Genomic DNA, 70,704 nt, shown 5'->3' with positions numbered 1-70,704 from the left:
TAGGAATTGCAATTCTTGTCTCTGGTGCTGACTCCCTGGCAGCCCTACTGCAAGAAAAGCCTGGGCCCACTGTGCAGTGTGACTGTCCGTTCCTGGCAAACTTTTTTTTTTATGTCATGCTGTTTAAAGTATATATTTTGCTGTCTTGACATCAAAACTAACATCTGATTAGAAAAAGAAAAATGGGTCAGAGGAGGGTGACTGTGCAGAAGTGATGGTATGAGAAACAAAGTCTCTCAGCACATCTTGTTTAGCTGATGCCAGCTGATATTGTCACTCATCTCCTCTAGCCCAGTCCTTTGAACTGCTGGTCATTTTCACACAAGGATGACAAAGATGTCCTAATGGACTGGGGTACTCAGGAGCCAGCAGAAACAGCAACCATGATGCAGCAGCCCATTCCTTCCAGTCCAAGTACCCCGCTGTCCCCTTCAGTGACCCTTCTCAGACAAGGCATCATCCAAGAAGGGTAGCAATGGCATCCCATGAACACTGACAAATCAGGACACACGTGGAGGGTAGCTATCAACATCCCCTCCTGTTTCTTAACAAATTGCCATGCCAGTGCAGGTACTTTGCCAGAGTATAGCATATACCCCCCACCCCATTTACCACACTTCTCATACTTTAAAACTATTCTGTTTGTCCCTGTCTTTCTTTTCCCTAACTTTTGCTGAACTGTACTAATGCCATGACTTTGAGTGGGCTTGTGCTGCCTTAGACTCCTTAAAGAGCAGTCTTCTTCATGCAGGCCCAGGATGATGGTCTTCAGAGAGAAAAGAAGCAGTTATTCTGTCCAAATCCTGCTGGAGGGTTACAACCAAAATCACCAGACCCCTACTCTACATAGCTGCCTTCCCTCTCCTCCACTTCGGTACTGTCTATTCCCTTCTATTCTGTCCCCTCCTTGGGGCTGCTCCCAGCTAAGTTGACTCAGAGAGACAGTTATCCCCTGCCCCGCGCTGGAGCTGGCCTAGCCTGGGTCACTTTGACGAGCCTCCAGTACTATCAAAGTCATCAGCTCCTGAGTGTGACCCAGAGCTCCATCCAGAGGGATTTTCTTGACACACACTGAACCCAGGAACTGATGTGACATCTCCAAGCCAATTGATTCACATCCTGGATATTCAGGGTTGAAGGGAGAGTGGAGAGGATTGTTACCAAAAAGTAAACAGAAAGTGAAGTGCATCTAGATTACCTGTTCCCTCATGCTACGTGTATATGCAAATGCTATGCAATGCTAAATTATTTGCTCCCCTGTGCTACGAGTCTCATCAGATATATCTGCTTGTGAGTCCTCCCTCTAAGCCCCACTCCCAGGACAGCACATCTAGTAAGGGGAACAGCCAGACCTCTGCCCCAGTAATTTATTTCTTCCTAAACACATTCCCACACCTTCTTCCCATAAGGATCAAAGGAGACAGGGACTGGAATGGAGATTCAAGGTTGCCAACTGCAAGTGTTCAAAACTCATGAGTCAGCCCCTTCAAAGCTGCTTCAAGGAACATGACATTCTTAAAGTCCTCTGAGCCCCTCTTTCTCAAATAGAATCAGCAATGATTTCCTCATGCAAACTGAATGTAAACATTCCCTTGTAGTACCTGTTATAAATCTGGTATGTGATCTCCTTTATCAGCAGCCCAGTGCTGCCATGCGCCCCCCATGGGCATCTTGTCTTCATGGGGGTGGGGGAAAGGGTAGAGAAGCTAAGAATTCTGAGGTTTTCAGGGGTTCAGAAGAGAACTGGTAGAAAGAGATGTGGTGTAGGAAGAGTAGGCATGCAAAGTCAACTCTTGCCACCTTGGCCTGGGTGTGTAACCTGTCCTTGGGGTCTGGCAGGGTTGTTTCCATTAAAAAGAAAATGGAGGCTTATCTGGACTTTTTCTTTAGTGGGGTCTTGTTTCTCTCCAAAGAGCACACACAAGAACCTTTTTCCCTGAAGGCAAAAGACACAATTAAACAGCAGATAATTTCCTGGCTTAAATATCCCCTGAGTCTGTTTCTCCAGCAACTCTGTGTCCTCAAAGCTCCATCTCCCAGCTTCCTCTAAGGGTCATTCATGTTCACAGCGACCAGCTCTCTAGCACTGGAGCCCACAACTGCGGACCTAGATTCTAGGTCTCTGTGTTTGCAATCAGGGAATTGCCTGTTAACACTTGTGGGGCAGCTCTACTCAGGCCTTGCCATAAGGCCTACTGTCAAGGCAACTGATGGCCTCCATTGCTCCAGCTGTTTAAAAACAAGGAAGTGTCTAATTGCTTTGTTAATTAGGCCTGAAAGACACTGAGAATATGCTGAGATGCTAAGAATAGACCTTGCCTTCAACCAAGTTGCTGATTGTCTTTAGCTCTCAAATTCACTTGATGATAGCTATCACTCAGCACCTTTCAGCATAACATTAATGTTCATGTAATTTCATAGTATAAACATTTTTTTTGGTAACCGGACCGTGAGAGGAACTGCAGTGTACATCTCCCCATAGACATGACAGCAACAGCAGACAACGTCTGGACAGACATTACACATAAACCAGTTTAAGTGATCAGAAACTGGTTTAAACCTGTAACAAAAGATACATTCAGTGCACATAAACCAGTTTGAAAATGACTGAAACTGGTTTGAGATAAACCTGGTTGAATGTAGTATCAGACTTAACTGATTTGGGTCAAACTGGTTTATGCAATGTCTGTCGTAGACACCTTCCTGGTCCAACTTAAACCAGAGACCCCCAGCATCCCAGATGCATTGCAGGACTGTCTGCTGCATCAGAGCAGGGTTGCTTCTGCCCTTCTCCTTCCTAACCAGAGCACTGTCACTGCTCTAGCAGGCTGAGGGCCTGCAGCAGCTGCCAGGCTTCCCCCTGCTCCCCCCCCTCCCCCTCTGGTTGCTCAAGCAGGAATCCCCCCTCCCACCCCTCTCCCACAACAGGGACCCCAGCACAGGGACACGGCATCTGGCCATGCCCAACCACTCCCCTCCTCCCCGCCACGCTAGCTAATGCTGAGAGGTGTCTGTGTGGGTCTCCAGTTTCACTGGAATAAAGGGCAGACAGCTAGAGGCTTGCAGATGCAAATGCACCCTGAAGGTAAGAAGAGCTTGAAACTAATGAGAGAGATGTTTTCTTTTGTAGGGCTTGATGGGCCAATGAACTTTGTTCTGACAAGCAACCTGCTATTGTTCTTCAAGAAAGGACAGAGAAAGGTGTTAAAAATTACCTGGTTTGCAGACAGTCTGAAGAAGCAGGGAGACAGATATTGAAAAGCTCAGTATCAATAGATGCAGGGTCAACACTCCCACCCCTTGAGCAGCCAGCAGGGAAAAGCCTGGAACTGCAGGCAGGGTGGGGGGTTTACACTCCTCCCTAATCAGAGCATCCTGCCCGGGGCCTAGCCATGCCCCGCCTACCCCCACTCCCTCAACTCAGCATTGTGGAAGGGAAGGGAGGGCTGCTCTAGCACACCACAGCTTCTAGCCTGATCCACTGCAGGCATGTGCCTGCATTTCTGGAATGAAAAGGGAATGTCTGTCCACCTCCAAATCAGTTCAAGCTTTGCAGATCAGACTAACCTGCAAAGACTGAATCAATTCAGGCTCAGGTTTTTTTAATGTCTGTCCCTAGCCCTCTTGCCCAAACTCACCAGAAGTTCTGGTATCTTCAAAGAAGAGACTATACAGCATCATGTTTTATACCAAATTCATGCATCATAGGGAAGAACTAAGTAGGTGCCTATTTTTTTTGTTTTGCTGCTGTTTTGCTCCTGTTTGTTCAACTCATAAGTCCAAGGAATTGTATGTCTACCTTGTTCAGCTCAAAGCTTGAAAGGCAACCTTCCCCGCCCCCCCCCAGGAAATCAAAAGTGAAATTACACAAAAGCCCCTTAATTGCATACCCACAAGACTGTATATTTCACAGTCGAATTAGATAAAAAAAGGTGAGATACATTTAGTGGAAGGTGAAGCCAATGAAAGTATATCCTGTACCAAAAGGAAATTGAAGAAGGATTGGAATCAGGTGTTGACAAAGAAAGGCTGGGGGATGTGGTTGCTGGGGACGAGTAGGATTAAAGAATTTGTGAATGCCCTTCTAGTGACTGCCTCAAAAGCCCAAACCCCACTTTGAAATAAAATTTCATAAAGTGAAGGGAAACCAGACAAATGGGCAGCAGGGATACTGCCAATATAGCAGTGCAGAAACTGAATGTGTCATATTTTACGTCATCTCAATTGGAAGGAGAGAGGAATGCTGTGATACTCAACTCAGAAAGACACTTTCATGCCCCAGCATTGCAAATTCATGTAGCAGTGTCTGTTTCTTTGCCTCAAGAGGGAAGACCATTAAGGAAGCTCTGTGCAAGGTTAGATGATTTCCATCCATCTTGGAGAAGAGGCAGTGAAAACTGATGGAAAATAATGATGAGCTTACATTTAATTAATATTCTATTGATGGAATAGCCAGTCAGATTTTTGAGGTGGAGATTTAACATGGCTCATGGGCCATCAAAGTGTGAGAAGTTTGCCACAGCCTCTCACAGACAGCAGGACCAAAGCAAGCTATCCTTTTAAACAAGCTGCTATGACTCAGCATCCTAAGCTAAAGGAGCAAAGTCAACTGATCAGACAGTTTTGAGAAAGAAATGGCAGAGCTCACAAAGGCCAAACAAACAAACAAACAAACCTTAAAACTGTGCTGGAATTACATATTTAGTAATGATTTTTTTTTTTAAACTCCACCCCAGTCCAAGTACATACGTTTCTGGCTGAACACAGTGAATCAGTGGAGTACCAAAAGAGGACATATAATAGGGTAAGTGGTGTTGGCACTTGTTTTATGTGCCGGGTACATCCTCACCTGCTGTCATCTATTCATATAGGCTAGGGACAGAGATTCAAAAAGCCAGAGCCTGAATTGATTCCATCTTTGCAGGTTAGCCTAACCTGCCTAGATTGAACCAATTTGCAAGTGAATAGACATTCAGGAAATTCAGGAGTATGCCTGCAGTGACTCAAGCCAGAAGCTGGGGGGCGCTAGAGAAGCCCTTAGTTGCAAGGAAGCTGTGTAGGAGGTTGGGGCATTGAAAGCCCCTGCAGTAGCCTCAAGTGAATTGGTTAGGGAGTGGGTCTAATTTCCCCCTCCCTGCCCCACAGCATGGACCCGGGCCGGGGTCCACCTGGCACTCCTCACTCGCCACTCCAGCAGCAGGGGTGGGGGCACAGTCAGACACCAGCTGGCATGGCCCCTGAGGCAGAGGGGGCAGGGAGGGGGTTTATAGCAGTCCCACTCATGGTTTCTCAGAGAGTGCAAATGTCTTTCTGGCAGGGGCCTGCACTATGGGCAGGAGTGGGGTGGAGCGGGGCAGGCAGAGTTGCCACAGACTGCATGGGGCAAGAGGCAGCACGGGGGCTTGAAGGGGTGGCCATAGCCCTCCAAACCTCCCCTAGCACCACCACCACTTGCCCTGCACCATCTGCAACAGCTGTGCCTGCCCCGCTCCCACCTGCAGTGCATCCCCCTGCCAGGAAGAGGATTGCACTCCCTGGGAAACCATGAGAAGGGCTGCTGTCCCTGTCACAGTCCCTGCCTCCTTGTCGCTCCAGTGGCAGGGGCAGGGGCAGGGCCACAGCCAGAGGCTGGCTGGCATGGCCCCCTGAGGTGAGCGGGAAAGGAGGAAAATTATTTCCCCCTTCCTTCTGGCATCTGGCAGAGCAGACAGGGAAAAAGCCTATTACACCACTTCCCCACGCAGTGAGTGATTGGCGTCTGTGGCAGTTGGGGCAGGCAGACCCCAGCTGTAGTTCCCCAGAGGGCAGAGAGGGAATAGGGGGGAATAAACCCCCTCCCTGCCCCTCTACTGCAGGGAGACATGCTGGCCGGTGTTTGGCCATGCCCCCGCCCCTGCCACTGGAGTGGCAGGGGAGAGTGCCTGGTGGACCTGAGCTGGGTCTCTGCCAATGGGACAGGGAAGGAGGGAATTAAGCCCCCTCCCTGGCCACTTCACTAGAGGCTACTGCTGGGGCTGGCCATGCCCCCACTGCTGAAGCAGCAAGCAGGGAAATACCTGGCAGGGATTGCTGCACTCCTACTTGTCAGACCCTGCTGCAGTCTGTGCAGGTGGAACAGGGGAGGGAGTAGAGAATAAACCACTTCCCTGACCCCTTCACCTTAAGGGGCCCAGTATCTGGCCATGCCCCCTTCCCTGCCTGCTTCTGCTCCAGCTGGGGAGCAGAGAGGCAGGGCCCTGCTCCACTGGAGCAGACAGCACAGCACAGCCCAGGACTACAGAGCATGACGGGATGCTGGGGGACTCTGGTTTAACTTAAACCAGGAAGGGGTCTGGGACAGAAGTTGCATAAACCAGTTTGAGCTCAATCAGTTAAGTCTGATACTACATTCAACCAGGTTTATCTCAAACTGGTTTCAACCATTTTGAAACTGGTTGATGTGCACTGAACTTACATTCTGTTACAGGTTGTCAGGATAGCACCATGTATGGGCATGGGCCTTTGCGTCCCATTGACATTCAATGGCCTTCTTCTTTCCCAAGGCTGGCGACAGTCAATACAATTGGGTCAGTCTTCCTCGCTGTTATTTTTCCTGCCACGACTTTGATGATTTAATTAATTGGGGAGGAGTGATGACTCCCCGACCCCGAGTTGATTGTCACTTGCCCCAGTGTCAGACTAGGTACACACAAAACAAAAAAAGAAAAACCTTTTTGCAAGGGGAAAAAAAACACAAATGAAACTTGCTGTCTGTTCCATAGTTCTCCCCCTGCTGCAGGGAACTCGGATGCTGCCTCTCTCTCCCCCTTGTTTTCAATCAACATGCGTCCAATCGCCAGAGCTGCAATCAAGCAATTTTTTCCCCTCTTCCTGTAATTGATGCCCAGCCAGCTCAATTGACCACCCACGGCAGCCAATTAATGCAGAAGCATTTCTTTTTTTTTTTTTCTCTGAGCTCCTCCGAGCTCTGAAGACCCTGCAGGTCTATTGTCCCATTCCTGAGAACTTCAATCCTGGGCAGCAGATGGGCATTTACCCTCTCTGCCTGCCCCGTCTTTCTCCTCTACTGTTCCTGTCCCGGCATCCGGAGCCGGAAATAATCTGTCAGCTTAATCAACCCAATCTGCCTCACCCAGCGAATTGATAAAACTGCAGCGGGGTAGATTGGGAGATCCCTTCAGAAAGTGGCCATGCCACTGCGGCTGGGCGGACTCCCCTGGCCAGCGGTCTTCTCCAGGTATGTACTCCTGATCTTTTCACACAGGTTAAAACCAGTTTCTGATCACTTAAACTGGTTTATGTGTAACTTCTGTCCCTAGCCTCAGAGGATGGGACCAGGATTTGAGCAGCACTGGGAAGAAATTAGCCAGTGTGTCAGGATTGTGTTTTCTTATGAAAATAGTCATCCAAAAAGTGGTGAATAGTTTTTCATTGAGCTGCGCTTGGAAATCTCAGAGGAGGCTCTAGTTTATGCTATCTTGAAACTAAAGAACGTAATGCTAAATTCCCAGGGGGGTTGTCATGACATTTTTTTTCCCTGGCCTGATCTATATCATAGGCTACACAGAAGGAAAGAAGTTCACAGCCGGCTGCTCTATAATCACCCCATGAGACTGTGGATGGAGGTTCATTGAATGCTGCCAAGAAAGGTAGTCAGAGGGTCACAACTACACCTTGTGGTTCCACCTCTGAGAACACGTGTGCTCTGTGTATCCATATGTTCACCTCTAGGAGTCTCCAAGAAGTGACTGTTTAATCCTGATATAGTCACTTATAACACCATCTTTTCTAGGGATCCTCTGATTCACCTGTGTTCAGTGCATCTGGCCAATTGATTGCTATGCATTGTGCTGGTTACTATACAATGGGCATGAGCAGGAGCACAGCATTATCACATGGGGCTATTTCATGGAGGCCATTTTTTTTTCCAGGCATGAAAAAGAAGGCTCCAATATTGTATGAGTTTTATGTAGAGAGCCTGGGAGATGTTTAGAATGTCCCATTCTTTGCTGCAAGGGCAATGCAGAGGTTTCTCACAGCAAATGTGAGGGAGTTACAAGTGCTAAAACAGATGATGTGCTAATGGAAAGTGACAGTGGCTCAGAGTGCAAACCACCAGTATCTCCGAGAATTGCCCTCTGAATCCTTGTGATGCTTTTGCTACCGCCCATTCTCACTGGTGTCACCAATGGTCTGTTTTCCAGAACTCTCTTCTCTCTGCTTTTTGTAACCTTTATTGTCCAGCAAAATTGAACTCTGGTGTTGTCCATCAATGAAAATCTGTTCAGCTCCTTTGTGTTCATTGGATCCATACGAGTGATGAGCACCCCTGGGAGTGGTGCTGGGAAGAGAAAGGCATTGCTGTCCTAGAGCTCCTTACAATTGTTTGGCTGTGTAATATGCATCTGCACTGCCCTAACTGCAAAGCTAATTGGTGGACTCAAAATAATTGTAATTAAGCAATCCTCTTAAATACCATATTCCATCTCAGACGGGCCTGACTCTCTAAGGCTTTTGTTTCTGTTGATGAAGCAACAGAAGCAAAGTGTCAAGAAAGAGAAGGTTAAACCATAAACTGAATCCAGAACTGTGCAGCTTTGATGCTCTGGCTACCTTTTTTAAATAAGGCAATGAAAATAAATTTTTAAAACTTCAGTGCACCTGCTCAGGCTTCATACAACTCTATTATGAATACGGGAACAACTCTATCGTTGTACTGTCTTGGGATAAGCATCAGTGATAGCATTCCCTGCCTCCTCCTGTGTCTGAGAAAAGGGCTTATGTTCAGGTAACAGGTAGTAGGGCTGTGCAAAGCTTCGGTTCCTGATTCAATCTGATGGAGATTTGGCCTGATTCGGTGGCCGAATCTCTGAATCTGAATCGAATCAGAGGACCCTTTAATCTCTCTGAATTGAATCAGAGCCCTCCGAATGGATTCAGAGAGATTCGGGAAGGATTCAGTAATTTGGAGATAGACACAGCTTTAAATGTTTTTTCTACATATCTCTAGTAGTAGGCAGCTTGTGGGTGCATGGAGAGTCCCACAGGAGCGTGGTGGGCTACTGAGCATGCTCAGCAGCAGATCTGGAAGTGGAGCAGAAGCACTTCCGGTCCACTTCCAGGTCCGCTGGGGAGCACTCTGGGCTCCCCCTCCCCCCCACAACCCCCTGGTGCTCCCCAGCTCAGCGACTGGTGCCTCCTGGGACTGGAGGGGCACCCTGGGTCCCCCTGTGGCTGATCGCCAAGCCACGGGGGCATGGGGGAGGGGGCCCTGCATGCTCCCTGGTGGACTTGGAAGTGGACTGGAAGCACTTCCAGTCCACTTCCAGGTTTGCCACTGAGCATACAGGGGAGGGCCCTCGCGCTCCTGTGGGATGCTCCATCTGCCCCACCATCACAGTGTTCATGAGCCATGCTGGTACCTCGAGGTATGTAGAAAAAACATTTAAAGCTGTGTCTATGGATGAATCGCTGATTCTCTAAATCAGCATCGAATCTTCAGATTTGGACTCGGCCGAATTGAACCAGGGACAGGGATCCAAATCAACAAATCAAATTCACTGTCCCCAATTCAGGCCAAATCCAAATCTGAATCACATACGGCCCATTTCGCACACCCCTAACAGGTAGGGATATGAACAGTTAAACAATTAACCATTTAACCGATAAGCCCAGTGATAACCAGTTATCACAGGGTGCAGTCCAGTAAGGAAGGGAAAAGTGAAGCCATGCAGTTCCCCATCAGGAATTGGAAGGTGGCAGGGCAGGAGAGAAGAAGAGTGAGGTGGAGGGGAGAGGGAAGGGGACTAGTACCTATAGCTAGACTCCATAAACTCCCACCCCACGCCCCACTCATGCAACCTCTTGCAGCCTCCTCGCCATCTGCCATGAGCATCCTGCACTCTGGGCAAGCCCCTGCTAGGCACCATGAAGCCCAGGCTGCTTGCAGCAGGCAGTGGCAAGTCTGCAAGCAGCTGCACCAGGGTCTGCAGAGCCTAGCTATTAGGTAATAGTCCTCCTTCCTCCTTCTCTCTCCCCCCTACTGATTAATCATTTAACCATTGTAATTACAGTTAAATGGATTTTTAAAAACAGTATTTACAGCTCTAGTAACAGGCACATCCTGGTTTTGGGGCTATGGTTCCGTGCAATCAAGCCCTGTAGCTCAGAGTCTTTCTCTGCCCTGGGGTAGTTGGGTCAACCTGAGCTCTGCAGTGGGACACATCCAGGAGTGCAGAGAATTAACATGATCAGAGGAGCAGATCCATTCCTGATGGTTTATCTAGCCCGGACTTTCCTCCAAGTAGAGTGACCACCAATGTTCCCCCTAAGAAGTAGCGGTCCATGAGCGTGCCGCTTCGGTCCTTGAGTGCACCACTTTGGTCCATGAGCGCGCTGCTTTGGTCCTGCCTCTCCCTTTCAGTGCAGTCTGCCAGTAAGTGTCCCAAAGTAAGTGTCCAGGTGGGAGCGGGCAGGGTTCAGTCACCACCCTTCTGCATGCTAACTGCTGCCCAGAGTAGCACAGTGGAGTGCTGAGAGGCAACCATGGGCCGGACACAATCAATTGTAGCTTAACACCTAAGAACTTAAAATATAAGAATCTATCATGATCATAACTGAGAAACCTATTTCTGATTTACTAGATGCTGAATATCTTGCTATAGTTTTGTCAAGGTGATTTTGAATGAAAATTTGAAGCTATTTAAATGTGCAAAAATATTTGATATTTTTCATTAAAGAAAATTTCTTATAAATTCTGGATACCAAAGAAAAAGTTATGTTTTGCATCCAAAACTATTAAAACACTTTATTAAAACGTATTATCCATAATTAATAAATTGTTTGTTATTGCTGTACTCTTCACGATTTTAGAACTAATGTATCTCATCCTCATGTATCTAGTTTTTATTTCTAGATTGAAAGAGGAAAAAACAGGTTTTCCAATCCCATTCTGTTTAAACTTTAAATGGAATAATAATTGATCAGAACTATCTGAATCAAGTAAAGTAAAGAAAATCTGTCTCTGCACCTGCAAAAGAGGTTAATATTGCCAAAAGTTGCTTGAGAACGTCATACAACTCTGGCTCCATATTTTTATCAACAAAGTTTTACCAGTTCAATGGTTTGGTTCTTTTTAAAGTTTTGGCAAAAGCACTCTATCCAAATTCGCTCCCCGAGGTGAGGCAAGGTGAGGCAGAGCTGGGGGCTGGGGCAGGGGGCTGGCACAGGCTCCACCAGCTCTAGGGAACTGCTCCACTCCCCAGCCCTGACACCATGTGCCTCCTCGCTCCCCGAGGCAATGCGGGAGAGCGGAGCAGTTCCCCAGAGCCCGCAGAGCCTGCGCCAGCCCCCAGCCCCAGCCCCGTCCCTGCCTCACCTTGGGGAAGAGCCGCTGCCTGCCCTGCATGAGGCGTGAGGAGCTTACCTTCAGTAAGTGTCCCACGCTGGTCCCGGTGCCTCCGCCGCACTCCGTGCCCAGCTCCTCTCCAGGCAGGTGTGCAGCCTTAAAAAGTTTGTGCATGGCAGGATTTTTACTTTTGCACGGCTGTGCATGCGCACAGCTTAGAGGAAACACTGGTGACCACTCATCCCTAATTGAGTGGGACAGTCCCAGAATGGGAACATCAGGTCCCAGTTCCAAGGTGCATGGCTCCAAGACTGCATTTGTCCTGGATTTGAAACATCATGCAGGGATCCAGGTTTCCTTTTGCAGGCGGGCAACCATCCAGCATACAAGGGGCTGCTTGGGGCTGCCAAGAGTGAGAAGCAAGGGGCTCCACATGCACATGTGCGTCTGCACACATGCACGTGGCTGGGAAAGAGCTGGGCAGCCTGGAGAGCAGTTCCCTTCAGGTAGACTATGGGGGGTGGAGGGAGTATGAGGGGGGCAGGCAGATCAAGGATCCCACAAGTGAGGGAGGGAGTGGGGCAAGGACTGGGGCTGGGAGCATTGCCCAGGCAGGGTGGTGCATGGAGCTCCATGGCCAGGGTGGGGAGCAGGAAAGAGCCATGGGTGGCTCATCCAGGGGATGTGGGAGAGGGTGGCTGCCTGCCGCTGCACACATTTCCCCAGGGAAGGGGGCATGGGGGGCACGTGCCACCCCAGATTTGTGCTTGGGTAGGGGCAGATGCCTGTTGCCCACTGTGGGCTTGAGGCTCCCCACCCTGCCCGCCTGGTAGCAGCAGGGGTGGTGACATGGAGTTGTGCCACCCACTGCTGGTGGGCAGGCAGGGGGCATGCAGTTGGCATGGGGCTCTGTGGGGAAAGGCAGCAGGGAAGGGAGCCCTGAGTCCACAGTGGGCAGCTCACATCTGCCCCCACCCTGCCCAGCTTGGCTCCAGCTTACATTTTAAAAAGGTGGTCACCCTGCCTGCAAGTAGTGATGTGTGTAGCCTGGTCACTGGGCAGGGCCCATGAAAGGCTCTGGCACTCTGTGGCAACCGTGGCCTTAACTCTGGCATCCTGGCCAAATTCTAACTGTAGTGAAGGGCCATGTCTAGGCCACAAATTGACTGTACCCCTGAATGATGCAATAAAATGCTAAACATTGCTCCATGCTGCTGACTTCCTGAAGAAGAACCAGTGTAGCTATATTCATGGAGCCCTGAAGATGGGCTAATTAGCAAGAGGCAAGCTAATTGGCCCCATTACTCAGCACTGCTAACTGACCTGCCTGTAGCAACACCCAGAAGCCTGCAATAATCCCAGTACATGAAAGATCCTGCCCAGACCTCCTCTTGAAGACCCCCAAGGTAGGGGAGAGCACCACCTCCCCTGGAAGCCCATTCCAGATTCTGCCAACCCTTACTGTGAAGAAGTTATTTCAAATGTCCAACCGAAATCCGCTGTCCATCAGTTTGTGGCCATTGTTCTCAGTTACTCCAGGGGGTGCCCTAGTAAATAGAGCATCTCCTATTCCCTGCTGCCCTCCCCTAATGAATTTATAGGCAACCACAAGATCACCTCTCAACCCCCTCTTGTAAATGTAACAGGCTTGCCTTTTGGAGCTTGGGTTGAGTCCCAGGCTTGAAATCTTGCTGTTTTGATTGGTGGAGTTCATCTCCCAATCAGGAGACAGCAGGAGGAGTTCAGCCACGCCCCTTTCCTGAGTGGGGAGGGAGAGGAGTTTCTTCTCCCCCCCCTCCTCCCAGACCTGATTGAAGACTGCAACACTCAGGTCTGGAAGACTTCAGGGGCAGAGCCCTGGAGCATATAAAAGGAGCTGGGTGCCCGGCAGAGGGAAACACATCTGGGAGAGAAAAGAGGGAAGAGGGGGCTTAGAAGAGCTGAGGAGAGCTGCTCAGCAGGGAAGTAGTAGCCCAGAAGCGTCCCTGAAGACTTCCATCAGCTGGGAATGGCACACGGCTCCAGCAGCTAGGCTCTCAGTGTGTAGCATGGCACATGGCGTCCAGAGCCCGTGAGCTGTGTGAGGCAGCTAAGGTTTGCAACCTCTGGCATGTGGCCAGAGACATGGTGCATGGAGTAGGACCTTTGGAGCACTTGGATGGCTCAGGTCCTCAATTCCCAGAACGAGGCTGGGAGCTCAGTGCAAGAGGTGTTGCACAGAGGGTCCAGGAGCGGACCAAGCCTGGTGCTGTATGAGGCAGCCCAGGCCTCCAACCATAGCAAAAGGTTGAGTGCAGAGAGCCAAACGGTGATCGGGCTACTGAGCTGGCCGGCAGGGCCAAACCAGAGGCCCCAGAAGCCCTGCATAGTGGAGCCCTGTTCCAGGGGACAGTACCCCCCCACCCCCACTGTAGGCGAGAGAACAGCCTGGCACAAAGGACAAGGGCCACCCTCCAGGGGGTATTGTTTATGTTACTGGTTTAGATATCTTATATATACATTCTACATATGTTTATATCCATGTTCCTTTCCCTCGTGATAATGTAAATAAATTTGTATATAGTTAAGTCCCCTGACTGTCCTGGCCTGGTTGTATAGGGATGGAGGGAAACTGAGCAGTCTGCAGTTCCCACACCACAGCATACCTGCCAGCTAACAATCCCCTTCAATTGGAGAAGGGGAGTATATACCCAAGTTACCTGGGCTACACAAAGGCTGAAGAGATCCAGGCCCCTCAGTCTCTTCTCGTAGGACCTTGCCTGAAGGCCTCTGACCATACAAGTGGCCCTCCTCTGAACCCTCCCCAAGATTCTCCACATCTCTCTTGAAGTGCAGTGCCCAAAACTGGACGCAGTACTACAACTGTGGTCTGACCAGTACTGCACAGAGGAGAAGCATCACCTCCCTGGACCTGTTCGTTATGCATCTGCTAATGCATGATAAAATGTGGTTAGCCTTGTTGATCACTTCGTCACACTGACGACTCATGTTCATCTTGGAATCAACTATGACTCCAAGATCCCTTTCCACTGCTGTGTTGCTGAGAAGGTCATCCCCTAGCCTGTAAGTGTGTTGGTGATTCTTTTTGCCCAGGTACAGCACTTTGCACTTGTCTTTGTTGAACTGCATCCTATTTTGTTCTGCCCATTTTTCCAAACTGTCCAGATCCGCCTGGATCTGGTCCCTACCCTCTGGTGTATTAATTTTGCCCCATAATTTGGTATCATCTGCGAACTTGGACAGAGTGCTCTCCACAGCCTTGTCCGAGTCACTGATGAAGACACTGAATAGCACTGGCCCAAGGACTGAGCCTTACAGGACTCCACTGCCCACATCTTTCCAGGTTGATATCAACCCATCCACCACCACTCTCTGGGTGTGACCCCTAAGCCAATTTACCACCCGCTTGACCATGTAATCATCTACATCACAGACTGTCAGTTTATTTACAAGAACAGAATGAGATATATTGAAAGCCTTCTTAAAGTCTAGTTAGATGACATCTACTTCGACTCCTGCATCTAAGCATTTTGTGACCTGGTCATAAACAGAAACAAGGTTAGTCAGGAAAGATATACCTGCAATGAATCCGTGCTGATTTCCTTTCAGCATTATTTCCCCTGCTGGGCTCCTACAAATGTGACCCTTAATGATTTTTTCCAGAGTTTTCCCAAGGATAGAGGTGAGACTATCCTGGTTCTTCCCTCCTCCCCTTCTTGAAAGTAGGGACCACATTGGCCCTTTTCCAATCCTCTGGGACCTGTCTGGAGCACCATGAGTGCTCAAACCGCCGTGCCAGTGACTCTGCTGTGACACTGTCCAATTCCTTCAGCACCCTTGGATGAAGTTCATCTGGGCTCACTGATTTAAACACATCCAGCCCCTCTAAGCGCCCTTCACTAAGCCTTTGCTAATAGTTGGTGGGCTGGTGTCCCTCCTCTGTCTATCTATGATCCAGTTGGGAGATTTGTCTTGGTCTGTTTCTAGGAATACAGATGCAAAGAACTCATTGAAGAGCTCAGCTTTGCCTCCCCCTGTCACCAATTGCCCTAGTTTGTCCTGTAGGGGTCCTATGCTACCCTGCGCCTTCCTTTTGCTCCTTATATACCTGAAGAAGGACTTTTTGTTGTCCTTAATTTTTGTTGCCAGCCTAAATTCTAATCCTGCTTTGGCCTTCCTAACTGATTCCCTGCAAGTGCGAGCCAGGGAGGTATACTCCTCCTTGGTATAACTACCCCCTGTTTCCACAGCCTGTATACCTCTTTCTTTGCCCTTAGACTTTCCTGGACTTCCCTGTTCAACCAAGAAGGCTTCTTGGCCTCTTTGACCCCTTTTATGTGCAATGGGATTGTCTCCTTCTGCGCCGTTTGAGGATGTCACTGTTGGCATTGTAAGCTGGTGATCTGAACATGGCCAGTATGTTCTTTAGCCTCACCCCATTCAGTTTTGGTTTATCATGGGTTTCTTTTTTGTCTCCCTATGCTAAATACTGAATATTTGTTATGCTTTTCCCAGAAGTAGCTGCATGTCCATGCCAAATGGAGTGGCCCCTCCCTGTAGGTTACATATCACTTTGGGGTTGTTCAGGAAATGTAAAACCTTTGTCTCAACTTGACTAAACTGGGGATTAGCCCTTGAATGTGAAGCATGGTGGCCCCCAGGCAGTGCCAAAAATCACTGTTACTCTTCACCAAGCTAAGTCAGCTCTGTTGTCCCTTACCCACCCCTGCCTCTGCCCTCCCCTTGTCTTGGCACTGCCACTTTCTCACTCTGCTGGCAGGCACTCAGTGGCTTCTCTGCACACAGCTGAAGTGAGTCTATCAGTCCAACCTGATGGGCCAAGCAGCCAGGAGCTGCTTAGGGTCCCCTGAGCTGCTGGATACATCTGTGAGTCTGCCACTTCAGCTCACACTACTGTCCCAGCTATGCCTGTAACTTGGCACCCGCCAAGCGTGGCAGCCTTTATACGCTCTCTGCCAACCACAGCTCCATTGCTGCACCCATCCTCCTGCCAGGAGTGCAAAATCAGGAATAGAAGGGGAGTGGTTTATCAGTTATGATGATGATAGGCTGCTGCTTAATTACTTTTTGACTTGGCCAGGAAAACCCTGGCAGCAGTCAGGCTGACACTCCCTGACCCTTTGCTTGTTAGAATAGCACAGAGCTGCTCTTGTTATCTCTGCCAAAGACTGGCTCCCCTCCCTGTCAAAGCAGATCACAGTTCCACTGCAGCCAGTGTCAGCTCATGCCTGTCACTACAGGAAGGTTACTTGGGATCTCAATTTGCTACCAACCATTTTGCTTCTCCTTCCCCACTCCCCTGACTCCCACCCCTCTGATAGGGATTCCTGACCTAGAGAAGCAAGTCTATAGCTTTCTTTATGTTGTAACTTGTAATGGGTTTTTTAGCTATCTCTAGCTGGTTGGCTCTGGATGCTGTTTGTGCCCACCCCACTCACTGGAGTTAATACAGTAGTAGTCAGTACTACTGCACAGCCAGTATGTCACCACATATGAATGCTGCTGCGCTGCTGTATAGAGGGGACTTGCTCAGTGTGCCTTGCCAGCTTGGCTCAGTTCTTTGTGAAAGACAGTATCCCAGAATGCAATGCCCCACCTGTTGCTGATGCCAGTCTGTCCATACACTGGGACAAATCTACCCCTTCGTGAGGCAGGATGGAAAAACTGCCTAGGTTTTCCCACAGTGCACTAGTTCAAACACAGCCTGAGCTGTGCTAGCACATAAACAGAGTTAATTTCTGGGTGAAGGGGAAAAAAGTCACCTGTGTGAATTCACTGCAGTTATGGTTAATCAGTATAGAGGAGGAAATCCCAAACTGTGTACAAAGCACAGGAGCTTTTATGCCAAAGAAAGCTTGAAGGTTTCAGTGAGATCCCAAGTGCCTTTTGAGAATCTTGGCCTAAGTGACTTGCCCAGGGTCATGCAGGAAATCTGTAGTGAAGCAGGGACTTGAACCCTGGTGCATAGACTACTGCCCTAGCCGCCAGGCTATCTTTGTCATGTGAAACATAAATGCAGGCAGGCAGGAAAAGCTAGGCCAGGATACCTACCATGTTGTGATGCCAGAGCCCTCCCCATCACTCAGTGCACTCTGGGCATAGGTTGGGCTCTGCTCTTTTAGTCTCTCCTAGCTCATACCATGTCAGCATGTTTCTGCAGCTCCTGCCTGATCACTGACAACCTTGTGCAGTGACCATGGTTTCTTCACTACAGACAAATGCTGCATCATTTTTTCACAAGTGGTAGCAGGCTCCAAGCCATGAAATCATGTTAAAGTCCCCTATATCTTAGACCCCGCTAGTATCCCTGAATGTCCTTAGGTGCTGACTCTTGATTAGAAGGGTGACATGCCATTTGAGGCCCCTATGCTGGCTCGGGTGATGTGACAAGTTATTCCTCTCCAGCACCCTCTGCTGACAATTGATCCCTCTCTGCTGGAATCCAATTATGACAACTTAATGGTCACATCAGGTCACATGTCCCACCCTAGTGATCTCCCAGCAGGCCTTTGGTCATTAAAGTAGGGCTTAGTGGCCCTCAATTTCCACACCTCACATCTATGCTTGTAGCAGAGTTTCTAGACATCTCCCTCAGTGGCTGGTGGGTGAAGTCAAGCCTCCCTCTGTCCCAGACACCTAAGGTCTGCTCCCTCAGATTCATTCCAGGATCCTTCCCACCTCTCACTATGCCCCACATCCTTGTCCAGCATGCCAGCTCACAACACTACCTTCCTGGGCCTATGACCTCTTTTACAGGCCCCACTACAGAAGTTAGCTCCACTCTTGTTACCTTACTAGCATCTTTACCTTTCCTACCCAGAAATTGCCAAGGCTCCCTAGGACTTCCTGCCTTCCTTTGATCACTGCCTACCCCTCAGAGCTGGGACCCATCTTTAGCTGCATGTGGCTTGCCTTTCTGATCTGACAGTACAGGCATTCTGGGTCAGTGTGAGGTTTATGCATATTTTCCCACCATGCTTCATCAGTGCTGTTCTGTAACTTAATGATGCTTTTTAGAAGGTGCTTTGCTACTGACGTGGGCCCAGCTCTCTGCAGAGATAAACCTGATTCTTATCTAGTACAGATTGCTAATTAAGCACCTCATTCACCCCCTGGAAGGCAAGGAATGAGAACAGGTCCAGTGAGTCTGTGCTACCTGTTTCTTCATAAAGACTATGAGGAGATCAGACACTCCAGGGATGGAGCCAGGAACACCCAAGTGGTAGGCCAGCCAGAGGCAGAGAGCCAGCTGAGACAGAAAGCTAGAGCATGCATTCTCATGACTTTATATAGATTCATATGAAAGAAAGTCACAAGTGCTGCTTCAAAGAGTGAGGTCTGCTTGGGTGCTTCTAGCACCCTAGGCCAGAATCTCAACCGAGGCTATTCTGGCTCTGCTCTGACATGATGAATGCACAGCTGCCATCCAAAAGCAACCAAAGTATTGGGAAGCAGAAAAGCTGGGATGGAGAAATATGGCAAGAGTGTTACAGTGTCTTTCTGTTAGCCACTAGCACATCCACCAGAGAGACCCCGCGTGCACAGCGCCCAACTAATCAGTGGCAGCAGGCACCTGTCAAGACCAGGGCAGTCCGAACAACTGCTGTGCCTGCTCCCCAGACACCCTCAGGAACAGGTACGCAGCCCTGGCCCCCCTGGAGGAGGAGGCAGAAGAACTGGTCCCCAGAGGAACTGAAGCCGCTCGACCTACGTCACCGGCTCAGAAGAGGCATACCCCGAGAAGAAGGAGACGCAAAGTTCTGGTCATCGGGGACTCCATCCTGAGGGGAACCGATGATCCGATCTATCGCCCAGAGCCCTGGACACGGCAAGTATGCTGCATGCCTGGAGCGAGGATTCGCAATGTCACAGAGACCATTCCTAAAATCATCGAGCCCTCTGACTACTACCCACTGGTTGTGGTCCATGTGGGTACAAATGATGCATCCAAGGGCAAGCTGGATAACATCATGGAGGACTACAAGGCCTTGGGACACCAACTGAAGAGGATGGGAGCTCAGGTGGTATTTTCCTCCATTCTCCCGGTAAGTGGACAGGGTAGGCGTCATGAGGCCTGCATTGACATGGTTAACCGGCGGCTTCGGAGCTGGTGCCACAAGGCAGGCTTTGGGTTTTTTGGCAACGACCTAGGTTTTTGTAAGGAGGGCATGCTGGGGTAGGATGGGCTTCACCTCTCCCTTAACGGCAGACGTATCTTTTCCTCTAGGTTGGCTAATCTTGTACAGCGGGCTTTAAACTAGCTTCGCCAGGGGAAGGGGCCGCTTTGAGTGGAGAGGATGCTTCACCAGCACGCAGGGTGACAAGAGGAAGGGAAGCACAGGTAAGTATAAACGTCCGAGGAGCAGGAAGCCACAACTGTCCTGGGAGTGGGAGGAAGGCACGAGCACCCTCAGGAGGCCTCACATGCCTCACGTGCCTCTACACTAATGCTCGGAGTATGGGGAATAAACAGGAGGAACTCGCCTTCACAGAAACATGGTGGGATTCATCCCACGACTGGGCAGTGAGCAGTTTTTGTTTTTTCTCTAGGGATACATGGTTTGTGGGAGTTCCATTTAGAGGTAGGAAGAGCTTTTCTGAGGGGATTGCGCGTGGTGTGTAATCTGTCACATGCAGTCTTTCAGGGGGAGCTCTCTCAATCCTAGAATGAAGCTTGCTGGATTGTGTGTGCATTGTAATAACTGAAAAGCTGTGAGAGAAAGATCAAGATTTGCTGGATGTCTTGGTTTGCAAAGTGCAAGGCAAGAAAGGCCCCTGCTGTAAATGGATTGTGAAGCCTGTGGACCAGAAAGGATATGGTTAAGATCTGGTAAAGGAAAGGAAAGCTGGAAGTTAGGTAAGACAAGGTTCTTTGGGTGAATCTGATCTCTTTTATTAGACCAACTTAAATAGCTGGGGGAAAAATTTTAGCAAGTTTTCAGGTTTAAAAAACCTTTGTCAGGCTGAGGAAGTCTCTGCAGTTGGTGTGTGCTCTTCCTAGATGTAATGAATAGTAAAGAAGCCAGAGGCTGGGCTGGTATGTATGCAAGACAGGCAGTCAGTGAGGATGTAAACTGAGGAGTCAGTGGGTGAGAGACAGGCTGGGTGGGAGGGGAGAGAAAAGGGAGATGACTGTAGCAGTTAAATAGTGGAGAGGTACTTGGGGTGTCAGATGTCAGGCAGGTTATAATGTGTCATAAATTTATGACATTAAATTATGGAAGTTAGGTAAGACCTAGAAGGAAGTGTTGGGATTCTAAAGAGAGATCTGCTGGAGAAAGTATTGCCATCAGAACGGGGAGAGAATTTCTAGACAGAGACGTGTTGAGGAATGAGAGATTCTTTAAAGGGGGTTTGAGGACAGACTCACAGAAAACAGAGAAGAATTGAGAGTGGGTACTAAAGAGCAGAGCCCAGCCAGTGTTTGCAAGAGCATGGAAAGCCAGGGACTCAGTCTGAAAGGTGTATGAGGCAAAGTTAGTGACTTGGAGTCCAGGAAGGGTTATATCGGGAGAGAACAGAGCTGGATGGAATCCAGAGGCTCTGAGGGTAGCCAAGAGAGACAGAAAGATCTGATGAAGGATCTGCAGGACCCTAGAAGACCAAGTGATCTGGCAGTCCAGAGAAGGGGCACAGAGAAAAGACCACTGTTAGAGCTTCCAGAGCCAGAAGACTGCAATCTCAACTAGCCTGAGGAGAGGTCAGGAAGCCCAGAAGTGAGAAACTGTGCCCATGAGGAATGAAGAAGACCAAAGCAGGAGATTGGAGAGTTTGTTCCTGGGGAATGACCTGAAACTACCACCCTCCTGGGTGTGGTTAGTGTGGTGGAGCTACCCGTAGCACACTAGTCTCTGCAAAATGCCGCATACCTGGGGAATGGGCAGCGGTGAATATAGGGCATCTTAAAACCCTAGCTCCCACTGCCTTGTGGGTTACCCTTCATTGGGAAAAGGCTACGGGGAGCATACCCCGACAGAAAAATCCTTGGTGAAGACCAAGGAAAAGAGATGTGTGGTAGAAATATACCTTGGTGCCACATTAAGAGGAGAGAGGAGGAGAGAATAAGAATGGAAATTTAGAAACAATTGTTTTATAGCAGAAATAAATATAGCAACCTTGAAAGAGAGTTGTAACTTGATCTCAGAGCATATCTCAGTTGGTTAAGTAAAATACCTTCTATTGCTGGTCCCATAAAAAGTCAGTAGCAAAGAAAATTAACCCCTGTGCTAGAAACTGTGAATGTTTGTAACAGAAGTAGAGCTTAAAGAGCCTAGTGAGTAAGCGGTTTTGCAAAGACTTTTAAGGTGTTGGTACAAAACAGAGAGTTTGAGCAGTGTGGTATGTTTGCTCTGTGTGGGCGCATGCACACATGCAAGCTCATGCGCTTGCAGCAGCTCATATAGAAGCGGTGCAAATTTGAGCCAGGGTTTTTTGCCTCAGCACACATGCCCTGACATGCACTTTGTTGTGGAGCAAATTGTGTCACTTGGGCCAAAATAACCCTGCCTGGCTCCTCCTGGATCTGCAACCAGGGGGAGCTAGAGCCCGGGGCTAGTACCTGTGCTGTCCCCAGCAGTATAAAAAGCTGCCCTGTCCGGGTCCCATCCATACAAAAAGCTACCCTGTCAAGCAGCTCAGGTCTACTCACTCTCAGGAGTTTCTGGGGCCCAGCCAATTGGTACCTGGGGACACTACCCCTTGTGCCAGCTGGACGGCTACAGCAGCATCACAAATCCGTTTTTAAAAATACCCCAAAATCCATGTTCTTCCACAATTAAAACAAAAGACCACTCTACATACACACACACACACACACACACACACACACACACACACACACCCCTCCCTAGAGAGAGACAGAAAGATAGCGATCAGTTGGGTAATGCTTTATTGGTATATTTACAATGTTAAAGCAATTTGGAAGCTTACCAGTGTCTCTATCATCATGAAAAAATAAATTCTAAATACCTATACGTGTTGATGTGTGCTTTTGGTTTTCTTCATACATGATGGGTGTGTTATGGGGGGGGGATGTGGTGTTTGCAGGAAGTGGTGGGAAGAAGTGTGGGGGAAGGCGGGTGGGTGTGTGTGGAGGGATGTGGGTTGGTGTGTGGGGCAATTGCTGGGGGGGACTGTGGGTGTGGGGGACCTTGTGCGGGGGCTGCTCATGAGGGGTAGGTCCCCTGGCCCCCACAGGGTGCAGTCCCCCCCCAGCACATGGAATGCCCCCCCCACACACACAGGGCCCCAGCTCCTCCCTGGAAGGCCACAGCCCCTATCCCCCCACAGAGCCCCCGCCCCCCTGCACAGGGTCCCAAGCACCATGGAGAGCCACAGCCCCCCGCCCAGGGCCTGTAACTGACCTTTCACAGCAGCAGCGGGGGGACCACGCACCAAGCCCAGCCAGGTCTTGCCGGCCCTGGGGCTGCTCTGCTGCCCAGCCGGGCTGGTCTCAAGGTATCAGGACCCAGTGCAGCACACGGGGACCATGTGCTGGGCCCAGCTGGGTCCTGCCACCCTTGGGGCTGCTCTGCCGCCCAGCCGGGCTGGGCCAGGCCGGGCCAGGCCAGGCACATGGTGACCACGCAGAACCCAGCTGGGTTCTGCCAACCCTGGGCTGCTTGTGCTGCCTGGTCCAGCCCAGCCCAGGCCCGCCCAGAGACCACACGGAGCCCAGCCGGGTCCTGCCGGCCCTGGGCTGCTAAGCAGCCCTCGGCTGCAAACTTGTAGCGCAGGGAACATTTTTTCATTCCCACACTTGCCTCTTGCCCTGCCTCAAAGGGGTTTGAGGTGGGGCAAGAGGCACATACATGCACATTCGCCTGGATGCGCCCCATGTGTCCTACAAGGCAGAGAAATTGCTGGAAATAAGTATCTGCAACTAGACTGGTAAAGGGGGTGAAAAATGTTTTGTTTTGTTTTTACCTCCCCTCACTCTCCAGAAATAGCATGAATCTTTTAGGGAGGAAAGTGTTAACAGCTTATTAAGGCAAAAAAAAGATGGTTCTGAAAACTCAGTGTCAGCTGTTAAAACTCTTACTGTAGTTGATAGAGTTAATCAAGACAAGTAAATGAAAGTATTTCTTAAGGCGCAGGCAGAAAGAATTAAATGTGGCAGGGTGCAGGCATGTGTTTTAAAAGAGAAATCAAACTCCTCCCCCCCCCCCCCAAAGGCTGTGTAAATATTCACTAGAGGTTGAAATCAACTCTCTCCTATAAGTTATAATAGCTGGTTTAAGTTAGGAAATGATAGTATAAATGTTTAATAAGAATAGTTTCCATTTCGGTCTGTTTTGAGGGCAAACAAGAAAACCTGAACATTGAAAATAAACTTTAAAGCTTTAAATGCAGTAACAACTGTGGTAGCTCCTGGTATAGCAAAATACTCTGAAGTTCCAGCAGCTAATAGCGGGAGGGGTGAAATGATTTTTAATGTTGAATTTGGTTAATATAATATTTTGGTTATTTCCTTAGCACAAAAGTGCTGGTATATAATTTGGAATTGATATTCATGGGAACATTAATATTGTTTTATCCAAATACCGTAAAGATTTTATAATGTCCCAGCAATAAAGATATGGAAAAAGCTTTTTAATAAAAATTGAGGGGAAAATTATTCCTTGAAAAGGAAAAAATTATTTTGAAAATGGCAATTAGATTCGTATTTAGATACGATTTATAACATCAACAATACCAGAATGCGTGTGAAAACTGCATTAACCCATAGTTTTACAGGCAAAGCAAGAGTTGATAAACCTAGCACATCGGTATTTGTATAAAGAAGTAAAGGACTCTTTATTGATTATAGCAAAATACAGAATGGACGGGTATGTAAAATATTGTGAAACCCTAGATAGCAAATTATTTCCAATATGCAAAAGAAGAGGCCTGACCTTCTGAGTCCCAATCACTATTTCATCACAGGAAGGGAGGCCCATGAAGTAGGTTACAAATAGTCTAGAATTAAAGGCAATTTATTAATGAAATCTAACTGTTTGTGAACAATATATATAACCTTATCAAATTTGAACAGCCCATAAAGTTGGTGATGGACATGGATCAGTTTAATGATGGGGGGAGATACCACTAACTATGACATGTATAAATGGTTGGCACAATTGAAAAGAGAACAAGGTAACCCTTCAACTACAAATGAAGGAAGCCATTCAACAAATGCAGGAGAAAATACAGAAAGAAAAGATTTGCAACCCATTTTTATGGGAAATTGATCATCAAGTTATGTATTTATAACTGGGTAAGAAAAAACATACTTTGGATTCCAAGTGAATTGGACTGGTGCCTATCATTAACCGTCTTAGTCCAGTGGTATATAAAATACAATTGGGGAGAAGAATCAAAACGGGTACATGTATTTCAGTTAAAGTTATTCAATGGTGTATGAAATGTTATATATTACATTTATTTGAAAGTCACAGGATGCCCAATGACACCGATGGACTAAAAGACCAATGGCTGTTAAACACTGATGAAGGAGAACCAGTGTTAATTTTTATTTGTTATTGTGTTCTTCTATTTTTTTTATATATGTGTGTGTCAGGAATCAAATGTGACCGATTATTTAACGTACATATATAGAAGCAGCACACAATGCTGGAAACTGCATGGCATGAACCCTAGATATTTCGACTTAGCTTTGCTTATTGCTTAATGCTTTGTTAACATTTATCAGCATACTGTTATGTTTTTGTTACTTTCCTTTGGAGCATTTTGAATTGTGCAAGCATCTTAAAGGAAATAATTCCTGGAGATAGCATGATTTAATTGATTTCCATTTCTCTTTAGGAATCAATTGGGCTACCTTAAAGTATTAGTTACAAAAGAATTCACAAATTAGCTGTCTTACTACTACAACATGAGAACAAAATCAATTATGTATCATAACTATTTTACACCAAGGTTCAGAAATTCTGAGAGTATCTGAACAAGCTAGACAAATGATGATATACCACTGGTATATTTTCAAGGGATGGTCAGCATCATGGATGGCAGTCCTAAATGTCATGTTACATTCTATTATCATATTTTCTATACTAACTGGAATAATGCTGATTGTAATATGTTGTATGTGTTGTTGGATGAAACATATTTTAAATTGAAATTATGTGCCTTAATTGCTGTACAATATATAGCTTTGAAAAAATTATAGAGTGATCCATTCAAAACAAGATGTTTTGAAGGATCAAGGAAGGGAATGTTATACAAATAGACTATTTGCCTATTGCTTTTAATCTTATGGGGTTCTTTGAGTTTTGCATTGCCTTAAGAAACACCATTTTGTATTGCTCTGTAGCTTGACATAAGTGCTTGACCTTTGTACACTGTATGGGTGAGAGCGCGTCTGGAAAAGGAAAACATTAGCTGGTGACTGGCCAAAGAATGCAGACAAATAAAAGACCAAAACAAGAAAAATCCACCCCAGAACAACGAGAGAACAACAACGATCAACCTTCAGGGAAGAACACAGAGATAACACAGCAAAAGCCCAGAAGACTGGGTGAATTGACAAGGCTGTAAAGGATGGAGTAAGACACATCGATTTTGGGTCTTGTTCTGCATGTCATCCTGGAGTATCGGTTCATCTGATGAGATGGACCGGCAGGAGCCCAGCTCCTACTCGTGATCAACTTGGCTGGCCACTAAGTTGATCCGAGCACTGATAAGACTGGTAACGTATACCAGCACAGAACAGAAATTGGGGTATGAATGACGTCATAAGGTCTCACTCGTGATTTTAGCAATTGCAATTTGTGTAACACTCTGCGTGTGTGTGTGTGTGTGTGTGTGTGTGTGTGTGTGTGTGTCTGTAAGCATCTGTGTACACACATTTTTGTGTATGTGTATGTCTGTGCATTTGTATGCATCTGTTTCTGTGTGCCTGTGCACCTGTGTGCATATGTGCACACGCATGTGTGTGCGCACACATCTGTTTATTGCAGGAAGAGTGTGTTTGTGTCTGTGCCCATGTGCAGAGAGTGAGTGAGAGTAGAGTGTGTGCCTTTCTGTGTGCATGCCTGTGTCTGCATGCATGTTTGGCCATAGTGGGGGAGGGGAGCAGGGAGAAGAGGGGAGCACCCCCAGCCCAGCAGGGTCCACCAAGCCTCCCCTGCCAGCACTAGGTGGGGAAGGGCCCCCTCCCTCCCCTTGCAGCCCAGCTCCCATGGGGGGAGGGGCCTCCAATTTTGTGTTTGCCCAGAGCCCCAGTACACCTTAATCCACCTCTGTATGGGCTGACCCAGTAAATGGCAATTCTTATGTTCTTACATTCACATTTGGTGGGTGAAGCACCAGATATCTGGCAGAGTGCGCAGCTGCAGATCCCACTGCCCTGGAAAGGAAGCACAGCCATTTTTGCACACAAATACTTGGCCAAACTAACAAGCATCAAAGGTTACGGGAATGGAGTGTGTGAGCTGTGAGACAACCAGCAACCCCAGGAGCTTCTCGTGGTAGAGTTCAAGGGGATGCTGCCAAGCTCAAAAGCTCATTTCTAAATATGTGAGTGCAGTTGCAACACTGGGGAGATGTAAACGGATAGTGTCCTAGGGGTTGCCATGATCCTCCCTAACGCCCCCTTACCATGCCAAGTTAGCCTAAAAACCACCCTCAGATTCTCACCCACCACATCTTTGATGTTAGATATGTAATAGGGAAGCTGCCTTTCCATCCTCTTGGACACGACTTTCTACTGTATACCGGCCCTGTCCTATAATGGGTGTTTCGGTGCACCCTAGCCTTATGGGCTGTGTGTGGCTCCAACCACCCTTTTACCATGCCCCAAGCCTCACTGATGGAATGACATTCTTTGGTCTGGCGCTCATCAAGCGCTGCCCCTTCTCTGGGGCTGGGGTCCCCATGCTACCATGAGTCCCCTACGAAGCCTCCTCCATCCCCTTATAGCCTCACCCAAGCCACTGGTCAAAACAGCAAACAAAACACAAGCCCCTGGGCTATAGTATTATTCCAGCCACACCCAGGATGCTCCATCCTTCCCCAATCTTGGGGCCATGCCTGCAGTCTGGCCTCCCGATCCACTTGCTGTAAGAGAGCTCCTTCCCCCTTGGCCACTGGCAGGAAACTGCCTATCTAGCCTCAGCCCTGGGATTTATATGGGAGTCCTGCCTCCTCCGACCAGCTGACCAGGTGCGGCCAATACCCTCATTAACTGGTTGTCCTAGCAATCTGCACCTGGGTGTTTATCTCTGCTCTACAAGTAGCAGGCACCTTAGTGCCTTACTATAGGAGGTTAGCAGGGGTGTCTAGACTGTGGAATAAGCTCCCTCCAGAGGTGGTGCAGTCCCCTATCCTAGAAATCTTCAAGAGGAGACTAGATAGTCACCTTGCTGGGGTCACCTGACCCCCAGTTGTCTTTCCTGCTTAGTGCAGGGGGCTGGACCCAAAGACCTTCTGAGGTCCCTTCTGGCCTTACAATCTATGGATGCAGGGCAGAAGTGAGAAGTCCTGGCAGAGATGGGTTGGGGCCTCGCAGAAAATGGCCCACTTAGGCTCCGGAGCAGTGGTTCTCAATCTTTCTAGACTCAAGGAAGCCCTTGGAAAATGCCAGCTCTTAGTTCTCCCTCATTTTTTGACTACAGAAAGATACTGGAACAAGTGTTCTTCTGTTGCAAAGAATTTGGAAAGCCCACAACAGAAAGCTTGCAAAGAACAATTTTTCCAACTATTTAGTTGGTCTAACAAAACCTATCACATTTACCCAAAGAACCTTGCCTGCCTATGACCTTAGACCAGTGTTCTCCAAGCTTTTTAAGATGAAGACAATTTTTGCAGTAAAGGGCAATTCAGGCTCTACCGGTCAGTCAGGGAGAGAGGGGCAGATCAAGGCCCCCATGGTGAGGGAGGGAGTGGGACGGGTTGGGTGAATGGGGCCCCTGCCAGGCCAGGCTGGGGGAGGGGAGGGTCAGAGCCTGGGCAGCTTCTTCAGGCACATGGGTAGAGGCCTGGGGGGCACATGCCCCCCTGATCTGTGCATGGTGCAAAGTGGCTGCTGCTGCATACTGGGCTTTGTGCCCCAAGCCCTGAGCTGCAGCAGGGCTTGGGGTGCAAAGCCCAGCACGCAGCAGCAGCCTCCTCACCCTGCACACAGCTTGGGGGGGCATGTGCCCCCTGGGACTCCACCAGGGTGCTTGCAGAGGTGGGAGCCCTCCCAGGCCAGGCTCCAATCCTTCCCCGGCCCAGCCTGGCCAGAGCCTCACTCACCCAGTGGCAGGGGGCACAGAAGGGGATTATCCCACTCACCTGGCCCAGCCGTGTGCATCCTGCCTCTCATATATCCCACCGCTCCCGGACTGCATCCTAGCCGCTCCCCGTGTACGTCCTGCAGCATCCCCCCCCAACCGAGACAGACTGTCAGAGTGTCCTCGATCAGGACTGAGATCAATTGCCAGGGGCTCCCCAGTTGACCACTGCCTTGGACCAACACCCCACTCCAGCTCAGGGTGTTTTGAGCACTATGATTCGCTGCTTGAAATCTCTGGGATTACTTTGTGAATCACGGCTGCACGCCTACGAGCGCTAACGTGTCAAGCCGCACGAACGGCACATGCCCCTGGCGGCTGAGGGGCACGGCTGCGCCAGCGTGCCCAGCGCCCTCGGGAGCCTCCTTTCCTGGGGCGCCCCGCCCCCAGCGGCGCTCTCCGCAGACCCTGGACAGGTGGTTCAGCCCTGGGGGGGGGGGGTCCCCCGTGTTGCGGGGAGATGGTTCGGGCCGGCACCGCCGCAGCCTGCAGGGGGCGCCGTGGCGCGGGCGGGGCGGGGCTGAGCATGAGGTAATGGTGCGGGGGGCGGAGGTCGCTGGCGCTGCGGCTCCGGCTGCAAAACCCCCGCGGCGGGACGCGGGCGGGCGGCTGGGTGATGGGGCGTCGTTTCCCGGCGCTGGGAAGGGGCCGCCGCGCTCGCTGAGGGCAGAAGACCCCGGGCAGCCGCGTCCCTGCTGAGCGGCGGGCAGGGGAGCTCCGGGAGGCGGAGCCGCAGCTGTTGCGGGTGGCGCGGAGGGAGGAGAAGGAGGAAAACTAGAGCATGAAATCCCGGCGGCCGGGGGCTGGCTCCACAGGCGCCCGCGAGGAGCAGCCGCCGGAGCGCGGGACGCAACTGGTGTAACTGAGCCGTCCTCGGCCCGCAGCCCGGCCGGCGACCCCCGCCTCCCGGCGCCGCGGGAAGGGCCGCCTTGTGCCTGGCCGGGCCGGGGCAGCGAGGCGCGGATGAGGCGCTGAGCGCCGGACGGAGCAGCCATGCTGCTGGCCTCGGCCGTGGTGGTGTGGGAGTGGCTGAACGAGCATGGCCGCTGGAGACCCTACAGCCCGGCCGTGAGCCACCACATCGAGGCGGTGATCCGAGCCGGGCCGCGCGCCGGCGGCAGCGTGGTGCTGGGCCAGGTGGACAGCCGCCTGGCGCCCTACATCATCGACCTGCAGTCCATGCACCAGTTCCGCCAGGACACGGGTGAGTGAGCCCTGCCCTCGCGGCCCAGCTGGCTCGCTGCCCTGTCGCACGGCCCTGCCTTGCAGCGCCCTACTCGAGCCTTGTCAGCCTGCCCTTCCCTCCCCGCTGGACCCCGGCTGCCCTGCGGGGCTGTAGCACCCAGCCCGGTGCCACACCAGACTGTCTGACCCGGGACTGCCAGATCCTCCTCCAGTCCCATGCTGGCCTGTCCTGAACTATGCTGCCCCTTCTTATGTTGCCTTGCCCAATCCAGCATGGTCTTGTCTCACTCTGTGCAGCCCTGCCCTCTCCCCTCCTGCATCTTCTTCCCTGCCCTGCGGGGTATGCCATCGCATCCCTCTCTTCTGTCCCAGGACGGGCTGCGCTGTGCCATAGAGCCGTGCCCTGTCTGGCATTGCACTTCATGGCCTTTCCCTGCCCTGCGTCTCCCTGCACTGCATCATGCTGTCCTGTTCCAGATTGCCTTGCTCAGTCCTGTGTTGTGCTGCCCAGTCCTAGATCACCTGGCACTGCTCCTTGGGACACTGCCTGGTCCTGTAGTGCAGTCCACACTTCTGTCCTGCCTGTCCTGTTTCACATAATGCTGCATCCCCTGCCCAACATGTATCGCCCTGCTTGTCTTGCCCTGCTCTGCTCCAGGCTGTCCTGTCCTATACCGTGTTGCCAAATCCCAGGCTGCCCTGTACTGCACTGTACCTCCCTGCTTTGTTTCTGATGATCACACTGTGTCCCCAGTGTCCATCCCATATTACCCTTTGCTTCCCCCTGTCCTCCCACATATTGTTGTCCAGGCATATCCTGAATCACACTGCTGTTGTTGTGGCCCAGCCTCTGTGGTCCTCTGCCCCATCCTGCCTCCCATGGGGGGCCCCATCCTCTGCTGTTCTGCCCTGTGGTCTGTTGTTTTGGCCAGCCTCTGGAGTTAGAGGTATATGTGTCCAGAGAGAGGTCCCAGTGGCACTACCTCAGCTGTGGGATATGTTTCCTGAGAGAGTTGATTGGAACTTGGGCCTCTTGCTCCTCTGTCCCTGTGAGCGTGGGCAAGCAAGAAGCAATAAGTGGCCTGCAGTAGTTCGCTGTGGGTATATAGGCTAGTCAGCAAATAAACAGAGCAAACCCTATGGGAATGTCTACGAGGAAAAGGGCTGGGGACATTTGGGATTGGGTTACTGCTGCTTATCCTATCCCAGACCCTGACAGCAGCCTCCACATCCTGATGGACACTGGAGAAGGAAACCAAACATAACACTAATGCCTGGGTGCTGACATTTAGACTCTGAGGTTATGGTCCCAGCCTGAGCTCTGGGGTGAGATTTGGGTCAAGAACAAGGGGTACTGGCAAAGTTCGGAGGAACCTAGGGCTGAGCTGGCAGGGAGCTGTGGGTCAGGAATGAAGGGTACTGGCAGGGCTATGTGGGCAGCCTCGTGCTGCTCTGGCAGCAATATGTGGGTCAGGAGTGAGAACAGAGCTGCTTGGATTCCCTGGGCGGAGACAGCTGCTGTTTCTGGAGCACATGCACCTGCACTTCCTATAGTGAAGCAGCCCTAATCTGGTGATCAGAGCACTGCTGCCTGTGTTGCAAAGAGCAGGAACATACCCGGGAAAGCCACCAAGCTCCTTTCCTGGAAATCCCTGTGAGCTGGCTGTGAGCAGGGGAAGCCTATTGGATCAGGAGAGGTGGGGGAGGAGATAGCAGGTTAGTCAGCACACCCTGCACACGCTGTTGGCCTAGTACTACAAACCTGGTTGTGGCGCAGGGTTTGCCAGGCTGCAGCTATACCTAGGGCTGGGTGGGTCAGAGAAGGGGATCCATTGGGATTGTGATCGGGGGGGAGGGGGACAGGAGGCAGCCCTCGGAGATAATGGGAACAGGACTGAGATGGCAGTAGTAAGAGGGACCGGGATGCATGGGCGGCAGGAGGGTTGGAGCTGCAGAATACCCCCTGATAGCAGAGTGGGTCACAGTTTTATGAAAGCCCTTGGCTGGTCCCCTTAATCCTTTGTCTCTTCTACTGCCCCTGAGTCCTGATGCATAGCCCTCTGCTATCCCGACCCTGGGCTTCCCTCACAGTTCTGCCACCACTCCTTAGTCCTAATCTGTTCCATGTAGTACAGATGTCTGCACTGGGACCCCACTTCCCCAGTCAAATGCACCCAGGGCTCCAGCTCCCTCTTTTTTGCCTGGATTCTGGGTTCTTTCCCCAAACCAAAGTCACCATGCTTAGATCAGCCAGTCAGCACAGAGTCAGTGGCTGTGCATCTATTTATCCCCCATGTCTGTCACTGAATGAGACAGAAGTGAACTCTCAGCTCATCTGGGATGCAAACCTCATTCTGATTGGTACTGGGCTGAACAGAGGGATGGACCCATCTGTCTGTCCAGTCTCTGTCAGGTGGATGTTGGTCTTGCAATTGAAAAATCCTGCCCACGTTCAACCAGCTAGAGCATGTGAGCCCTGTTGTCCCAGGGGGCAGTGCCATAGCCCTCTCACCTAGGCCAATAAGGAAGGGTGGTAAGTTTCTGTCCCTGGGATCAGATTTCCCTCCACAGAAGTTTTCTCTCTCATGGTGTAATGGCCAGGGAGTCATTTCCCACCTTCTGTTAGGAAAGGGGGTAGGATAAGTCCAGCGTTCCCTGCCTAGGATGTCTGGGGCCCAGAAGGCAGTTGGGGAGAAGATCCATGGGGCTTCTGCAGCACTTTGGACTGGGTGCTCATTCCTTGCACTCAGCCTGTGGTCTCCCTTTGGCATGATGTGGCTGATCCAGGAGTGGGATATGCTCAGTGTGCCCCCTTTGCACCCTGAGTGGGTGGAGGGACAGTGTTGCCAACCCATTCTGCTTAGAGGAGATGACAGAGCCTCTGTCCAAATGCAGAGGCCAGCAAAGGGAGCTGGGCCTATCTGAATCTCTAGCTCCAGAGGGGAAGGATTTGCTTTCTGTGCCCATATAGTTCTACACTAGCCAGTCCCTGAAAAAGCCCCCTTCTCTGGAGCTGAGCGTAATGTGGTGCCCAGTAAGATGTCCCTACACACCCTTCTGGGGCTTGCACTAGGGAGTCAGCCTATCCCTGGGATCCAGCTCCTAGTGGCTATGAGGAGGGGAGTGGGGAACTGTGTTTGGGAATGTCCTGCTCTGGGGACTTCTTTAGGTGGATGGGGGGGATGGGCAGCAAACAGTGCCCCCTTACTCCATACATACACACACAGGCACGCACACATACCGCCCTCCCCAGCAGCTGGACTGAATGGAGAATTGTTCTGCTTCTCCCTGGGGTTGCTGTGGGTGTTGTTATTTTGGGTTATTAAGGGGCTCTGATGTGGGGGGGTCGTGACCCTGGCAGGGTCTTGAATAGCTATTGTCCCTTTTCTTCCCGTCTTGAATGGGAGGCTGTCCGCATGTCTAGCTACAGGGGCCCCGGTAGAGGGGAGAGTATTTTCTCACAGGACTGCCAATTGGTGCTGGACCCACCAGATGCTGAGATGCCAGCACTGGCTCCTTCCTCTTCTCATGTAGGATTATAATAAATTATGGAGCTGTGGGGGCTGTGCTCTCACCTGGGTTGTAACTCTCCCTTCCATGGCAAGCCTGATTCCAAGGTCCCTCAGAAAATCTTTTTTGTCCAGTCACAATGTCTCATTGTCATTTCCTTCAGGCTTTTGTTTTTTAATTTTATTTTACCAGGAACTCAAGTAATTGGAACAAGGAATTTGTTGCAAGGCTAGAAGTTGAAAAAAAATAAATGAGATGTTGGCAATCTGGTATTCCCTCCCCTCCACTCCCTTCCCTAACCTCTTTAATTTTCATAACTCAGACTGCACACACAGGGACTCTATAGTAACTTCTGAAGATTTAATGATGCTCTGAAAGAGTGTGTGTGGGGGGAGGTGGGGGGTGAGTTCTGTTGTTATCAAAGTCTTGTCTGCACCCCAGAAACATTAATTCTACTGGCCCAGAAGAATGAATCTCCCACGCCTTATTGCAGGTGCAGTTATGCCAGGAGAAGGGTGCTTATGCAGGAGGGCCAGACTCAGGTCAGAGGATCCCCATCAGGACAACCTAGTTAAAGCATATGAGCTCTGAAGCCAGCAGCACGTGAGGCCATGAGGTGGCTATCTGTCCTGTCCAATTACCTTTGAGGCCCATAAGGCTGGGACCTGAATGACCAGGTGTCCACTTAGGTCTCCTGGAGCTGTACCAATATAGGAAGGGGAACACGCTTCTTGTTGTACAGTGCACATTCAAACTAGCATACGTGCTTCCTTGCAAGGGGTCAGATTGGTTTTGGTATCTCAGTAGAACCTGCATTGTCACAAACCCCATGTGTAAAGCAGACCCCTGGATTTGCGTGTTTTACACAACTTAGCTGCAGTGTGCCTGTAAGGACCATGAAGTATTGAGCCTAGTTGAAATTCAAGTCCAGTTTTATTTTTACTTCCTTGCTAAGCTGAAGAATTGTTGTTTTTTCTGTACCTACCTGGTCTCCAGTACATGAGCACCTCACAGTCTTTAATGCATTTACCATCACAGTTTCCCTGCGACATATGGCAATGGCATTCCCTGCCATTGTACAGATGGGGAGCTGAGGCACAGGAAGGCTAAGTGACTTGCCTAAGTTCACACAGGAAGTCAGTGGCATGACCAGAAATTCAGCTTAAAGCCCAAGCTAGTGTCTTCACCAACAAAACCATAATTCCTCAGTGGGATTTATAATATCTGAAGGCTGTCATAGAAAAAAATAGGGAAAGCAACTTCCTTGCCACTTAGGGCCAAATATGAAGCAATGGGTTTAAAGTGCAATAAAGTAGATTTAGCTTAAATCTCAGAATTTCCTGCCTGTTGGATTAGGAGGGCAGTGGAGCAAGCTGTGGAAGGGAATTGTAACATCTCTTATACCAAAGCTTTTCAAAAAGAGACTGCATGTGCGTCTAGCTGGGATGATATAGGAACAGCCTGTCCTGCCTCTGTGCAGGAGTTTGAGCTAGATGATGTTTGAGGTCCCATTCATCCTGATGGTTCTGTGGACCTCTGCCATTTGTTGTTGGTATTTCACAAACAAAAGGGTGTGGAAGCAGCACATTTTAGTCCTGCATTAGCCACATATGTATTTTTTTCCATAAGCAGTTTGATCCTGCTACACCAAAGTCAATGAAATTGTGCCACTGACTTAAATGAGAGTAGGATCAGAGGAAAGGCAGAAACAAAATGGAGCAGTTAAACATCATGGGGATGTACATTCCTCAGAAATCACACTGCCTGTCAGGAACATACACAGCAGCCTTATCAAACTTTACTTTGACTGAGTTTGTAAACCTGACTGAACCTCTCTGGTTAAAAGGTTCCTCCTGGCACCCATGGTACTTGACCTCTGCACTGTCTGTTTGCATTTAATTCAGTAATAAGTCTTGGTTTTGCAGCATCTGTAATTATAGTACGACCGTCTTGAACATGTATCCTCAGGATAGTTTTTACATTGAGTTCTTGTATCCATAATGGAAAGTGTTTTCTAAAAATGAAGGAAAGTCCCAGGCACAAAATTATATGCAGGCTGTAAATAAGGATGAATGAATTCAACCAGTTGTCATTTTTTGGTAGTTATTTAACCAAATAAATTGTAAATCAAGTGATTCTGCTGTAAGTCAAGTGGGCAGTATTCCACTAAGAGCCATAACTCTGACCTCTTACCAGTGCCCATCTTCTTCCTGGCCCCACCCTCGACCGTAAAATACTATATCACGTTCTCACTTAAGCTTGATCCACCTTCCTACAAGCTACCCTAATATTGTCCATGGTGATATGTCACCGGTTCAGTGACTTATTTTAGCATGTACATGTACAAAGAACCAGAGCCCATGGGATTTCTGTCATGCTGGACTCCTATGATCTAGGTCCATAGTAGATTCCAGAAATCCTGTTAACTAATGTTCTGTAGATACATTCTTGCATCTTTTCCTCTCTCTCTTCAACATTACACATCTAAAATGGCAGCCCACATTTCCTCTACTTCCATTCAGCTCCCTATTGAAGGCGAGAGACCTCTCTGCTCCTCTCTTCCTGCAGGTTAGAGACCATGCAGTCACAGGTAGCTGTGGCCTAACTGATCTATGAAATGCGGGTGTATCTGAATGCTGTCACCTATAGTTTGGTTAGCTGGGGTTGCACCTTTGAGCCTGTTTCAACAAATATGATTACTGAAAATAGCAGACAAGTAGTTGCATTTGGGGGTGAAGGCAAAAGCAGGGGGTCAGAAGAACTTGTAATACCTCTTCCCTCCTGCAAAATTTATGCTGAGTGGAGTGCATCATAGATCTGTCACTGCCTGGCAAGCAGAATCCAGTCAGAAGTGGGCAGCTTGACAGAGAGAAGGGGTCAGAGTTAAGGTTTTTTGGGAAAACTGGGTGAACATTTCCTGATATTTACAAGTTGTTTCTGGAAGTGTATTATTCCCTAGAGACTCATGGTGAGACTGATGTTACGTTGTGCCAGATGCAGTACAGATGCCTTGTCCACATACCCATCTCCCAATGGTTTGGATCAATTTAGGTAAACCAAAAGCAACTTTTAGGGGTGACCTCTCACTTGTTGGCCTAGAACAGGCTACGTCAGATCAGCTTGCACTTGTAAATTTCCTGACATGAATTAAATTGCCATAAAACTATGCTGACAGAAAAAGGTTACATGGGTTCAGCTTCATTAGTATAAAATCTGCCATTCACATAAGATGGTTAATCTTAGGGAAGATTTTTTTTTCCATTTTAGGCACCCAAATTGCACTTACCCAGGCACATAACTGCCACTTTTGACACGTGTGAATGGTTTATAACCCTGCTTCATGTGCAGTGTGGACCTACAAGCACCCACATGCCTGCTACGCCTGTGCAGCAGGCTGTATATTGCCTGGGCAGGTACTCTGCTTCATATGTGCATATGCTGAACAAGTGTAGGGCATAGACTTCTACCTGGCAAAAGCCTGTGACTTGCAGGTGTCAGACACTGGAAGAGAAGGATCCTGCTCTATTTTAGCTCCAACAGCTGAGTGGTTAGGGAGGAAGCATAAAAGCCAAATCTGCCCCCCCCAGTTTCTTAGTACAGAGGGGGTTTAATCTTTTATCTTTCCATTTTCCCACCACAGTGCTCCTACTACCAGACCACAGATTAGGCATTTTCCAGCTACCCTCTCCAGATGTCTCTGAAGCTGTTTGCCTGAGCAACCAAGGGAGAAAAAGCATGGTCAGGAGTTTATGTAGTTCAGTAAGGTGGCTGCAGCCCTGAATAGGAGCAAGTTCTGCATTCTGGCCTGTCCCCTTTGCTTCCCAGTGGGGTAGAAACTCTCCCACTATTTTCTCTCTGTTTTATTTAGTAATTAGTGCATGCTGGGTGCAGGGGCTCTTGTTTCAAGAGGAGGGCTAGAAAGGGGCCTGAGTAATGCTTGTTCTGTTACCTTGTGGTTAGTACATTGTGCTGGTAAGTCAGAGATGCAGGATCAAACCCTCTGAAACAGGGGAGAATGAGTGTGACAGAATCTGGATTTTTGGACAAGTATCCTAACTACTCAGCTATTGGGGTAAAGTATGAATGGGGTCTCCTCAGTTTTTTGGGCATCAGGCTTAAATATGTGTATACAGAGCTGCCCAGCCAGAGGGATACCCACTACATGTGCTTGGTATCTGTATGGAACCTACATATCCACAGTACAGAGGAATAGCACTGCAAACTGCATTACGTGCCAAAAATGCCACTTAGGCGACTAGACAGTGGCTGTTTGGGTGTGTACATTGAATTAGGATTCTATCCTTAGTGTGTTTATCAGCTGCAGGAATCAAAATCCTGTAACAAAATCTGTCTTTGAGTTCTGTGTGTGACTTGGACAGTAGTTTAGTCTGGGATTGGGGTTCCTCAGTGTTCCTTCAGTTCAATTAATGATCTAAGGCTGCTGTTTTCATAAGATGACAAAAGTTTTAAGTGCATGAGCATCACTGCAAATCCTGCATTAAACTTGCATTCTGGGAGTGCTGAAGCATAACCAGCACACTCACTGTATCCAGGTCCAGTGACTTAACTTCCGTACTGTTCTTTCCTCTTTACTGTGATGCCAGTGTGTAGTAAGGTTGTTTCTAGGTAATTTCTATCTCCTAATCTTAGTGCTGGTATCTTTACTGCACAGAACGGGGCCTGGGGGAGAGGGGCAGAAGCACCTGGTGGTTGTGCCATGCTTTGGGAAGAAAGGGAGGTACATTTTGGTCCTCCCATGGTCCCCCAAGCTCACCGTGTCCCATAGACACCATCAAAGTCCAGAGTTCAAGGGAGGGAGGCAGGGGAGATGCCACCAACCTCTCACCATCTCTCTCTCCCTCCCTGTAGGGACCATCCGCCCAGTGCGACGCAGCTACTATGACCCATCCTCTGCACCAGGCAAGGGCGTGGTATGGGAGTGGGAGAACGACAGTGGGTCATGGACACCCTATGACATGGAGGTGGGCATCACCATCCAGCATGCCTATGAAAAACAGCACCCATGGATTGACCTCACCTCCATTGGCTTCTGCTACGTCATTGATTTTGCCACCATGGGCCAGATCAACCGCCAGACCCAGCGGAAGCGGCGCATCCGCCGGCGCCTCGACATGGTTTACCCACTTGTCACGGGCACCCTCCCCAAGTCCCAGTCCTGGCCAGCCAGCCCTGGAGTGGCCAGCTTGCCCCCAGCACCATCCTGTACCTGTCCCCAGTGCTTACTGGTCATGAGCGTCAAGGCTGCAGTTTCAGCTGGGACCAATGGAAGCACTGGCACCACCCCCCCACAGCAGCAGCAACAGCAGCAGCAACAACAGCAGCAGCAGCGTAAAGCCTCTGCCCCACCTGGTGGAGCCAAGCCGCCTTCCCTGATGCCTGGGAACAAGCCCCTGGATGGCACAGCCACAATGCGTGGCTCACTGAAGACCCTGGCATCACAAGTGAGCCGGAGACAGGCAGCCAGCACACCGGCCCTGAGCTCAGCTGGCTCACCTGCCAGCCCACCGAGTGCCAATGGGAAAGCCTCCCGTGCCAGCCTCAACACCTTGAACCGCACCCACCTGCAGCGCCTAGCCATTGCACAGTCCCGTGTGCTGATTGCTTCTGGGTGAGTGCCACTCTGCTCCTGCAACACCTGAAAAAAGTCACGGGGAGGGAGCCAGGGGATAGCTTAAGCTCAGGATGCCCTCATCCCAAAAGACCCACTTCCCATGGCTGCCACTCAGAACTTCATGTTAGCCAGGGATCAGTGGAGTTGGCCAGTGAGACCAAACTCCTGCTAAACCCTTTAGTGTTGACACAACCAGGCTAGAGTAGGGGTGATGGTGAGGCAGCTTGTTTCTGGAACCTCATCCTGGGTTTTCTTGTCCTGTCACTGATCTGAGAGTGGTCTCCTAAGTTTCTCTATCTGGCCTTTGCGACAGCATTAAATTAAATCTAAAGAGCCACTCTAGCAAGCTATGAGCCTGCATTAGGAAGTCTCTTGTATGCCTCTGGTCAACCAGGGACACTGCCCCCATGTGAATCAGTGTTTGTGCAGGAAGATCAGGTCAGTCCTTTGTCATTGTCCATTCAGAACCAGGCCACTGCTTTGATTTTTCCAGATACGTTTGCTGTGGTATCACTGTAGTGCTAAGGGGCCTTGGACAACAGGCTGATAAAGAAGCTGAGGAGTCTCCCTAGGCTGGGAGGCTAAGTATCATCCAGGGTCAAAAGGACATAAAAAGCGAAGAGTTGGGTGGGCAGTCTGTCTGCATCATGGCAGAAGGTGAATGGTGAGAACCTCAAGACACTGGGGCCTGCATTATTTAAAATAGTTATCAAAGCATTTGAGCAGGGAAGTAACAAAGTGTGCAGATGACACAAAGTTATGAAGGTGGGTCAGGAGCAGTGAGGAATAGTGAGGGTCTTAGCAGGGGACCTAAAAAGGTTGCAGGAAGGGCCTCCACAAGCAGACAAATTATTTTTGTTGTCAATAAATGCAAAGTCTTGCACCTTGGAGGGAAAACACTGAACTATGACTAGACCTTGCAGGAGCTGACACAAACTTGCAGCTCAAGGTAGAGACTTGGACATCACTGCAGACGTGTCAATTGAGATCTCTGCTCAGGGTGCAGCTGCAGTCAACAAAGCAAATTGATTGTTGGGGTGTGTACAACATGGGGCAGAGACGAAGGCAAAAGGGAGTCCTGATCTCTTTCTGTCACGCTCGCTGAAGCCTCACCTGGACCATGGATGCAGTGTTGGGCACCCTGGGTTCATGCTGAGGGGGCAGTATGATGGTGCGGTTCAGAGGGGCATGAATCAGGTCTGGGAAAGCTCTGACAGAGAGAAGTTGAGAAGACGGGCTGATATCATGTGGAGGCAGATTATCCCATGGCTATTACACCTTCTAATGCAGCAGAGATAGAAGACTTCCCTGGAAGGACCTGGGGACCCGGGTCCAGTGCATAGGGTGGTGGAGTTCATGCTGGGTCCAGAGCACATCAGCCCTTCCCAGGACTCAGACCATAAATACTCAGGAGCTTCAGTATGCCTGGGTTGGTGATTTCCAAGCAGCCCTGTTTTAGCTGCAGTCGGTGAAACAAGTGCAGAGGGCCAGATACCCCAGCTGGTATAAGCCAGCCATACCTCCATTAACCTCTGCCAATTCACACCAGGTCAGGATCAAGCCCATGTTGTTTGTGGTCAAGGAACTTGAGTCCCCTGTCCCCGGGGCCTGTGTGGCACAGACCTACAGCAGGGTGGAAAGTCCCCACAGAAGCAGTAAAGCCCCTCATAACTGTAGCTCCCCCTGTGCGGCCCCTCAGTGTCCCTCCCCCATCTCAGCAAACACCAGAGACCCCTTTTGCCATAAAAAGGGGGAGGCCCATGATCCCTGTTTGAATCCTAATGAGGCCAAGGGACATTCTTTAGCTCTCCTCAGTGGAGGATGGGGAGTGGTCACATCAAAAGGCCTATAGAAAGCTTTTCGTCCCTGGGCTGGGTGAGAAGGGATCCCCCCCACTCTGCACACAGGCCCCTTTCTCGGCCATTTAATTAGCGTGTTTCTGCCTCTTTGTCTGGCTTTGCCATCGGCCTTCTGTCACCGTTCACCCCCTTTTCTCCCTCTCCTCGTCTCCCCCAGGCCCATGACCCCTCCGGGAAACTTTCCCATGGAAGCGGGTGAGGGAGGAAGCAGCCGTGGAGACGTCCCCAGCAACAAAAGGGGGTTGTGAATAGTTTGGAGACACAAGCAGGGTTTCAAAAGAGTGAGAGAAAAGGGGGGAGCGGGGATCGTGGGGAGCTGTCGCTAGATTAGAGAATTCTCTGTCTCCAGCCAGGCCTCGGTCTGTCGCTACGGCAACTATTGTTCAGCTAGCTGTGCCTAGCTGGCCCTCCACCTTTCATGTTGCTGTGGTGCCACCCTCAGGAATGAAATCAATTCCCTGTCTGTAAGCCATGGCAGAAGCCCAGCTAGGGAACAGCACCCTCTGGCATGCCCTTGAGTGGGTGTCCAGGCATACCATGCCCCAGTGTTTCACTAGCCACACCAGAGGCTTGGCTGGTATTGCACACTCAAGTTTAGCCCCCTCTCAACCACTCTCCTATGCATGTGTGTATGATCATTCTGGCGTCCCAGGGTGGGCTTGGGTCACCTGATTGTGAGTGTCGCCTAGTCCTGCTTCCGCTTTTTAAAAGGCCAACGGATGGTGAGCCATGTGGACAAAGGAGGCCCAGGCCATGTCCTCTCTGTGATGTTAGAGGGAACTTCAGCAACAGGAAGAGAGGGTGCAAGTGTGTATGTCTCTCCATGCAGGGTCAGTTTAGCCCCTAGAGAGAAGAGATTGTGCTCACCAGTCAAACACCCCGTGTAGCTTCCTGATCTTGACATGGTTGGTATCAGGATGCAGCCATAGCATGCTGGAGAGGCTGGCTGGAGAGGGCTCGCTGTGCAGTTTGGGTCGTGTCCAGGATTACCCTTTTGGTCTCTGCAGCACCATCTTTGACTCGCTCTGTCCATCTGGGTAACATGAGGCTATTGTCCAGCTAGGCAGCAGTGGGGTTGACCCAAGCTCTTGCCGTGATCAGGCCTCAAGTGGGTGCTGCAGCTGCACTGCTAGATCAAGGGGTTTCTTGTTGTTTCTAATCAAGTAGTTCAAACCCTAGAACAGAGTTCATTGAAGAGGGTGAGTTGCATGTTAAAATCCCATTGTCCTGACTACTCTTTTACTTCCCTTTGCCTGAATGTGCTGATTGCTGCCTGCAAAAGAGCTGCCAGCACTGAAACCCACACTGCCTTCCCCCACCTGACAATCCCTGGGAAGTCCCAGCTTTTTCAGATGCCTCAGCCACTTACTATGGCTGTTGTTGGGCTGCTGTGTATGGGACTAGAGCAAGGGAAAGAAATGTAAAATGGGGATTGATTGAGGGGGTTTCAAGGCCCAGGACTGAGATTGAAACCTCTGGAGGAACAGTGCAGAGCTTACCAGGATGGAAAACATACGTAAAATAGCAATCAGGAAATTCATCCCCTGAACTGGGTATTTTTTGGAAGGGAAGGGGAGACCTAGTGGAATGGGATTGGGGCCTGCTTGATGGATAACCCCAATATACCACTGATCTAGTGGCTGGGTTTCTGCCAGTAGCTCCATCTCAGAGAAGCTCTAGTGATTTTTACTTGCAGATTAAGTGATGATAGGTTTTCTGTTGTGGGCTGTGTGTTTCGGTCCTCTCCATTCCTTGCACACCCCCTGTCCCACACTCCCACCCTGCTTGTATACACAGGCCTTGTGCTGGAGTTCCTGTGCCAACACTGCCCAAACCTGGTTTTCTTAGCACTATGTTTGTGCTGCAGGGCGTGAGCTGAAGGTGGAACCTGCTGGGCTGGTTCTTCTGTGTACAGTAATAGCTCCACTTCACCTACACAGGCAGAGATAATGGGATGATTCCAGGCTGCCGTTGGCAGGCATTGGGTAGAATGGAGAGCACAAAGCCTTCTGGGATTGAGGACCTGCACCTATCTTCGCTGCACCACTCCTTGCTCTTCTGGACAATAGCCTCATGTTACCCAGATAGAAAGAGAGAGAGTCAAAGATGGTGCTGCAGAGAACAAAGGGGTGCTCCTGAGCACAACCCAGACTGGGGTTTCTTGAAGAGGGTACCTAACCACCTCCCTGTGTGCAGTTCTGGCTAGAAATCTTCAGGGTTGATGTGCCCCCAATGTCTAGAATTAGTTCTTTCCACTTAGCACAGAGAGTTCCCCACCTGTTCAGCTCATCTCCTATTCTCCAGGCAGGACTCCCAGCACAAGAAGTGGGCACCTGGGATGGTGCACTGGGGACATCAGTGTATGGGGCTGGAGCTTCCCCTCAGGAGCTGTGGCAAGGTATTGCCCCATGGTGAATTCTAACCTTTCCCCCTCTCCTTTCCCTCCAGGGTCCCCACTGTCCCTGTGAAGAACCTGAATGGCTCGAGTCCTGTTAACCCTGCGCTGGCAGGTAGGGCATCCAGATCCAAGTTTTGCTGGGGTCATGGGCTTGTACCATCTGGTATAGCTGGCCCACAGCAGGCCCCTGGGAACAAATTCTGACACTGCCAGAGGAATGGACAAAGGAGGGAACCCACCTGTTTAGAAGTGGAGGGAGCTGTGGGAGGTTCTGGGGAGACCTGTGTCCTGAGGAAAGGTTCTTTGGTGTTGGTATGGGATGAAGTGCAGAACTGGAGACAGGGAGAGGCAACTGATTTGCATGAGGGTGGGTTAGAACGCAAGGCAGTGAGACATCTCTGGGTTATATTGCAGCCAGAGAGGTGTGTCAGGACAGAGCAAGTGGGCACAGGACTGGTTTCTCAGAGCCAACCCTTCTCTCTTTTTCTCTCTACCCTCCATGCTCCCCTTTCCCAGGGATCACAGGTATCCTCATGAGTGCGGCAGGGCTGCCCGTCTGCCTCACCCGCCCCCCAAAGCTAGTACTACACCCCCCACCCGTCAGCAAGAGTGAGATCAAGTCCATCCCAGGCATCTCCAACACCTGCCGCAAGACCACCAAAAAACAGGCCAAGAAAGGTGAGTAAGGGTCCAGTCCCTTCCTGTCCCTGTGGGTGCCCCCTCTCCCCATTCTCAGAGGGGGAGCTCTGCCTTGTTCAGTGCAGTCGTTCACCTCGGCTTTAGTGCCTAGATTCTTCCCACCCAGCCCCTCCTCAAGAGTCCACAGGAGCTCTCCTTCACCCCCCGCTTCCTCTCAAACAGCTCTGCTTCACCCCCACTTCCTCCCTTTTCTAGACTGCCTTGTTTCTCTCCAGTGGCCCATGGTGGGGCTGATGGGTCCATGTGACTTGCGTTCCCATGTACTGTCTTCCTGTCTCTCCCCTATCCCCTGCAGGTAAAACCCCAGAGGAGGTGCTGAAGAAATACTTGCAGAAGGTGCGACACCCACCAGATGAGGTGAGACCAGTGAAGCCTGGCAGGTGCAGAGGTGCTGGGACTGCTCTGAGTGTGCATGGATGTACACTGTTGCAGTGCACATCTGGGCATGTGTGTGCACGGCACTGCATCTCAGGCAGTGTTGTTCCCATTGAGAAGTGTGCATCAACACCTCATTAGTTCCCTTGCTGTCCTGGCCTAGTGGAGACCAGATCAAAAGGGTTTTTATCTGAGTGTAGCTCAGCCAGATCTGCAGTGCCGCAACCCTGCATCCTGGTGTGACCTTGATGCAATCCGAGTCAAAAGTAACCATAGCTGGACCCCACTAGGGAGGTATGGCATGAGTGCAAGCTCCGATTATTTACTATGCTGACAGAACACACCTCTTATGGAAATGAGAGTGTAGCTCGCATGTGAGAGTATGATGTGGAGTTGCATGCTGCGTATGTGTGAGCATGTGTGTGTTTGTGTGGTGGTGGTGGTATTCTCCATGCAGGTTGGTAGGTTTGTTTGAGGTGGTAAGTGGAGCATGCTGTGTGCAAGTCAATGTGTTTTGTGTGCATATGAGTGGGGCTGTGTCCCAATTGATCTGTGTACGTGGGAGAGAAGTGATGGTGTGTGTGTGTGTGTGTGTGTGTGTGTGTGTGTGTGTGTGTGTGTGTGTGTGTGAGAGAAAGAGACAGAAAGAAAGGTGCAGTTGTGCTGTTTGTGGGGTAATCAAGTGTGAAGGGTGCTGCCATGTGTGTGTGCATGGTAGGGTTATGTGCTTAGTGGGTGATAGCCTATTCTATTAGGCACATAAGTGCAGTTCTGTTCCATGCTGCTTGAGTCTGAAAAACACTTAATGCAGAAAGAGGTTTTCCTCCTCCTCATTGCTTTGTTGCGACAGCCTTAAGGCTAAGATGCCGATATGTTACAAAAGTAGATGCTATGGTGGGCAACATTTTTGGAAGGCATGCCACAAGTTAAGCTTCATTCCCTCCTCAAATACTTCTCTTATTCGGTTCCCCCCCACCTTCCAATGGTGTACCTGATAGTGAATACCATAGGATGCCAGAATGGAGGCGTAATGGGGCTTGAGCCTCTGTCTGGGGTCACACGAAGCAGGGCCATGAGGAGCAGAGCTGGAGCAGGACACTGCTGCAAGAGGAGGTGTTGCTACCATTAGCTAGGTTAACTCTTCCCTGGCTCCCTAACCCACAGTTTTATATGGCTACTGCAGCCCAAGGAAGGGCTAACCATGGAAAAGCATAGAAGGGCTCTTTGTGGTGACACCTGTCACCTCCTCTCACAGCAGGAGGTGCTGTTTCAGGCAGGACACCTGCTTCTTCTCCAAGTTTAGGCTCCAGACTCTGCTCTCTTCCTCCATTCTCCTGCCTGTCTTTACTGAGCACTCAGGGCTTACAAGCCGCATACAGCAGCTGCCCATGCCACTTGTAGTGAATGTGCTGCAGATTGGTCACCCCTGCATTAATGAATTTTCAAAGACTGGTGCAGTGAAGTAAATAGGGATTTATGATTTACTCTCTCTCAATATTAGAACTAAGGGGCATAAAATGAAACCATGGGAAGTAGGTTTTATAACTTACAAAAGACAGTTCTGTTTTCACGCAGTAAGCAATAACTTTTGGTACTCATTGTCACAAGAAATTCTGGAGACTGGTAGTTTTAACCCTGCTCAAAAGGGAATTGGATCAGTTATTGAACATGCCCTGTTCATCTGCTCCTCCATCATCTACTGTCTGCCATTGTGTGAGATAAGATACTGTGATTGATAGACCTATGGTCTGATCCAGTAAATGGGATTTCTTACATTCTTATGTTGAATTACAGTGACATTCAGGTGCCTTAGTCTACTTTGGAGGCCTAATAGGTGGAATAGAATCTGACACTGTCTGTGAGAGAGAGAGGAGGGGGATGCACACAGCGTGTGAGGAAGAATTGCTTGCTGGCTATATGAGAAGGAGGGCTAGCCGTCTTCATGAGCATGTGCGCAGTGGAGTTGTGTGTGTGTGGAGGGGTTGCTTGTGCACATGTGTCCAGGATGGTGGCATGTTGTGTATGCAGTGGGGCTGTGCACTTTGTGTGTGAGGAGAGATTACTTGCTCGTGTGTATACCTCATGCAGCACGCATACACAATGTCTGCAGTATGTGTGAGGAGGGGTTGCTTGCTGTGCATGTGTGCAGCAGGGTTGTGTGATGTGTATGTATGCTGGTGTGCCATAGGATTTCATGCTGGGTGCATGTTCACAGCTGCTTTCTGTCCAGGTTGGGAGTGAGCTGTGGTGTGACCTGTGTTCTAGGCATCCCCTCGTGCTTGCCCCTGGCTCTTTGCATATATCAGGCATGGAGGAAATGGGGCCCTAGCAAGAGGTTTCAGATTGACCAGAGGTACCTGTGCTCCCCATGGCAAGCATGGCTTGGAGATTCCCAGCTCCCTCTGGCAGTGCCCTGCCCTGCAGGAACAGAGCTCTGACTCCTGGCTACTTTTTTGCCTTGTCACCTTGACACCACCACTGAAGGGGCAAGTGCTGTCCATTTCTGGTGGTACCTAAACAGATTCCCACCCAGTGCTCCTGTGGGCTGGGTTTGAACCAGTTCCTTTTGACTGACTCATTGCCTGTCCCCCTCAGGACTGCACCATTTGCATGGAGCGCCTCTCTGCTCCATCTGGCTACAAAGGGCCGCAGCCAGCTGTGAAGCCAGACCTCGTGGGAAAGCTGTCCAAGTGTGGCCACATCTACCACCTCCACTGCCTCATTGCCATGTACAACAATGGCAACAAGGTGTGTGTCCCAGTCCACTTCAGCTGCCAGGGGGCCCCTAAGGACTTGGTGGGATCAGATCCTATTGTAGACTCTTCCAGAGACTTGAACAGTGAGCCAATCAGATCTGCCTGGGGTTGGATCCTGCCTCCTCATTGATTGTGAGAGCCCTTCACAGTAGGGAGGGAATGCAAGGCATTGTCCAAGTGTGTCCCGTTCATGCTGGACCAGGTGTGTGTGCACAGGCTGGGGGCTAACATCACTTATCACTTGTCAAAGAGCTTTGATTGTGTCTGTCCAATTGCATGGCCATCTCTTTGAAGATCACTGAGTCAAAGTAAAACAGTCCTCAGTATCAAGCTGTCCAAAGTCTCCATCTCTGGCAAGATGCTGTCCTCTGTTCCTCTTCATGCCCACCCAGAAAAAAAGTATCAAAATCCAAAATATTTTGTCCGATACCCAAAGCATTTAAATTTGGACTTGTGGCTGCAGAGCTACATAGGAGTTGTAGTTCAGTTACCCTTTTATCCCTGTTCTTCTCAGTGTTCCAGGCTCCCTCATTCTACTACCTCTCCCAAGATGCACCTTGATCTATGCCAGTGAGGGAGAAGGTTGCATCATGGCTGTGATATGGCCACAATGCACTGTAGGAGATGAACCTGACTGGGGGCATCCCATGGAAAAGAATGGGATCATGAGCTACCCAGTAAGCTATCACCATGGGACGTAACAAAATCAAATAACCATGGAAGGTTGCTTTTTTTTTTTTGTTTCAGTGGAAAGCAGCAGAAAGCAGTAGACATTCTCCCTCTTCTTCCCCCCCCCCCCCAAAAAAATATATTTAATCAAAAATCCAGCATTGGCGAATGTTTGACCTACTGTATTGATTTGTCCTGCAACCTTGGACTGGTACCTTCCCCTTTCCCTACTTGGAAATGACAGGATTGTGAATGTCAACCAGTGTTTGGGAGGAAACATGGTAGACATTTTCTAGGCTCAATTAATATTTTTCTCACAAAAATTGGCTTTTGGAATCAAATACAAGCTTGTATTTCCCACAGAATTTCCCAGTAAATTTAAACATTTTGCTTCTTTTTCATTGTTGTTTTGAGCTGTTCATTTTCTGTAAAGAAAAAGGGATGGAAAATTATTGAAGGAGGGAGGGAGAGGAATAAAAGACGTAAAATTTGAAATGAAGCCTTTGGGTTTCAAATTAAACTGCCAAAAGGTGAAAACTTTTGGAAAGAAAGGAATTTAGTTTCAAATTGTGCTCTGAAAAATAGCCATTTTTAACTATTTGGGATACCGAGCGTGTTGGGGAGTTTGTATGATTATAATCTGATAACAGCAAAGGGAAATAAGTCTCCTGATTTTAATTTTTTTTAATCTTTTCTATCATCTTTGCTCACTTTCAGGATGGGAGTCTGCAGTGCCCAACCTGCAAAACCATTTATGGGGTAAAGACTGGGACTCAGCCCCCTGGGAAAATGGAGTATCATCTCATTCCTCACTCACTGCCTGGGCACTCTGACTGTAAGACCATCCGCATTATATACAACATCCCGCCAGGGGTCCAGGTGAGACACCTGCTCTGGGGAGACACCATGGATGGGGATGTCTGCCTCTTCTGTGAAGGGAAGTCCGATTTATTCATGCACTGTCCTTGTAATCCCTGCCCCATGGCAGGTTTCGTGGGTGCTCTGCCTAGCTGTGACTCAGTTTTTGCTGGTGGGAAGATCATACCAGCAAATGAAGCAGCGGCCACCTGTGCTTGGTGGTGGCATGTGCCATAGAATCATCCTTGCTTGGGCAGGCTACTAGCTTGGGGGCCTTGACAGCTATAGGAGACAGGATGTAAGGGGAGCTCAGGGTAACACCAGTTCTGCAATACTGTTTCCCCAAGCAATCCCCTCCCCCAGCAGCACCTGGAGGCAGAGATGAACTGATGTGGCCAGGTGCCTGGGGTAACTGCTACACACGGGGCAGCGGTGAATTCTGGTTGTTGCCTCACTGCCAGCATGACTCTACATCTGTGGCAGCAGCTGTTCCTTCCACTCTCCCAAGTTGTCTGGCCCAGTCACCCTGCCCTCGTTATGCCACTGCCTGGAGGGTCACCCTCCATGAAAGATGTAAGGTTCTCAACTGGGGTGCTGCTGTAGTAGCCACTGCAGCCAGGTAAAACTGCTCTGGAAACTTCCCATGCATAAAGGCTCTAATCAGCCTAAAGCAGGCAGCAAAGCTGCCTTGTGCTGTGCAGCTCTTTCTGATCTGCCCCCTTCCCCCCCTCCCTCCCCCACCCCTTCGCTGCTTCTGGAAACAGACATGGGTGAAACTATCCCATCTGCTTTTGCTTCCGAGAGGAGAATTGGGGGTGCCAGACCACACGCTGTGCAGAAATAGCTGCACAGCATGTGGCAGCTCCTGCCTGCTTCAAGCTGATCAGAGAGCCCTAACATGGGAGGAGCTCTTCCTAGGCTGACTGTGCAATGCAGGGCAGTTTCATCACAGTTTCACAGCCGTTCCCAGCTGCAGAACCCAGCTGAGATGCACTGAGGTAAGCTGAGGCAGCACCAATAGAGGTTCTCAGCATTAAAGAAGTGGTGGTGGGGTGCCCTGACCCTGAAAAGATTGAGAGCCAATAGTGTAAGGACCCATTGATTGATTCAGCAGTATGTAATATCGGCACAGTAAACCTTGCAGCTGCCTTTTCTGGCTTATACCAGCAGGAGGCACTACAGTGACATGAGTTTAGCTAGATCTTGTAGGCCATAAGGCACACCAGGAAGAGTTAAAATGTGGAGGCCTGAAGGTCTGTGAAAGGCACCAGAGTGCATCAAAACATTTGAGATCTGTTCAAGAACATCTTGAAATTGTTGGATTCAGTATCAACTGCAAAAATTGGTAAAAGCACATAGGATGGCATGATCAAACCTGAAACAATATATGCATAGCAGATATTGCTGTAATCAAATCAGTTGAATTAATCAGGAAATTGTAAAGGTGCATGGCACCAAACGTGATTGATCATGAGGAAAGCATGAAAAATGATACAACTAAAACTTAGTACAGTAGACATATAAAGGATAACTATAAAGATCATTAATATGCATGCATGATGTCAGCACTTAAGCGTATAATAAGTTTATACCCACTGACTAGCTACTCTGTGCTTATCCAGACTGTGTTGTAGTAGGACATAGCAGGTCCTTGGAGGCAACAACATATCTTAATCCTTCTCTCAAGAGCCCAAAGGAATCCCATTTTTTCTCTCTCTTTCTCTTTCTCTCTAGGGACCAGAGCATCCAAATGCTGGGAAAAGCTTCACGGCACGTGGCTTCCCTCGTCACTGTTACCTCCCAGACAGCGAAAAGGGCAGGAAGGTGAGGGGATGTCCTGGCCTCCATTGCTGCTTCCCTGGGGTAACAAAGAAAAGGACAGGGACTTTTTCTCCATAGAAAAGGCTGTTAGGGCTGTGTTTTTCCAACAGGACTGCCTGGTTTGGAGAGGGACAAAGCCCAGGTAAATTCAGTAGATATAGCTAACAGGCCAGATCTTTGTGCACCACTAATAACCCAGATGCTCTGTATCTTTGCCACCACAGTTAAGTTATGCTGATTTCCCCTTTACCATGTCCTGCAGAGTTGAGAGGAGGGAGAGTAATTAGCAGGGAAGGAATCCAGGACTGGATTCTTCTGAGCCATGAGGTCCAGGCTTCTGCCTTCATGGGCATCCATTTGTCTGGAATGGCCAACAAGATGTCCACCCCTTCTCATACAGAACAGCCACAAAGTACCAATGAACAGGCCATGGTTAAAGTGGGGTTGGAGGGTTACTGTAGCTATGATTGTCCAAGAAATATGTGAGAAGCAAGGGTTTTTGGTGATATCTTTTATTGGACAAATTGCATAGTTGGGAGAGGTTAGACAAGCTTTCAGGCACAAAACTACAAAGACCTGAAGAAAAGTATTTTCACAAAAACTTCACTAACTAAACTGAAGTCAGCCCTTACTCTAAAGTTGGTTCAATGAAAGGTATTACTATAAAACCCTGAGTTAAGAGTAGGAGAAACAAATCTGCTGCTGATTCCTTGCCTGTGCAACAGCAGGGAATATGTTGGATTAAAGTAGGCTCATATGATTTTAGGACTGGCAAAAAATGTATATCTGTGTCAGTCAGACCTAGGTGGAGGAGGAAATCCCACCTGACCGCCAATCTAGCAATTGGTTTGTCCTGAGCACATGAACAAGATCCTCCAGCCAGGTATCAGAGGGTGGAGCATGACTCCATCCTGACTTGTCTCCCATGTCTCACTGTGGCCAAAGGCCAGTGCTTCAGTAGAGGGCAGTAAAAATCCTCAGAAGGCAAATGATGCATTTTGGTGGAAAAAAGTTCTTCCTGGCCCTTACTAATGACTGGCACAAGTCCTGATGCTTGGAGTAAGTCTGAGGTCGCTAGGATGGATGTTGTTCTGTGCCTGGTGAGGGGTGTAGTTTAGACCAAAAAAACTCTAGAGACACAGGGTTAGATTCTGTCATTCTAGGGATGTTGGGACAGTCTGGATTAGCACAGCGGTTGTCTTTCACGGACCCCCAGTGGTGTCCTACTGAATTGTGTGTCCCCATCGTGACATCCCCTTGACATAGGAGCTTTAGTTTTAACATACATCAGCACCTTTTACATGGTCTTCTGAAAATAATTCATGGTCCCAATAACTTGCCCTTTCCATGCTATGTCTATCAGATCATTCCAGAAACTCCTGGCTCATTTGGGAACTTCCCACACTTCCTGCCTTATGCATTTTACAATATGCTGGGTCCTTTTATCACAGAGATAGGCCATCACATGGCATCACATGGACCTTATCGTATAATTACAATACCAGGAGGTTTTATGGGACTCAGTAGGAAAATAAACTCTGCTTTTTACAGTTACAGAGTTAAACTCTGATTTTTACACTGCTTCTTAATTTCCCAATGACAGTGTAGAGTTCCATCCTGCAAACTCATCATTGCCCTTATAAACATTGCTATGGGAGGCAGATTGAGCTTTTGGAGGAGTATATAAGCACATCACTTGACTGAGTCTGAGTGATCAGATAAGGAATAGCTGACGATGCACTGTCTATAGGCTCAGGCCCAAAGTGAGATAGTCACCCAGCTGTCTCTCTCCTGTGCTTTTCACTTCTAGGTGCTGAAGCTGCTGCTGGTGGCCTGGGACCGGCGCCTCATCTTTGCCATTGGTACATCCAGCACCACAGGCGAGTCAGACACAGTGATTTGGAATGAGATCCACCACAAGACGGAGTTCGGTTCTAACCTTACGGGCCATGGCTACCCTGATGCCAACTACCTGGACAACGTGCTGGCTGAACTGGCAGCCCAGGGCATCACTGAGGAGAGTGTAGCCCAAGAGAAGGACTGAAAACAGGGGGAGGGGATCCCATGGCAGAGGGTGAGGCCTTTGCCAAGCCACGGCCCTTAACAACATCTCCTCCTTCTGTCCCTGCGTGTGCTGTCCCTCCTTTCACTTCCTCTGCCTGCCATAACCACCCCCTAGCTCTGAAAGCACTGAAAATCTGGCTTGCAGGGGGCTGTGGAGGAGAAGGAGCTCCTGATCTTAGTATCTCCCTCCCCCACACATAGTACTTCATTAACTGGAGCATCTGTGGATTGGGACTGCTCATTGTTTGGGGGCAATAAGGCCCCCAGTATGGCCACAACTTCTGAGGTTATATTGCCCTCAGTTTGCTATCAGCTGTTAGCACTGAGCTCTGGCGGAGGGGAGAGGGACTGAACTTGCTAAACTGTGAAAACTAATTGCCTCATGGGGGTGTTCCAGCCACTGGCAAGCACTCTTGTCCACGTAGCTCCAGTACCACTCAGGAGCCAAGGAGGCTTCTCACAAAAGCCACTGGGGACACAGGATTCAGAACTAGCCCTAGTCGTCTCATTCGGTCAGGATGCTGGTTTTGTGTTGTCATGTCACTGCTGCTTTCATTGTGTGGACTTGTGAGTAGGGAATGTGCTGTTTGCAGGTCTGGTATTGTCCCCTTCGTTCCACCTCACCCTCCCATTTACTCATAGCCAGGCCTGGCTCTCTGATCCTATTCCCAGTTTGGATCTGAGTTATGCCTTGGGGAAGTGGCGTGGAAATCTCATCTCTTTGATACATTCCAAATTGGACCAAAACCAGAACTAGCTGCATCCTCTTTTCACAGTGAGTGGAGCAGAACCAGTTCAGAACTAGTTTAGAACAAGTCCAGCCTTCTCAACTATGTCCAGGGAAAGTGAAAGGGAAACTGCAACCTTCCGTCTCCTGGATCTGTTACTGGCTGGATCCGAAGTCTGGTTCTTAAGTTTACTTCGAATTATCCCAGAACTGTGTCTCAGCCCTTTCTCGGCTGCATATAAACTGTGCCCCAGGGAGTTGTTTTATGTGGTCCATTCCTGTTGTGGATCAGAACCAGTAGAGTTGAGTTGGGTGGGATGGGAGAGAGTCTTATTTCCCTGTGCTCCCTCCTCCCCCACTAAAGTGGGTTCTTTGAACGGTGTGTATGGGGGAGTCCCCCTGAATACTGATTGGAATTTATATACCTCATGTTTGGGGGATTTGTCGTATATATATACGTATATATTACGTCATGTTTGAAAAGGACGGTGACGTTAGGATGCTTAAATGAAACGGTACTTAAGTTAGACCTGGAAGCTAAGTCTGCTGGTGTTTGCCATGGCACAGGTTTGAGACTCTCTGGATTGCCATCTTGAAATGGAGACACCATGTTTTGCTGCCCATGTTTCAAATTGGCTGCCAAGTGCACCTCAGAAAGGTAGAAAAAGAAAAAATGCCCCATCCCACCCATTAGTGTGACCCATTAGTAGCACTGCTTCCAATGTGAAGAATTTCTGTCCTGAGATTAACATTCACTTCACACTAGCGCAGGCTGGGGGTATTAGCAACAAACCATCCTTGTGGTTAGACCTGATGGTGGTCTAACCACATGGTCTAACCACAATCTAAATGAGAGATTGCTAGCATTTATGCAGTGGTTTTAAAGGCACTGTTTGGCCTCCTTGCTACTGCCATCTGGTGGCTTCTCTGGTACCTCATCACAGGTGAAGTAACTCCCACAAGGGTGTTCTCTGGGGCAGGGGCAGGTATGTTTGCACCCCACAGAACATCCTAACATCTCTCTTGTCTTATCCTGTAGGTCTCTTTACCAGCTTAGGGGCTTGTCCTGAGACCCTTGTGAAGTCTCTGTGGGTGGGAGCCGGGGAACGGGGCAGGTGGTACATGCAAATGGTAGATGATTGGGTTGGGTGAGGCAGGAAGGGGTGCGGTTGGAGTCATGATTGTGGGCAAGGTTCATCAGAACAGTGGTAGGAGAGTAGGATTCAGGGGAGCCCCACAGACTTCATAAGGCCTGGTAATTCCACTGTCTTGCCTTTGCAAAGATGTCTTCATGGTTTCTTGTCTAGGGCAATGGGTCACAGCCTTTTTAGACTTCAGGCACCCCTCACTAAACTGAAGGCACCCCACAGAAAATGTCAGCTCTTAGGTTTCATTCATTATTCTGACTCTGGAAAAATAATAGAACAATTCTTTGCAAAGAATTGCAAAAAACTCAAATCACAGCTGGTCAGAATGCTTTTTACACTGTGAATTCCTATTTGGAATCTCTGAGTTTATCATGTAGGTGTTTGCACTGCAGCGTCCTGGTTGAGAATCTCTGCCCTAGGGGCTTACTGAAAACAGACAGTCTCATCCTGCCCTGGAAGTGAACTCCAGAGTTCTCAGCACAGGGCTCACACTTGTCCTATGGGTGCCCAAAAGCCATCCCTGTAAAAACCTCAAGCACTTCTTAGCTACCAGGGTGGGAAATGGTCCTGCTCTTGTAAGCTTCCTCTCTCTGTATCTCAGCCCCCTACCCCAGACTCCCCATCCTATGCCCCCCTCCCCCACCCCATCAGCATCCAGCTAGTTAGTCTCACACTACCCTCTACCCCTAAAAAGAGGAGAAAATTCCTTTAAGGACCAATAATCCCCTTCTACCATCCCACAACCAGTGTGCTGCCTTCAGCATGACTTGGCTTCCAGTGTAGGTGACGGGGTTGGCGAGTATCCTCCAGGCCCCTTGGATGTCCCTCTCTGCTGAGGAGTTATGGGGAGAGAGGTGTTCATTGTCCGCCCCCCCCACAACACACAGATTTTGTTTTGTTTTGTTTTGTTTAATTTCAAATTGTCTGTGGTTGGTACGTTCTCCAGAAGACCCAGCCTGTAGCAGCATTGGTGGGAGTCAGCAGGGCACGGGGTCTTGTTGTGTGTCCTCGTTGCGTTCAATGCAAGGTGTGTGGTGGTGGTTGGTGTGTTTGGGGGAAGGGTGGGGGGGTGGGGGCAGAGGGAAGTGTCCTGCTGTATATTGTTTTTTTTTATTTCCATTTGTTTGTGAACGGAGCATTTCGCCCGTCTCTGGTTCGCTGCCATGTGAAAGGACAGCACTGCAGAATAATAAATGGGGAAGGCCCTCCTGTTGGTCCAGAGGGCATCCACTGTCTGTGTTTCCCTGGCCTGTACATGTGTCTTTTGTTAATTGTTTGTGTTCCTAGAGCTGGAGTATGTGTGACATCCCCAGATGGAAGAGCCCCTTCTCAGGGAAGTGGCATGGGTACAACCCTAGGGCTACTGGGAAGTTTGTGAAGTCGATGCTTCCTGCCATAGCAAGCATAGAATTGACAGGGAGTTTTAACTCATACTGCTCTAGAGAGAGAGAAATTCATGTGGCATTAGCTGTTGCAAAATATTAAGAAAAGGGTGGGACCCACAGAGTGAGTCAAAATACTCATTTGCTGGGTCTGCCTGGGTCAATGATGTCTTCTTAGTTGGTAGGGAGAACTTAGTTCCCTGCACCTCAGAGACATGGTCTTTGCTTCTCTCATGCCCCCTTCTCTCTTTTGTGTTGAAAGCTCATTTTTAAATTATCTCATTGCTGTTCAAATATGAAGTTGATCTTCCCTCAAAGATCAAAATGAGTTGCACTGACTTCTTGTCCTGGAAACCTGGGATTATATCCCTGCTTCTGAAGGAGCAGAGGCAATCTATGCAAAATCCTTTGATCAAGGTACCTGCTTACCTCACATTCCACTGACGTGCTGGATTTCATATTTACCGTACAACAATGATATATTTTTTACAATCACTTTTAATGCCTTTTCAGCTGTGCCGTTAACTGCGGGATGCAATAAAAAATAGACAAGATGCAGTGGTCTATACAGTCTAGCCACCTGGCTGTGGCTTATAAAGAGAAGTTAGTGGCTGACCCAGGACATATCCCCCCCTCCCCTGTCCCCCACCACACATTGCTGTCTGGACAGTATTGGTCACTTACCAATGGCCCCTCTCTCCTTCCCACAAGTGTGACAAAATATCTGAACCCTCGTGCACAGGCCTGGGGAGGGTTGCTCTTACTACCTTTGTTTGAGTTTGGGTGTGGTTGAGTGGAGACAGGATTTGCACCCTGGAGAGAGGGACAGGAAGCTTCTCGTTCTGCAAAGCAATGGGAAAGAAAGTGGGGAAGCTCAGGGCTACCCTCTTCTTTGCTGGATGAGGGGTGGGACTCAACTCTGTCCTGTCAGGCTGAGGAGAGGGCTTCATGGCTCTGCCTGGCAGGGTGAGGTGGGAGAGATGGGGGGGTCTTGTGGTTCTGCCTAGTGGAGGGCAAGGGAAGGCCAGCGATTCTGTGGCTCTGTGCAGTAGGGTGGAGGGGCTTAGCTCTGCCACAGAGGGGGATCTGCCAGGAGGGGTGGCCAGGGAAGAAGGGGATGGGTGGAAGAAGCTTGCAGCTCTGCCTGGGGTAGCAGAAAGCTTTTAGAAGCAGCTAAAAACAAGGGGCAAAGGGTGAGGGGAAACTCAAGCTGTTTCACTCTCAGGATCCTGTTGGTAGCTCTCGCCCAACTCAGCCTCCACACTATACTCGGCTCTCTCTGGGATCAGGCCCTGCCCTTCTGCCACCGTGCAGTACCCTCTTTTCTTATACCTCCTAGTGCCATAGACAGCCAGGGCAATGAGGCCAGCCAGGCCAGTGGTAATAGCTACTGTAAGGCCAGCCACCTTCCCTCCTGCCAGTCCCCTGCCTGAGCCCCCACTCAGCTTTATGTTGTGCTGTACCTCAGATGGGTCCCCCAGCCGCCAGAGCTGGGTCTGGGCATCCTTAATCCAGGAGTGCTCCCCATCACCACTGGTCACCAGGACAGTGTCAGTGGCCACCAGGCTCATGGCTGGTGGGCGAGTGTACGGAGGTAGCCGTGCAGGAGGCAGGGATCCCCCAGTGAAGAGGTTGGCCTGAACGCAGAACTCTACCTGGCACCCATCGCTGATCAGTGCCAAGTGCTGGCTGAATCCAGCTGGGCATCGCTTCACATAGGGGTCATCTAGTGTTCCCTTGTGGTTTCCTGCCAGAGGGTTCCCCATCTCACAGCTGAAGAGCCCTCCAAAAGGCACTGAGTACCGGAGCCCTGCTTCATAATCTGTACTGACACACAGTTTGAGCTGGTCAAAGAGTCTCAGCTGGATGTAACCAGAAGGACAGGACTGGGCATTAGTTAGGGGGTTGACACTCCTGCTGCTGAACAGGCCACCAAAGAGGTATCCGGAGTTCCCAAGGGCCTGTCGTCTTGCACACCAGTAGGCACTGAACTGCACCTTGGAGAGCCAGAACACGTCCCTACAAACTCTTTTGCAGAAAAAGCCCAGCACACAGTTGTTGTGGCACTCCAAATGGCTGTAGCCTTCTTCCCGCTCCTGGGTGCTCAGTCGGACTGGGGTGTAGCCCACGGGACAGGAGAATGCCCCAGTGAGTGGGTTCTTCTGCTCCAGCCCCTGGCACAGCACTGCAGTGTCAGGGCCCTCAAGCTGGGCACACTCCTGGTAGGCACCACCAAATGTGAAGTTGGTCTCAGCTCCCTCACAGGAGCCATCATCTGCATTGGCATGGAAGTTGAAGTTGGATGAGGATGGGTCAGTACAACCAGGGTAGGTGTTGAAGGTGTAGTAGCGGCGGATGGCTGATTCCACCTTCCTGGCCAACCTCTTCACCGTAGGGTTGGGTAGCCCTGGCAAACAGTATGGGTTGATGAAGAAATGTAAAGGCAGGCCAGAGCGGTCAATAGCCACCAGCTGGTTGGTTGTGCCCGCTTGCCAGGTCTTGAGCGTGATACCAGGGTAAAAAGGGATGCCTCCAATACTCTCTATCCTGGAATTGGTGCGGTTGGCCAGGTACTGCTTGGTAAAGCTGTCTTGCATTGCCACCGATCCACTGTCCTTGAAGTCAACAACATCATGGAAGGAGGCCCGTGCTGAGGCAGTAATGGCACTCCGCATAAACAAACTATCCTTGAAGAAGGTGGTCTTGATTTGATCTTCCTGCACCAGGCTGGCTCCAGCATCCACTGAGGTTATGACATGAGTGCCATAGTTCAGTACCAAGATCTCTGCCAGGAAGTCAGCCATCCGGGTCTGGTTGTTCTCCAAGTGGCTGGCAATGGTGAACAGCTGCTTCTGGAACCCTTTATCCAGGGCTGCCCCAGGGTCAAACTTGGCAGTATAGAATAGGTTCCTGACTTGAACCCTGGTTGTTACAGCCCGGTCCTTTACCTGGTGGGTTTTCATCCTGCGGAAGTCACTGGAGAACTTGCCATTGACAGAGGAAAAAAGGGAGAGCTCCACATTGATGGAGGCAGAGGTGGTGCTCTGGTAATCCATCCAGGACTCCATGATCTCCGAGTTCATCTCCATGTTGCTCTGCTTGCGAGGGATGGTAAAGACCTCATCCGGGATGATATAATACCCGTCCTCTGTGGTCCTGCACAGTGAGTAGCCCAGGTTGATCACTCTCCCCATGTCCAAGTTCCTCAGGTTGTCCCAGCCCCCACCAGGCAGGACCTCCAGACCAGGAAGCTTCAGGGCTTTCTTACAGTCCTGAAACCCTGCTGCAGGTGCTGGTCTAGGAGGCTTCTCTGCCCCTTTTATGCAAACCACCAGCGTCCAGGAGAGAAGAATCTCCAGAATCGTGCTCATGGTTGAAGCAATACCAAAGAGATGCAGATGTCTGAGCAGAGAGGAGACACCCAGAAAAATGATCTGGTGATTCAGCTGCTCCTAGCACAACTGTGTGAGAGTTCTTCCTTTTCGTGATGAAATTAAGGAGAGGAAAAGAGGAAGTGGGAATTGATATGAATCAGACAGCATGCGGGAAGAGAGGGAACATGAAGGTGCTGCCCTGGGCCTGAGCTTGCTCTTTGGCAAGTGAGTTTTGTGCTCTGGAGGAGGAGAGGTCTGAACATGCTGACTGCAGGCAGACCCTTGACAGCATGAACTTTCTTCAGTGCACCCTTGTATGGAGCTACAGTTGCATCTGCTACTCCAGTTTGAAATGGCCATTCATACCTCTCAAGGGCCCATAACTCCTGGCATGCAGCCTCCTACTATCCCAGCCCTGGGCTCTCTCAGCTCTGCCAGTGCCCCTCAGCTCTGACAGGTGCTCTCCCTTGACCCTGCAGTTCCATTAAGGCCTTCAAAGGGCCATGCCATTGCCACTTGGGACCACTGACTCTTACAGTGGAGTTGTGTATATCTTTGCCACTACATTTTAGCCCTGGCTCCAGTCAAATTTCTGATGGTCTGTGAAGAGGTGGAACTGAATCTGGGGAGCCACAGGAAAAAAAAATCACAAGAGGAAGAACCTTCCTTTTAATGACTCACAAACCTAAACAAACATTTCAGTTCAGTAGCAAGTTGCAGAGTTCGTGTCTGGGAGACAGGAAGGGCAGATCACGCTCTTTTAAGTGTCAACTACACACAACAAAATCAGTACCTAATTTTGAGTGCCAAACTAATTTGAAGAGCTTAGCCTTTTTTGTTTTATTCAGAAGTGCTGTTGAGTCTGAACTGCAGCTGGACTGAGAAGTGCTCAGCACCTTAGCTCATCAAGCCCTCCTAAGGGTATTGCAGTGGTGTTCCAGGTGTCCTGGGCCTGTTGTGCTACACTTGGTAGTGTAATGAACCTGCTAGACACTGTGAAAACCAGACTCCAACATCCAGTCAGAAGAGAGCTCCAAGATCCTTGTAGCTGGAGGTCAGCTAGAAACACCTTTTTGATAATAAATTCCTGACCAGTTCTGCTGCCATTACAACAGTATTTCTGGCAGTCATATAAAGCATTCTCTGTTGGTTCTTAGACTCTATGAATGTCTATAGGAACCTCCTCAGACTTGGAGCTGGAAATGTTGAGTATTTTGGTGTGACAGTATGTGGTACCTCTCAGGAGCTTTGCTCTGGGAGGCAGGGGACACTTTAATTAGTGCAGCTCTGAGAGCTGTGCTAATTAAAAGCAACTGGAGCATCACACGCTTCAGTGTCCCCATGCTAAAAAGTGGCAGTGGAGTGCTTTAAACTAAAGCTCATCGAACCAGCTTTAGTTTAAAGCATCCCACCGCCATTTTTCAGTGTGGGGACACTGATCCAAGTGACACTGGAGTCTGCTGGAGTATGGTCATTAACACGCTGCAGCAGACTTGATAAATCACAGCATGTTGGGGCAGCCTCCTGCATGTGTATAGGAGCCCTCAGAGCTCTGTTGGACACCTCCTAACCAGCCCCTGCACCAGGCTTGGTTATAATGCAAAACCATCAAAGAGCTTGTTGTCTAATCTCAGACAAGGCCTTACATTGAGCTTCCAGAACTCTTCAGACAATCTTGGTCTAAGTCTGGTGACTTGTCTCCCTTTTTCTGCACTGTGCTCCTAAGCCAATGGGCAGCTCTGGAAAGGATTCTGCACTGCATGTGGTCAAACTGGCTCAGTCCCAAAATTTCTCTCTGTTCTCCTCTGATTCAGCATGTGACTTGAGTGCCTGGCAGCAGTAATAAAGGATTTCCTCATTGTTAGTGTGCATGGGCTCACGTGCAAATGTCACTCCCCTGGGGTTCCTTTAACACTGTATGGCTCAGCACTGTCTCTCTTGTCAGATCCACAGTACAAAGGGCTGATGATGAGGAACAGCTTGCTTCTCCTGAAACTTGCTTAGGATTTAGGAGACCTGAATTCAATCCCCTAGTCTGCTACAGACTTGGTATGACCTTGGGCAAGTCAATTAGCCTTAACCTGCCTCTGTTTGCCACGTGTAGAATGAGAATAACGGCACCTCCCAACTTTGTAATGCTGCTGTGAGGATCCATATATTAAAGATAGTGAAGTTCTCGGGTACTCCAGTAGCCAGGCCTTTTATATATGCCTAAGAATGGTACCTTTCTTTTCCTTGGGTACAATCCCCCAAATCAGCTATGATGATGCTTTTGATGTCGCAGAGTGGTGCCTTAACATTTTTGTGGGCAATGATGGGTTAACAGGGATCCTATTTGAAAAAGTATTTAAGTTAGTATAAATGTTCCTTTGCTGACAGTGTCATTTCCCCATTCCCAGGCTGTAACTTTCTCTTCCAGGACAGTTATGAGCAGGCAAAGAGGCTACAGGCCATATGTTTGTGTGCATGTGTGTGGCCAAAGTGATCTGATCACAGCTTTTATGGGCACAGATACTGACATAGCATAGGGCCTGGTTTTATCCTAGGGAAGTGAGAGAAGGCCCCTGCTGGGATTCTGAAGGAATAAGGGTTAGCTCCAGGGGAGCCACAGGCAGCTTATGTGACCTACCCATAAATCACTTAATCTGACTGGCCAGTGTCTCTATGAAATGGGCCTGATGTCACCCTGCCCGTTTCTACTCCTGAGGCATCTGTGTGGCTGACATCCATGTTTGAATGATGAATGTGAAGATCCCAGGTGAACCACAGGAAAACATGTTCTTGATCCCTCCTCTGCAGCTGACAGATGAAGGATGCGAGTCTGTTCTGGTGCCCGTACAGGAGCTTTGGCCCCAGGGGTCTGGTACATCAGCCAAGATAGTCTAGCATCTCAGTGTGATGCCACACTTATCTGTCTCAGGAAGTAGCTAATGAAAGGGGAACAGGGACCTTCAGTCCACTGTCCACATCAAAAGCATCACCAGCACCCCCAGCTCCTGTTTCATAGAGTTGAAGGCCAGAAGGAAGTAACAGACCCCCAGATCTGACCTCCTGCCTATCACAGGCCATTAAGTTTCAAACAGACCCCTGTATCAGTGCCAATAGCTTCGGTTAGTTCAACTATGTCTAAAAAAACCCTAAACTGAACAAGCAGAAAACAAAAAAGATCACATTGCTTCTGGTGCCTAAAACCCCACAGTGGCAGGAAGCTGATGAGGTGAGAGAGATCTAAAGATGTTCTGTGCTGCAGAGGGACGAGAACTCCCTCCATCTGACTTGGGGGAAATTCCTTCCCCATCCTCAATGACCTTCCCAGCTAGGTACTTCAGAAAGTGATTTTTTGACCAATGTCAAAGCAGTGGCCTATCCTGTACTCCAGAGGTGGCCAGTAGCCTATCCTGTACTTCAGGTTTTTGTGTCAAAGGGCCACTTAGGGAGTTTTGGTGAGCTGTCGCAGGCTAGATTAGCACCTTCCCTCCCCACCACAGCTCACCAGAACTCCCTAAGTGGCTTTGTGCTGGGCTGGGCATCTGGGATGGAGCTGCAAGCAGGCAGGGAGTAGGACAGGGGAGCAGGGCTGGGGCTGGGATCACAAGGCAGTGATAGAGCAGGATCAGGGCCTGTGGCAGAGCCACAATCTGCTCCCCACATGTGCCTGCAACAGGCACTGGTTCTGTGGGCATGGGTGTGTAGGGAGTGTTCATGGCTCTGCCTGCTCTGTCACTGCCCAGTGATCCTGGGGTCTCCATGGAAGCTGGCTAGGACCCTTGCAGGCAGGGGATGTGGCCAGGTAAACGGGATGGTGCCACGGGCAGGCAGGGAGAGCAGTGTCTGGGAGTGGAATGGGCGGGCAAGGCTGGGTCCAAAATGTTGGGGTGGTGACAGTATGGGGCCAGGGCAGATCCGAGATCTGCTCCCCACATGCTCCTGCCCGCAGAACTAGCACCCATCACAGGAACGTGCAGGCAGTGGATTGCAGCTCTACCTCAGGCCCTGGCCGCACACTATTACCTCCCCATGATACAGCTCCACCCGCCTGCCCCGCTCCCAGATGCCACTCCCCACCTGCACACAGTCCCATCCCATCTGCCCAGCAATGCATCCTGCCCACAGGGGTCCCATCCCCAGCACTGGGGGCAGGGCAGGCAGACAGGCCAGGGTACCAAGGCAGCGGGGCCAGGTCCGGCAGCAGCCAGAAGGAGCTTCTGGGAAGTGAGTCTGCCACTGTGCTGCCCCAGCCCCACTGCATACCCAGGGGCAGCAGGATGTGTTGCATGTACCATGGCCCAGGCTGCCCCATTCACTCCTGGGCCAGGCGGGACCAAGGGTCTTACCAGGGGCCAGATAAAATCCCTTGGTGAGCCAGGTTCAGCCTGTGAGACATATTTGGTCTACCCCTGATCTACTCTCTTCCTTCCAGCTACAGTTAATCTCTGGTGCTTCAGAGGGAGGCAACAATTTGAAAAGAAAAAAAATCCTTCCCAAATCCTAGAGGCAACTAGCAAAACCATGAAGCATGAGAATGGATCTTTATTGCCGGTCCTGAGGGCAGTGCAAGTAAATCCATCAACCATCTGAGGAATTCTTTTCAGCAGCAGCAGCATAGAATAATTGGGGAAGGTGGGAGTGGTCAATGAGAGATATATATCATGCACATATATTAAGAGCCGGGAAGAAGTAAAGTTAGGCAGTTGATTTGGGAGAGGACAGGATCTGGCTGAGCTCCAAGGTCTGAACCACAACCAGCTTCCCGAGGAAGAGTAGGATGGGGAAGCTTGCATTGCGGCAGGACTACAACCTCATAGTCCTGTCCCGATTCCTTTGTTGCAGGAGCAAGATCTGGCCTAGACTAGTGGACTTAAAAACTGGCATAGAAGCTAGCAGATTATTACCCTGCCAGAAGCAGCTATTTCCTGTGGTGGAGAGTACTGATGTATCTCAGGTAACACCTGGAGCTCCGTTGGTAAATGGTAAGAGAGACCACCAAGCCTGAGCTTGTAAAACAAAGAACTTAATGTGGAGGTGAAAGAGCTTGTTTGTGGTCCCTTCTTCGTGTTTCTGTTTCTTTTTAGTTTTACATCCCCCATCTCTAACCACTTCAGCTGTGGCAACAACCAAATACACAGAATGGCTACCAGTCTCCCCTTTCTATGGCTGCTGGGCCCTTGCCCAAACTTGACTGCAGGCAAGTATTCTTTGTTTGATGAGCTGCACAATGAAAGGTTTTCTGTGCCAGGTGCTGTGTGTGTTATTGGGTCATTCTGTGCCTGCTCTGCCCTTGCTAGTCACTCTGCTGCCAAGAGGTGTGCCCCTCCATGCTATGGTGGGGCATAGAGGCCCTTTTTCCCTCCCTCTGGGTGCTATCAAGCATTGAGAAAGGCATAGATGGGAGGTGGGGGGAGGAAAGGCAGAAACTTACCTTGCTTCCTGTTCTTCTTCTCATTCCCATTTTGAACATAGGAGAAAGAGTTCCCTTTTCTCAGAACTAGCACATGGCACCAGTAGAGTGATTTTAGGAGAAACCCTGTTCAGCCCCTGGGCTCTGATGGAGATTGGAAGAACCTGGCATAGGATGTGAGCAGGGAATCAGCAAGCACAGGGGTTAGATCAGTAGTGGTAGCTGGGGAAAGGGAAAGGACATCCCTCTTGCCCTCCCCCTGCTCCCCACGCACAGTTCCCTTCTCAATGTCCACTGTGATTAACAGCCCAACTCTTCATGTAACTCTTGTGGCTATTCCAGGTGTGGTAGCCACTGGGCAAACAGGGCGCACCCCCAGCACATGGTGCTTGGCAGCCATTGTGCCATACAGAGTGAGTGCAACCTGGACCAGAGCCCCTGCCTGCTTGTGCCCATGAGACCCAACACTTCAACTATCAAGACTATCAAACTGACTCCCTAGGCTTCCCTTAGCTGGCTTTGTAAGGAAGGTGGAAACAAGGAGGGTCAGGCCTGCCTTCATCACAAGGCAAGGAGCTCTGCTGCTCCCTGCTTTGTGTTGGCCCCTGGAAAGCATCTCCCCTAGCAATTTTTCCTGCAGCTTAGGGGAGAATGCTCCCACCCTGTCCTTGGCCTGTGAAAAGTAAGGTAAATCACCAAACACTTTGATGCCTTTTTGAGCTGGTTCAGGCTGTGTGCTAGAGGCTGGAACCAAAGGAGGACACAATCAGGACCCCTGGAGCCTTGCTACCAGTTGCACAGTGCTCCCACCATCTGTGTGTGTGTGTGTGTGTGTGTGTGTGTGTGTGTGTGTGTGTGTGTGTGTGTGTGTGTGTGAGAGAGAGAGAGAGAGAGAGAGAGAGAGAGAGAGAGAGAGAGAGAGAAGATGTATCTGGTGGGGGTGTAATTCTGGATGGATTTTGAAGGAGGGTTAGGAAACAAAAGTAGCCCCGTCTTCTTACACTGTAAATAAAGCTTGTTGAAAACCACAAGCACTTTCTGCATCAAACTTGAAACAAAACAGAAATTGTCACCTCCTGTTTGAAATATTCTCTTCTCCCTGACATATTGTTTGCTTCCTGTTTTGAAGTAGAGGCAAACTGAGATGAGGAGAGAGAAAAGAAGAGGGAAAACAGCAAGCTTAGTTTTTTAAAAGCTGAAATGAGAGAAAAGTTATTTCAACAAAGAATTGCCTTCAAGAAGCCATTATTTTCCGCAAATGAATTTCAACCACCTGTGTCCATCATAGCTTTCCTATCAAATGTATGGGCTATAGATAGTCTTATTTAGGAATCACATGCCCGTCCCAAACGCTCACCCTTCTTTTCTTATAATTGCTTCCTGCAGCAGTGGTCCTCAGCCAAAGGGTCTAGAGGTGCAGAAGCTGGCTACAAAGCAGACAGCTGGAGGTGGTCAGTGGGAAGAATATTACCTACCATGGCAGTGGATCACCACACTTTGGCAACCTAGCAGCTACTAGCAGCAGCTGGTGCTGCTACGGTAGCATCAGTTGTGCAGGCCTGGGCTGCTGCAGTTGCAGGACAGGCTCCTTCCATACTGTCATGAGGGCTGCTGCAGTCGTGTTTTCTGGGGTCTGCCACTCTGATGCCCCTTCAAAATTGGCACCTGGGGTTGTTGACCTGTTCACCCAGTCCTGGGTACATTATTACCAACTCCCACCCCACAAACATCTCAGGCTGCTCTGTGGATATGAGTTGAAGAACACAGAGTCACACTGTAGTACCACAGTGTAATGTGGCACCACAGGCATAAGTAATTAGCCCAGGCAGTGCCATGTGAACAAAGTGATGCTGCTTCAGTTCTGGAGCTATTGCAGACAATGTGCCTGGCAATATAACCAGGAGGGAGGTGGGCTGTGTGAGTGATGGGTGGAAGTTGAATGGAGATAGGAGGTGGGGTTGGGGGACAAGTGGGATGTGGAGCATGGGGGCTATGCAGGAGGTGGACTGCAGGAATGGGAGGGTGGCACAGCACAGGGTTATGGAAATATGGGCTGTGGGGCTGCTTGTAGGGATGAGCCTTTTGGGGTATGGAGGTGAGAAGCAGGGTTGCCAATCCAAGAAATTATTTTTATTGACAATCTGCAAGCTTTTTACTGACAACCAAACTTTTTTGCTGACACCTATTTTACATAATATAAATATAAGTCTTCTACTAGGTTCTGTCCTGCTGCCAAGCCCCAGTTTGAAGGACTGGGCTCAAACGTAGAGGTTTAAAACCAGCCATGGTAAAAATGGGAAAAAGGTGATTCTCAGTAAAAAGTGTTCTTGGATTGGCAATGCTGTTTGACTGCAGCAGTGGTTTTACACCCCTCAAGGGGTCCCCTATTCACCCCCACACCTTGATGCACTCTGCACTATGCACCCCTGGCCATCTTATCCCCACCAGCTTTGCTCCCCCTGTCCTGGCATGGATCCCTAAAGAAGCCTACCTCTAACCCAGTAGTATTATAGGCAACCAACAGGATGCAGCAACAGCAGCAGCACATGTCAAGGTGGGGAGTGAGAGAAGGCTCCCTGCAGAGTGCTGTGCTCCCACTCAGATACCCAGTGGCACTGCTGTGCTTTCTGTCCTTCAACATTACAACCAGCCTCTTTCTGACCAGGGTCTTTCAGATAAGTTCCAACCACTTAGAGTTTTTAGTTGGATGGCTTAGGGAGTTTTTACAGGCTTTACAGAAAGGTGTTTTTAGCCTGAATTTTAATTGACTGTCTGTAAGTTCATGGACAGTTGGCAGCCCTAGCGGAGAGTAGGTGAGCCTGGGGCTGTGAGAGGTTTTAGAATTAAAAAGGGTATGGCTAGAGGTCTGTACAGGGAAAGAGCTAAGAGCAGTCAAGGCTGTTGTAGAACAGGAGTGTGATGATAAAATAAGTGAGGATATACTCCTACCAAGAGTCTGTCACTAGACAGACATCACCAGGAGGTGCATAGGTAGCTATGGATGGAAAAATGACTGCACAGAGGCCTGTTTAGAAAAATTCACAAAAGTAAGATAGAAAGCTCTGGCTCCTGCAAACAGCCTCATCAGTGCCCTTCATTTTAGCTTTCCAAGCCATTTTCTCAGTGCTAGCTGGAAACAGCTCATGTCCTGGGCCTAAAGCAGTGGAGGTGGAAAGGAATACATTTGGGAAAGGGGTAGTAATCTCTTATATTTAAATTACTTTTTTCTATTTAATATCACTGCTCTCTGCAAGTCCATTAATAGCATCCAATTCATAGATTCATAGATGTAGGGTCAGAAGGGACCTTGTAGATCTTCTAGTACAACCCCCTGCCCTGGGCAGGAGAGAAAACTGGGATCAAATGACCCCGGCTAGGTAATCGTCAAGCCTCCTCTTAAAGACCCCCAAGGTAGAAGCCATCACCACTTCCCTTGGAAGTTGGTTACAGATCCTAGCTACCCTGACTGTGAAGTAGTGCCTCCTGATGTCTAGTCTGAACCTACTCTCTAACAATTTATGGCTATTATTCCTTGTTAGGGAGGTGCTCAGGGGAACAAGGTCTCTTCTATTCCCCACTGATCCCCCCTAGTAAGTTTATAGACAGCTACCAGGTCCCCTCTCAGCCTTCTCTTGTGAAGGCTGAACAGGTTCAGGTCCCGTAGCCTCTCCTCGTATGGTCTGCCCTGCTGTCCCCAGATCATGCAAGTGGCCCTCCTCTGGACCCTCTGATGGAGTAAGCTGTCTCCTACAAAAACTTATTCCTCTCTGAACCAGTTAGTTTGTAAGCTGTCACCCTGCCCTGCCTTCTGCCTGTATAGTCAGTATAACCGAGAGCAAGATTCCAACGTATTAAGAATACCAACAGCCTAATAATAAAGAGAACACCTACACTGCTCAATGCAGCTCCATGCAGACACCCAGCTAGTTCAGGTGCCAAAAGCAATAAAGCCATGTTAGCTCTGTGTCCCACCCAGACTAATTTATCTGCCTTCACAGCACTGTGCTGTGCAAATGTATCTGTATACATCAGTCATACAGTTATCTTCCTGGCTAGATGACTTAGGGAAAAAATATGTAGGACAGGGCTGTCCAACTTATTTAGCTCCAAAAGGTGGCTCTGGCCAATGGGGCTTCTTGCAGGCCAGACAATCTATCCCCAGCCTAGAGTGGATGTTTGTTAGTGCAGCTGCTGGAATCCTGGTCCCAGAATCCATGGGGTGAATGCTGCCACTACTCACCCCCCACCCCCCGCTTTTTCTCCTGCCACTGATTGGAGTCACCAGTGGCAACTGAAGACCCCACATTCAGCAGTAGGCAAGGGTGCAGGGAGAGCAGCAGTAGCAGTCATCTCTGGGGTTCAGCACCACACCAACACAGTGGGCACAGATAGAAGTTATGTTTTTTGCATGAGTGGCCCCCTAAAAGCACTCTACAGTTATACCGACACATGCACAGCTGCAGAGTGCGTTAAAAGTGGCCAGTTGCACAACAAATTAACCCTCATCAAATGAGGGATCAGATGAAGGTGCTCCACTTTGGAGAGCCTTAGGGAACTTGTTTTCCCTAGGGTTAATTTATCATGTGATCAGGACTGTCAGCAGGAAAGGAGGAGGGAAGGGGAGAGGAGAAGCGAGTTGCAGGCTGGGGGCCTGAGCTGGAGGGGTTGTCGATTGTGCCCCCTCCCCCCAGCAGCTCAGGCTGGACAAACCCCAGCCCACAGTTTACCCCCCTGCCTTCTTGCTGACAGCCCAGGAGCTGGGGGAAGGGCAGGACAGGGCTGGGGGAAAGTGGTATCTCCTCAGCTGCAAGGTAGGCTCCTCAGGCTCCTGCAGGCAGGCTTGATCCCCACGCCTGACCCAAAAGGCAAAGTCTGTTGAGGGGGACAGACTCTAAAGGTAAAGAGTGCAGGAGGGATGGAGTGGGAGGTGCTCTGCTACCTCCATTCCAGTGCCCTCATCTTGGGCCATTGCTGGACTCACCTACCCATAGTTAAAGCTACTGGTCACACCCCTCCACTAGAAAGGAAGGCGGTAACCCCCACAGTCTATACCAACATGCCCATGGGGCACAATTCCTTCCTAATCCCAAATGTGGCAATGTTCTGAACCTAAGTAGAGAAGCAAAACCTTCTAGCCAGGAAGCGCTGGGTATCTTAAGTCCCAACAAGAGCATCAGCACACCTCTAGTTATTTTCTAAACTCCTTTAACCTATTTTTGAAGTGTGGGACACTAGGACTGGACGTACTATCCAGGAATGGTCTCTCCAGTGGTCTATGCACAGGTCCTACCAATCCATCACCGGAGGTGTTTAAGAGGAGGTTAGATAGCCACTGGTCAGGGATAGCTATGCCTGTATTCTACTATGGGCATTTCCCATGCTTCTGGCCTTTGCTGGTTGCCTCATGGAGCTGGGAAGGAATTTGACACACCTCCCCACCCTTTCTACTACGTGTGTCAGGAATTTTTTTTTTTTTTGGGGGGGGGTGGGGGGGGGACCTAGCCTTCTTCAGAGGCATTGGGTGATTGCTGCAGCCAAGTCTGGGGATTTTGACTAGTGTGTGCCAGTGTTCTTCATAGATTCATAGATGCTAGGGTCAGAAGGGACCTCAATAGATCATTGAGTCCGACCCCCTGCATAGGCAGGAAAGAGTGCTGGGTCTAGATGACCCCAGCCAGATGCTTATCTAACCCCCTCTTGAAGACCCCCAGCGTAGGGGAGAGCACCACCTCCCTTGGGAGTCCATTCCAGACTTTGGCCACTCGAACTGTGAAGAAGTTCTTCCTAATGTCCAGTCTAAATCTGCTCTCCGCTTGCTTATGGCCATTATTTCTTGTAACCCCCAGGGGTAACTTGGTGAGTAAAGCCTCACCAATTCCCCTCTGTGCCCCCGTGATGAACTTATAGGCAGCCACAAGGTCGCCTCTCAACCTTCTCTTGCAGAGGCTGAAGAGGTCCAGGTGCCCTAGTCTCTCCTCATAGGGCTTGGCCTGCAAGCCCTTAACCATATGAGTGGCCCTTCTCTGGACCCTCTCCAAGTTCTCCACATCCCTCTTGAAGTGCGGCGCCCAAAATTGCACGCAGTACTCCAACTGCGGTCTGACCAGCGCCCAGTAGAGGGGAAGTATCACCTCCTTGGTTCTGTTCGTCATGCATCTGCTGATGCATGATAAAGTGCCATTAGCTTTCCTGATGGCTTCGTCACACT

The 70,704-nt window shown here is 49.7% G+C and overlaps 2 protein-coding genes across 3 annotated transcripts; one reads left to right on the top strand and one right to left on the bottom strand.

The window, feature by feature from the left end:
- The first annotated feature begins 29,186 nt into the window (after positions 1–29,186).
- Positions 29,187–55,585, top strand: DTX4 (deltex E3 ubiquitin ligase 4). 2 transcript variants are annotated; one of them, XM_006278135.4, is made up of 9 exons: positions 29,188–29,845; positions 38,206–38,965; positions 43,276–43,337; positions 43,742–43,903; positions 44,220–44,281; positions 46,895–47,047; positions 48,442–48,603; positions 50,317–50,406; positions 52,214–55,585. In XM_006278135.4, the coding sequence occupies exons 1-9, from the start codon at positions 29,635–29,637 to the stop codon at positions 52,445–52,447; spliced, it is 1,896 nt and encodes a 631-aa protein (XP_006278197.1). In that variant the 5' UTR covers positions 29,188–29,634; the 3' UTR covers positions 52,448–55,585. The 2 variants fall into 2 exon arrangements, with proteins under 2 accessions (XP_014452654.2, XP_006278197.1); XM_014597168.3 differs by lacking the exon at positions 46,895–47,047 and having other exon boundaries at positions 29,187–29,845.
- Positions 55,586–56,204: 619 nt separating this feature from the next.
- Positions 56,205–59,184, bottom strand: MPEG1 (macrophage expressed 1). The gene has a single exon (XM_006278134.4). The coding sequence runs from the start codon at positions 59,093–59,095 to the stop codon at positions 56,930–56,932; it is 2,166 nt and encodes a 721-aa protein (XP_006278196.1). The 5' UTR covers positions 59,096–59,184; the 3' UTR covers positions 56,205–56,929.
- Between the last annotated feature and the right edge of the window lie 11,520 nt (positions 59,185–70,704).

This window comes from Alligator mississippiensis, chromosome 2 (genome assembly GCF_030867095.1).
Source record: "Alligator mississippiensis isolate rAllMis1 chromosome 2, rAllMis1, whole genome shotgun sequence".
Lineage (NCBI taxonomy): Eukaryota > Metazoa > Chordata > Crocodylia > Alligatoridae > Alligator > Alligator mississippiensis.
This window is presented reverse-complemented; position numbering and strand designations above follow the sequence as displayed.

Coding starts and splice junctions, on each gene's coding strand:
- MPEG1 (XM_006278134.4), bottom strand. CDS start 59,095: ATGAGCACGATTCTGGAGATTCTTCTCTCCTGGACGCTGGTGGTTTGC.
- DTX4 (XM_006278135.4), top strand. CDS start 29,635: ATGCTGCTGGCCTCGGCCGTGGTGGTGTGGGAGTGGCTGAACGAGCAT. Junction 29,846..38,205: donor CCAGTTCCGCCAGGACACGG/GTGAGTGAGCCC, acceptor CCCTCCCTGTAG/GGACCATCCGCCCAGTGCGA. Junction 38,966..43,275: donor CGTGTGCTGATTGCTTCTGG/GTGAGTGCCACT, acceptor CTTTCCCTCCAG/GGTCCCCACTGTCCCTGTGA.